Source organism: Rosa rugosa, chromosome 1 (assembly GCF_958449725.1).
Source record: "Rosa rugosa chromosome 1, drRosRugo1.1, whole genome shotgun sequence".
NCBI classification, from domain to species: Eukaryota; Viridiplantae; Streptophyta; class Magnoliopsida; order Rosales; family Rosaceae; genus Rosa; species Rosa rugosa.
Window position 1 is genome coordinate 62,417,672 of NC_084820.1, and position 71,142 is coordinate 62,488,813.

At 37.3% G+C, this 71,142-nt stretch overlaps 5 protein-coding genes, 1 long non-coding RNA gene and 3 pseudogenes across 12 annotated transcripts in view; 6 read left to right on the plus strand and 3 right to left on the minus strand.

Annotated features, from left to right (window-relative positions):
* Window positions 1-13,504: 13,504 nt before the first annotated feature.
* Window positions 13,505-15,540, plus strand: LOC133732431 (uncharacterized). Its single transcript, XM_062159980.1, has 6 exons — window positions 13,505-13,508; window positions 13,817-13,979; window positions 14,213-14,293; window positions 14,547-14,603; window positions 14,805-14,918; window positions 15,024-15,540. The coding sequence occupies exons 1-6, from the start codon at window positions 13,505-13,507 to the stop codon at window positions 15,061-15,063; spliced, it is 459 nt and encodes a 152-aa protein (XP_062015964.1). The 3' UTR covers window positions 15,064-15,540.
* A 2,063-nt stretch (window positions 15,541-17,603) lies between these two features.
* Window positions 17,604-19,405, plus strand: LOC133725970 (palmitoyl-monogalactosyldiacylglycerol delta-7 desaturase, chloroplastic-like). Its single transcript, XM_062153394.1, has 5 exons — window positions 17,604-17,899; window positions 18,027-18,167; window positions 18,582-18,728; window positions 18,858-18,964; window positions 19,060-19,405. The coding sequence occupies exons 1-5, from the start codon at window positions 17,663-17,665 to the stop codon at window positions 19,274-19,276; spliced, it is 849 nt and encodes a 282-aa protein (XP_062009378.1). The 5' UTR covers window positions 17,604-17,662; the 3' UTR covers window positions 19,277-19,405.
* Window positions 19,406-21,300: 1,895 nt separating this feature from the next.
* On the minus strand, window positions 21,301-23,359 carry LOC133732438 (AUGMIN subunit 2-like; annotated as a pseudogene).
* LOC133725971 (palmitoyl-monogalactosyldiacylglycerol delta-7 desaturase, chloroplastic-like) lies at window positions 23,347-25,163 on the plus strand. Of its 3 annotated transcripts, none has more exons than XM_062153398.1 (5): window positions 23,347-23,709; window positions 23,829-23,846; window positions 24,324-24,470; window positions 24,632-24,738; window positions 24,832-25,163. In XM_062153398.1, the coding sequence occupies exons 1-5, from the start codon at window positions 23,485-23,487 to the stop codon at window positions 25,043-25,045; spliced, it is 711 nt and encodes a 236-aa protein (XP_062009382.1). In that variant the 5' UTR covers window positions 23,347-23,484; the 3' UTR covers window positions 25,046-25,163. The 3 variants fall into 3 exon arrangements, with proteins under 3 accessions (XP_062009382.1, XP_062009381.1, XP_062009380.1); XM_062153397.1 differs by having other exon boundaries at window positions 23,363-23,709; window positions 23,829-23,963; window positions 24,659-24,738; XM_062153396.1 differs by having other exon boundaries at window positions 23,364-23,709; window positions 23,829-23,963.
* A 6,334-nt stretch (window positions 25,164-31,497) lies between these two features.
* On the minus strand, window positions 31,498-50,153 carry LOC133725973 (AUGMIN subunit 2-like). 5 transcript variants are annotated; one of them, XM_062153402.1, is made up of 10 exons: window positions 50,044-50,153; window positions 49,743-49,827; window positions 41,512-41,580; window positions 40,998-41,111; window positions 40,704-40,809; window positions 40,359-40,417; window positions 33,782-33,796; window positions 32,751-32,819; window positions 32,245-32,358; window positions 31,498-31,993 (listed from the first exon to the last, which is right to left on the minus strand). In XM_062153402.1, the coding sequence occupies exons 4-10, from the start codon at window positions 41,088-41,090 to the stop codon at window positions 31,919-31,921; spliced, it is 531 nt and encodes a 176-aa protein (XP_062009386.1). In that variant the 5' UTR covers window positions 41,091-41,111; window positions 41,512-41,580; window positions 49,743-49,827; window positions 50,044-50,153; the 3' UTR covers window positions 31,498-31,918. The 5 variants fall into 5 exon arrangements, with proteins under 5 accessions (XP_062009386.1, XP_062009385.1, XP_062009383.1 ...); XM_062153401.1 differs by having other exon boundaries at window positions 31,498-32,087; XM_062153399.1 differs by having other exon boundaries at window positions 31,498-32,126.
* On the plus strand, window positions 34,463-39,766 carry LOC133725972 (uncharacterized; annotated as a pseudogene).
* Window positions 50,154-50,402: 249 nt separating the features above from the next.
* On the plus strand, window positions 50,403-52,377 carry LOC133744071 (palmitoyl-monogalactosyldiacylglycerol delta-7 desaturase, chloroplastic-like). Its single transcript, XM_062172208.1, has 5 exons — window positions 50,403-50,903; window positions 51,027-51,167; window positions 51,553-51,699; window positions 51,822-51,928; window positions 52,025-52,377. The coding sequence occupies exons 1-5, from the start codon at window positions 50,667-50,669 to the stop codon at window positions 52,239-52,241; spliced, it is 849 nt and encodes a 282-aa protein (XP_062028192.1). The 5' UTR covers window positions 50,403-50,666; the 3' UTR covers window positions 52,242-52,377.
* A 13,854-nt stretch (window positions 52,378-66,231) lies between these two features.
* LOC133732445 (ADP-ribosylation factor 1-like) lies at window positions 66,232-68,708 on the plus strand (annotated as a pseudogene).
* Window positions 68,709-69,596: 888 nt separating this feature from the next.
* The window catches only part of LOC133744090 (uncharacterized), a 2,761-nt gene continuing 1,215 nt past the window's right edge, over window positions 69,597-71,142 (minus strand). The window contains exons 2-4 of the long non-coding RNA XR_009863368.1: window positions 70,350-70,468; window positions 70,165-70,262; window positions 69,597-69,867 (exon numbers count right to left, since the gene is read on the minus strand). This is a non-coding gene — a long non-coding RNA (uncharacterized LOC133744090). The remainder of the gene's footprint in view (window positions 69,868-70,164; window positions 70,263-70,349; window positions 70,469-71,142) is intronic.

Consider the following 71,142-nt stretch of genomic DNA (forward strand, 5'->3'; position numbering starts at 1 on the left):
AAACAAAATTCAAATATACTTTTCTACCAATTATACACCAATGATTGATAAAGAAACTGATGAGGCATGCTCATTGGTTAAACTGGTACCGACTTTGGAAGTAAGTTGCCCTTTTGCATCTCTGCTCGTCCTATAGAAAATCAGTAAAACCAGTTTAGTTTGTGTTTATGTGATAATGTGTGATGGTAGATAATACATCAGATAACTTTGTGACAAAAATGCCATCCTTGGTGAGTCTAGGACTAAATACCCAAATCTGGAAAAACCCTAATCAGGGATTCATGGAAAAAGATAAAGATGAATACTTTTTCTGGATCTCCTCCCTTATCAGGATGGTTCTTGATGCATACCTGCAAAATTTGAAGATGATCAGAAATTTGAGGCTGTAATCAAAACCTAACAATTAGAAATTTGGGGGGAGAGGTTTACTGAGGGTTTATTAAGAGTCAATAAAAAGTTTAACGTGAGTAAATTGTTTACTGAGCAGTAAGTAGCCCAGAGACATAAAAGTATTATACAACACCATTAATTCTTCAATTAATTAACCAACCAATTAATCTATCCATTACCACTGTTATCAATGGAAATTATCCAAATAAACAAAAGGGCAACTTACATACTACACCAGTACACATATTAAAGATCTGTTGCAGAAGAAATGTATGGGAATTGAAACCTACAAACTTTGAAAAAAAAAAAATCTACCTCCAACTTTTAACAAAACTAGACAGAAGAATAAGAAACACGATGGCTATCATGCACCAATTACCCAGTTGTAAAACGCAAACAAAAACACAGGTTCATACCTCTATCAATTTGTTTAAATAATAAATACTGTGTTCTTCCTCCTTCAATTCCCAGAAGCTCCAAAATTATCTACCCTTTGTGCACATATCAAGTAAACAACCGAATTATCTACCTTTTCCATTTAGTTTGTCAAATTTTGTAATTATAAAGACAACAGACTTGTAACTTAGCTATCTAGAAAACCCAATCGACCAAGGCCATCCTAGATTTACAATTGACAATATAAATCTCTTCATGACAAAACAGAAAGCAGAGAGAAAATGCAATTCTATATAATCACGATTAAATCCATATATGTATACACACATCAATTCAACATTGAATTTCAAAAACCACCAGCAAACTACTTCAGAAACCATCAAATTTTTATCGACGGAGAGAACGTTGACGGGCTGTTGAAGATTCACGATCAGTGTTGCAGAGTGTATCCCTTTCCCTTAACAGAAAAATAGCAAATTGGTCAGTGTATCTACCGAAAATCATCTTAAAACCAAAGAAATGACTTCAGAGCACATATTAAAAATGCAACCATGTATCTTACACCTATCATCGCTTACAAACTCAATATGTTTTCCACCAGATTTAGTGGTGCCTGTCAACTTCGGTATTCCCACGAGATTCAAGTTGTGGTAGAACCTGAAAAAGCAGGGAATGAATTAAGCTCATTCCAAAACGGACCAAGTCTCAATTCCTTGAGACTGGTGAATGCGTGTGGGGATGCCATTGCTAACCCACTGTTATATGTTCTAAGTCATGAGACCAAAAATTGATTCTGTGATATGAGTCATGGTTCCCAACATAGAGAGCTCAAAAACCTAACAACTAAGATTGGTCTTCCGAAAACTAACAACTAAGATCCAAAATGTTCCACACTATCGATACTTGAGCCAGTTAGTCTAAGCTTATACTATCTAATTGAACTTGTGATTTTGAGCTTTATAACTTATTACCTTACTCGAATGAAATATGCATATCCTAGTATGCAGACTGCATTACATCATTATCAGGCATGTCGAATTTCTTAGCCACAGTGATCCAAACATTTAACTACAACAGATATCAAAGGGCCATTATATCTAACAATACAATTGCTACACTCAACATAAAAATCTTTCCCTTAATCTGCAAATCAAGTCCAGGAAAAGATAGAACACAATCAGACACAGATATGAGCCAGCATCACAAACCTGCTTCAAGGAGATTGGAAACGTCAGCTTCCCCGAAACTTCTAGCTAGGGACTTGACAATCTCTTTCATAATCTCTCTCCAATTTTAGATCAATTTCACAGCAACCAAGGCCAATCCATGGGATAAAAATCAATAATAAAAATATAGAATAGCAAAAAAGCTTATACAATGGAAAACCCAATTGCATTGATAATAATCAATCAGACGAAGAACAGTCATCAAAAAAACAAAAGGCAGACGAAGACCAGTTTTGACTCCATTAATAAGCCCAGTTGTAACAAAAACGGCAATTGCAAAAACAATTTGCTAATACAAGGACCTTCTCTCCAAACCATTTCCCAGATTCCTCCCTGGACATGAACTGCAAGAAACCAATTTTAGTTGAAATTTCATGGATCTTAACGCCAAGTCCATCATTATTTAATAAACACCTAACAGATATGATTGGTATCAAGTTATCAACATATTCTGTAACTGCCTACCTTATCGAAGAAGAGAGAGTATCCATCCACGACACAAGGACTCTGAGGAGAAAAGAGAAATAGAGAGACTCAGGTCAGTCAGGTCAGGTATACTATTTCAGATCCAACCCAGATAACTTTTTGTTCCACCGAATCCAATCAGCAAAACTGATTAATCTCACTAATCCACACCCCAAAATCAGATCGACCCACCTCACCAAAACTCAGAAACACAAGAAAGTTCTATCGCAGTTGAGGATCGGACCTCCATCGTTGCCGAAAAGAATCCAAATCAAAACCAAATATAATGGCAGTACCACCCAGGCCAATCCGCCCAAATGCACAGGCGCCCAGGCGCCCGTTTAGGCCGCCTAGGTGGCCGCCGAAACCCCAACCACCCAGCTCCACCGATTCGACATTAATCGCGGCGGAGACCCAGCGCCTAGGCGGCCTGGGCCCTAAACGCTAAAACCCTAAACCCAAAACAGTGATGAATCCCTAATAGTAACCAAATCAAACCCTAGAAATTGAGAAATTGGGAGAATTGAAAAATGAAGAAATTAAGTAAATGACCTGTTTGGGGAGCACTGAGGCGTGGGCCTTGCTTCCCATGATATCATGCTTGTAAAGGGATTTGTCAAAGGAAATGGACTCGGTGAACGGGTGAAGTGCTTGACGGCGTTGGTGAAGCGCTCGAATGTATCAGTGAAGCGCACAACGGCTTCGGTGAGGCCCTCCTCGAAGCGGTCGCCCTAGAGCTTGGCCTCCTTGGGCTTGGTGGCGGCGCAGTGGAGTTGAGTTTGGGCATGGGTCTGTGATCAACAAAGGGAAAGGAGTGGTGGAGAAGTGAGGAAGAGAGGAGTGAGAGTCAGGTGGTTTTAAAAATAAAAAAGTTTATATTTGCGACGGCAAAACAAAAATGCGTAGCGATTAATAACAAATCTTACTATGGTAAAGAGTTACCGTTGCTAATAATAAAAGTCATTCACTACGGACAATTTGCCGTTGCAATTGGTCATCAATTGCGACGGAAATGGATGCCGAAGTAAAAAACCGAAGCAATTGGAATTCTTTTTAGTAGTGTAGGTTCAGTGAGAACAGATAGAAAGCTCTTCTTCTGTACAATTCCTCTTTTGCCTCGAGTAAGCATGCTGTGATCATTGACTATGGCATTAGTCAAACCCTCCACATGATGCAAGATATTTGACTCTGACACATTACTATTGGGAAGCATGGTCTGATTGGTACACATTACTCACCAATGCCAGGGTGAGTAGTCACACTGATATTCCCATTTTGCTCTTCAAACTGAATAGATGTGTGAACAGTAGGACTAAAGGGAGACAATGAATTGTCAATGACATCTGGCTCTGAGATGTGATCATGTAGTGTGACATTGGGAAGAGAACCAAGATCACAAACTGTATTACTAAGTGGCATAGAGATCAGATGAGGTGCATCACTAGTAGAAACATTATTGTTGTAAGATTCATTGTGTGTCTCATCAGTAGAGGCATTATTGGTGTAAGAGTCATGATGAGAAGAAAGAATAGTAGTTGAGTTTGGAGGTGAACCTGTGGAAGTAGTTGCAGCAGAACGTGACATAGGTGTGGGCAAAACAAGTTGAGGAGTGGACTGAGTATGAACAAGACAAGGTTGTACAGTTGACCGGTGAGGTTGAACCATTGATCTTTGAAGTGATGTCTCTATAGGTTTTTGACATGATAGCTTGTGTTGTAGTTGAGCATATGGAAACGTCTCTTCATCAAAAAAGACATGCCTGGATATGATACACTTCTTGGTTCCCAAATGATAACATATATAGCCCTTATATCTAGCAGCAAACCCCAAGAAAATACATTTTGCAGTTTTGGCTTGTAGTTTGTCAGTCCTATATGGTGTCATGAGTGGGTAGCAGACACAGCCAAAGACCCTAAGAATATCTAGAACAGGCTGTTTATTGTATAGTGTGTAAAAGGGAGACTCCATATTATTTGTTGGTGTAGGCATCCTGTTAATGAGATATGTAGCCAAATTAAGCACAGGCATGAAACCAAAATGCAGAAGGCAAAGAAGCAGTTTGCATTAAGGTTACTGCAGTTTCCCTCACATGCCTGTTTTTCCTTTCTAATATTCCATTTTGCTCTAGGGTATATGGACAAGGAAATTGATGCAAGATGCCATTTTGACTGAGAAAATTAAGCAGTACTAATATATTCTCCCCTACCATATGATCTCAAGGTTTTGATGGAAACAGAAAAATGATTTTTAACAAAGGCACAAAGGGACTGAAAATACTGCAACACTTCACTTTTATTTTTTATGGGAAAAATCCAAGTATACCTAGTACAGTCATCTATGAACAAGACAAAGTATTTGAAACCATCAATTGAAACATGAGGTGATGGTCCCCAAACATCTGAATGAACAATCTCAAAGGGTTTTAAAGCCTTGGTCTGTGAACTAGGAAAGGGGAGTTTCTGAAATTTTCCTAGAAGACAAGCTTCACATATAGAACTACTATCAGGTGTACTAAGTATACTACTTTTATTCAGCATCTGACTCACAACTTCATTAGAGGGGTGACCAAATCTTTTATGCCAAAGAGAATGCTTAACAACTTTGCCAAGAAAAGCTGCAGATAAGTGTTGAGTAGCCTGAGTTGAGGTAGCTGCCTTAGAAAGCTTCTGTAACTGGAATGGTAAGTCAAATGGTATAGGGTACAAGCCTTGTTTACTCAGTCCTTGGTAAAGTATTTTGCCCAGCACCTTGTCCTGTATAACACACATGAACTCATCAAACCAGACAGAGCAATTATTCTGTTTGCATAACTGATATATAGAGAGTAAGTGAGCAGCAAGTTCAGGAATAAGCAATATGTTGTTGAGTTTAAGATTTCCAAGCATTGCATCCCCAGTACGTGTGATTTTTAGAAATTTACCATTACCAACTTGAACAGAATCAGTGCCATTGTAGGGTGCAACATTATGGAGGAGTTGAACTTCACTGGTCATATGGTTTGTAGCACTAGAATCTGCAAGCCAGAATTGAGGATTTGGAGTGGCTGCAACAAGCATTGCTTGAATCTCTTCAGTCTGTTGTTGTTGACCAGGAAAACCAATGATGTAATAACATCGATCAACAGTGTGATTGTCCCTTCCAGAATATTGACATTCAATATTTGAGCTTGATGCACCTCCAGCATTGTAGTTGTTGAGTGACCTGCAAGTTCTTGCACCATGACCTACTTTGCCACAGAGTTGGCAAGTGACATGTGCACCACCAGTAGGATTGATGGTCCTGTTAAAAGTGCCAGGGTGGTTGTTCCTATTAGAGCCATTTCCATTTGCAGTATTGAAGCCACCATTGTTGGTTCTATTGAAGAATGGACCTCTGCCAGTACCACCAAAATTGCCTCTTCCTCCAGTGAAGTTGTTGTTTCTGCCTCTTCCTGCATACAGACCAGTCATGGGGAATGATGTGTCAAAGAGACTGAATGGTGTATATGGGGAGAATCCATAAGGAAGAGCAGGTATGTTAATATATGGAGACTGTGGAGTTCGAGGAGATAGAGACTAAGTGGCAGACTGTTGTGGCAATGAACTGAAACCAGGAGGTATTTTTGGAGATTGAGATGACAAGACAGGTGAGTTGGATGTACTGGCATTATGAACAAATGCAGGAGAAGAAGCTGTGACACTAGAAGTTGATGCTTGATTTTGAGCTAGCATGGCAGTGAGTGTCAAAGAAGAGCTAGGCTGCATCTCATTTTCAATATCCACTTCAGCTGCTTTTAGAAGTGTCTTCAGTTCCCCCATTGAACATGTCACAAATTGAGCTCGAATTACTGTCTTGATTGCAGCATACTCAGAAGGTAAACCACGCAGGACAACAACCACAATATCTTCATCATCAAGGAAGACTCCAACAGTTTCTAATGCATCCCTGGCTGACTTAACCTTGTCCAAGTAAGTTTCTATACTATCTGATCCTTTCTTTAACCCTTGAAGATTAGACTTCAACTGAAGAATGTTTTGACGATTAGGAGCAGCAAACTTGAGCTTAAGATTAGCCCACATTTCAGCAGCAGACTTACTACCAACAGCACAGGACATGGCAACTGGACTAAGTGTTTGTCCTAGCATATTCACAATACTCTGATCTTGAGTCTTCCAGGTAACATACTCATTGTTGATCACATTCATAACTCGATCAGTGTCAAGAACAAATTGTGGTGGACAGTGAATGGTTCCATCTACAAAGCCATAGAGATTCTGGCCTTTGAGAAATGATTCAAGCCTAAACAGCCACGTAGGGTAGTTTGACTCATCCAAGAGAATATTAGGTAGGTAAACAGTGGTTTGTGTAGTCTGAGTAATAGTCATGGCTCCAATCTTATCAACTTTAGCAAGAAGGCTAGGGTTTCAACTTGATTATGTAACTTTCTGAGTTTTAAAGCAAAGAATAGCTGCTAGTAGTGAGAACAATGACTGAATATAACAGATCGAACTGCTAGGATGAACAAGTACCAAAATAAGCTAGGGTTTCAACAGAACTTTCAACTTCCTGAACTTATAGTAGCAACAACAACTAGATCACGAACGAGCACCGATTATGATGAATCTAAGCTTCAAAGATGAAAAAGTAGTACAAAGATCTCAACAATTTCTAGTGAATCTTGAACAAAACTGAATTTCTGAGCCTTATAGTGAATTCAAGTTCCTCAAAATGAAATCGAGTACTGATTATAGTGATTCTGAGCTTCAATGATGTAAGAATCGTAGTAAATCTCAACAAATCTCAAAGAAAGGTCTACTAGATCTAATTGAAAACGAAGTACATATCTGTTGCTGCTGAAACTTGATGATGATCTGAAACGAGTGCATATAATCTTCAATCTTTGCTTGAATCTCCAACTTATTGTGCTCCTTGATCGAACCTGGCTCTGATACCATGATAGCTTTGTGTATGAGCTTAGAGAAATGAGAGAAAGGTTTTCTGAAACTGAATGTATTGCGTCATTGTTACAGAACAATGGAGCATGTCCTATTTATACAAGAAATGAATGCACAGATGATGACCATGTGTCAACCATCTGAGCTGAGAGCTAACTAACTTTGTAACAGCCTGGCATCATACAATTATAGTGACAAAGCCAAACTGAAAGCTAAGTCAAACTGAAAGCTAAGTGATCTAATTAAGCTAATTAGACAAGATGACTTAAACCCTAATTAAGCTAATCAACTAAACTAACACTGTTAATAGATCTAAAATCTAAATACTACCCATAATGTTAGGGAATTTACCTTTGTATGAGCATGAAGATTACTATTCTACATGTGTTTGTGACAGACTTGGTTCTTAATCCAAGGAAATTTGTTAGTTCGTTTCTTAATTAGCTAATAATTAAGCGAAGATTAATTGATCGATGTGGTTGATATAAGTTGATATGTAGATAGAGAATGATCTAATAAATCTATATCGAGTTTGATTTGATGGGCTCTTCATTTTCAAAAACTTGCTCTCATTGATCTGGCAAATGTAAATGGCTTAGCTCCCTCATTGGAACTTGAAAGCTCTTCAATTCCCATTGTAGAACTTGCAGTTCACCTTTCAAGGCGCATATATATATATATATATATATATATATATATATATATATATATATATAGGATTTTTCTCAGGTAAAGATGTCCTTACCTAAGGTTTAGGTACGGATTTGGTGTTTTCACCCACTTTTCGATCACATTTTCACATCTTAACCGTTCAGTTTTTAGATCCTAATGTATAGATCACCTCTGCAAAATTTCAGCCAAATTGGTGATCGTTAAGGAGTCCGAAACTGCAATTTACACGAACGAACCGAATCTGTTGAACCGGAACCGTTCGTATTTATAATGGTAAATTGCAGTTTTTGATGCCTTAACGATCACCAAATTGGCTGAAAATTTGCAGAGGTGATCTATACACAATAATTCACATCAAATCATCACATCGCATCATCACATCGCATCATCTCTTCTTATTGATTATCCTTCAATTTAGTTTACCGCACGGGAACCCTAATGCGCTTTCTCTAGCCCTATACCACCGTGTGACACATCCTTACTTCGGCATAATCAATCAAGAAGTTCTTATGTTTCATGACTAGTCAAACAATGGATCCAACACATAATATATATAAACTCTGCATATTTCACAAATAAACATGTTTCACTTGAAAATAGAGAGATATTTCGTAAATAGATAAAATCATATTTTTCCACCATTTTTATAGCAAATAAGAATATTTGAAACATATTATACAACTCACTCACCTCGACAATACGAATCGCCTCCCAGAACACCGATCGTAAACCGAGCCTCCTAAAATGAGCCTTCTAGGAATAACCGTTGGATCAACTCAAACTTCTATGGATAGAAAGAGGGAATCAAGACGAATCTGTAGCCTTTCGTGGATCTTGAATCGGAGTTCCGGATCAAAAGTTATGATCCACCGAAGTTTTAGATAGAGATACTAGAAAGAGAAAATGTAGAGAGAGAAACTTAGAGAGAGAGTCTCTCAGAAATTGGTACGGAATATATGGGGGCTAAGTTCCTATTTATAGGGAGAGAAGACCAATGATAACTTGCCATGTGTCAACATCGAAAACTTCCACCAACTTGAAACACTTGTCAACAAAAGAATAAAGTTTATGTCTCCATGTTGACAAGTGGCAGATGACTAGCCTTTTAGGATAACAGCAACATGGCTGTCGTTCCGTGGTCACTTTCGACCAATAATAAGGCGCCACATCACCAATAAATTCAATTTCCACCCAAATTTAAAAAAATCCTTAAAAATAGTTCGAGAATCCGAAAAATTCACCGAAAAATACTGAGAACTCATAGTGACATCTACTTTCCATTTCCAAACTCAAAAATAAAATTTGATTAACTTTAAAATTCAGAATCTCACATAAGCTATCCCTTAAATTGGCCAAAAAAAATATCCCTCACTAGAATGGAGGATTAAGAGATGACCTCCTTACTTTAAAAATTTGAGAATTTTTACTATTTTACACTGGTATGTAACCTAATTTAATGATTTCAACTGTTGATCCTTTACATTTTTATGCAATAATTGTGTCTACAAAAAATCAACCAAATTCATAATCATGTGGTCATTGAAAATTGTGTAAAAAAATGTAGTTCGTTAGATTAAATTAAAATGAACATTGCGCTAATCAAATGGTTAAATATTTTTCTGATGCTAATTTTTTGTAGGATTCATATTTGTGTAGGTAAATAGAGAATGAATGGTTTTCATTATTAAAATACATGCTAAAAATAAAACATCTTCACTTTTCAAGTTTAAAGAGGTCCTCCCTTGATCATCCACACACACACACACACACGACCCTTCTAGTGAGAGATCCTTTTTTTTTTTGGCAATTTTAATGGTTCGCTTATTAGACCCACTTCAATCACATATCCACATCTCAACCATTTAGTTTTTAGGTCTATATGAGTAGATTAGCCCTTCAAATTTTCAGCCAAATTGATAATTATTAAAGCATTCATAACTGCGATTTACAATTATGAACACGAACAATTCAGGTTGGTCAGATTCGGTTCGTCCATTGATTTAATCTTGTTCGATACCTTAACGATTATCTATTTGGCTGAAAATTTGCATAAGTGATCTATATATTAGGACCTAAAAATTGAACGGCCGAGATGCCAAAATGAGATAAAAAAAAGTGGGTCCCACAAGAGATCTCTTAATAGAAGAGCCATATATATATATATATATATATATATATATATATAGTGTGTGTGTGTGTCCCCTTTGTAGTTCTCTTTTTCCTTTCAATATATAATATTTTTAAGCCAAATATACACACACACACACACAGGCCTTCTATGCTAAGGAGGTCCTTAACTTAGCTTAAGAAACGGATTTCCATATTTTGATCACTTTTCGATCGCATATTCACATCTTAACCATTCAATTTTTAGGTATATATGAGTAGATCACTTATGCAAATTTTCACCCAAATTGATGATCATTAAGGCATCCAAAACTGCAATTTACACGAACGGTTCAGGTTGGACAGATTCGATTCGTTCGCGTAAATTGCAGTTTTGGATGCCTTAACGATCATCAATTTGACTGAAAATTTACAGAGATGATCTACTCATATATACCTAAAAACTGAACGGTGAAGGACAGATTCGATTCGTTCGTGTAAATTGCAGTTTTGGATGCCTTAACGATCATCAATTTGACTGGAAATTTGCAGAGATGATCCACTCATATATACCTAAAAACTGAACGGTTAAGATGTGAATATATGATCGAAAAGTGGTCAAAATATGGAAATCCGTTCCTTAAGCTAAGTTAAAGACTTCCTTAGCAGAGCAATAGATTATATATATATATATATATATATATATATATATATATATATATATATATATATCATATCCAGAGCGGAGTTCCGCTTTGAAATTACGGAGTGAACTTCGAGTTTTGGGTCACTTTTAGGTCACATATCCACATCTCGACCATTCAGTTTTTAGGTACTAGTGTATAGATCATCTCTGCAAATTTTCAGCCAAATTGATGACCGTTAAGGCATTGGTAACTGCCTTAAAGCTAGTACGGTTCAGGTTGGACAGATTCAGTTCGTCGATTGGTTTAAGCGAGTTAGATACCTTAACGATCATCAATTTAGCTGAAAATTTGCAGAGATGATCTATACACTAGTACCTAAAAACTGAACGGTCGAGATGCGGATATGCAACCTAAAAGCGACCAAAAACTCGAAGTTCACTCCGTAATTTCAAAGAGGAACTCCGCTCTGGATAGGATCTGTATATATATATATATAGGATTTTTCTCAGGTAAGGATGTCCTTAGTTTTTCTTATGGAACGGATTTACTGTTTTCACCCACTTTCCGATCACATTTTCACATCAACCGTTCTGTTTTTAGATCCTAATGTATGGATCACCTCTGCAAAATTTCAGCCAATTTGGTGATCGTTAAGGCGTCCAAAACTGCAATTTACACGAACGAACCGAATCTGTCGAACCGGAACCGTTCGTTAACATTGTTGTAATTTGCAGTTTTGGATGCCTTAATGATCACCAATTTGGCTGAAATTTTGCAGAGGTGATCTATACATTAGGACCTAAAAACTGAATGGTTAAGATGTGAAAATTTGATCGGAAAGTGGGTGAAAACCGGAAATCCGTACCTAAGAAAAACTAAGGACGTCCTTAGTGTAGCCGGACTGTATATATATATATAGTGTGTGTGTGTGTGTGTTAACCTGAAGCTCCAAAGCTAAACTACAAGAAAGAGAGGTGCGTGCAACCTTCCTTTTACTATCTAGTTAATATGTAATTAAGTTTCTTATAAAAAAATAAAAAAATTAAAAAAAAAAAAACTTTCCTTTTACTGTACATACACGTACACTAACCTCTCTTTTATATAATACAATTGAGGTACCCTTTGAATTTTTGATATGACCTTAGTTTGTTTAGTCTGAAAAAGAGATAATTTATTTTCAAATGTAATATGAAATCAGGAAACGTAAATCCCATGACCGACCGTCTATTCTCATTTATTAAATGAATGTATGTTCAATTTTGATGTTTCCTTAGATCATCCTCAAATTAATCTTGATACAAAAATTAATGGTTCCAATCATAAGGTCGATCACTGTGCAAAATGATTATGAGGCTGAAGAAATTAGATGGAAATGAAGTTGGGAGGCCAGCACATGCACTGACCATATATAGTGAGACTAGCTAGGCTGGCTTTTATAGCATTACATGCCATGTCAATGTCTACCACCTAATTATGGGTCAGACATATATATGTCTAGGACTATGCTTTAAGCCTCAAGCTTTGATATCGACAATTTGCTATATAATTTAGTAATTAACCAATTCATTAGCTTTATTATACTAGTGACTGTTCCTATGATTAAACATTATGTGCAGTTTTCGAGTATTAATCTTCAAGGGAAATTTTGCTCGTGTGAAGCAAGCTGTCACTACACCAAATATGGGGTTTAGAGACAGCCACAAAACGTCTCTAAAAAGTTATTAGTGACTAAAATACCACTAAATTCGTCCCTAATAGAAGGAGTGACGAAATAGCCATCTGTCTCTAAAGATTGCGTCTCTAATGGTTATTAGAGACAGCTGGAAATAAAAATCCGTCTCTATTGCTGTTTCTGTAACACGTGGACAATAGAAGCCTATGACCACTGGCGGACGCACGTTGGGACGAGTGGGGGCTGCTGCCCCCAGTGGATTTTTTTCATTTGCTCAGCAGCTTCATATATGATATATGTATGTTATGTTCATTGGTTTTGCCCCCAGAGTAAGAGGAATATGCTGCCATGCCCCCCGAGGAAGTGTAATCTGCTGCCTCACAACGATTAAACTAAAGAAACTTACACGTGTAAATGAATGCAAGCATTTGGCTTTTATAATCTTACACGGGAAGGTTCGCTGCTTTTTCTGCATTACCAAGTTCAAATTGAACAAAGCATTACATTAATACCCACAACTCCACAAGGCACGCCTTTTCCAACAACAAATTACAAATGAAAATTTCATCAAGCTAGCCTAGCTAGCTAGCTTAGGGTACGTGCTTGCCTGATACCTTTGGAAACTTACACGAGCAATCCAATCTTCATGACTAGTTTGAAATATTTTTTACTATTTTTTAATGCACGCTGATTTTGTATTTTCATTTTTTTCGGTTTTGCTAGGAAATATAGCGAGTGTACTTTACAATAAATAGATGGAAATAAACTATATATCAAAAAATATATTGATTTAAAGTTATTTTATCTGTTAGGAAGTTAAAATATATATTCATTGAAAATATTATCAATATCGAAAGATTGAAAAATTATGCTTCATTTATTGTAGTATTTTATATTTGTTTGTTCAACCTTGTTTTTTGTCCCCACTCACAAAAATTTCTGCGTCCGCCGCTGCCTATGACAATACAAATCGCCTCTACTTATTTTTAGAGACGGATGGGTATCTCATTTAATATTATTAAATGGCTCTACTAGGGGTGGGCATAAATGACCGAAAGACCGAAAGACCGGAAGGAACCGATCCGGACCGGCCGGTTCGGGTCGGGTTTTAGACTAAAAATAAGTGATTTCGGGCCGGTTCGGTCCCTATATTCAGTGTGCCGGTTCGGTCCCGGTTCTTGACTTGCTTGAATGCTTGGCCGGTTCGGTCCCTGTACTCAATGTGACGGTCCGGTCCCGGTTCTTGACTTGCGGTGACTGCGTGGACCGAAAAAACCGAAGTCCATTGTGTTAGTATGGATTAGTAAGTAAACCTAAACTCTAAAATCCCAAATCGTTTTTCCTCAGTTCCTCACTTCCTCAACTCTGCGACGCCGCCTCTCTGGCTCTCTCCCTCACAATCTTTCTCACCTCTGCGGCTCTGCCTCTCAGCTCTCAGCTCTCACAATCGGTCTCTTGCGTCTCTGTCCCAGGTACTTCGCATTCATCACTTATCAGTTATCAAGTACACATAGTACAGACAACCCCCATGTTCTGAAATGAACTGGGTTTCTCTCACATTCTTGATTCTTCATCACTCACTCTCTGCCATTTTCTCTCTTTCATTCAGGTACATATTCATCAGCTATTTTTCTTTTACATACTGATACTGGAACAGTGGAACTTGTTCATTGATTTGGATCCGGGTTTTCTTCTATGTAAACGGCTTGCTTGGCCAAAACGACGACGTCGTGTTCAGCTTCGCCACGACCTTCTCCAGCAGCATCCCGCTGATTTCCGGCGCCGGTAAGTACTTCCTCTTCTAGAATGACCTTCAATTTTGCTGGATTATCAAGTCATGATCTTCAATTTGGTGTGCCCCATTCTGCACTCATACAGATATAAAATTGTGCCTGTTGATTTCGATCTTTCTGGTAGCAATTGTGCTCTTGATTAGGGATTGGAGTTAGGAGCGATTACTTACTGGGCTTGCTGTGAAGGCTTAGAATTTCAGTTTGGTCATAACAGCTATATTTACCACTACAATTCGTTGTTTCAGGTTAATCCCCATACTCATCAAGTCAAGTTGTGTGATTTTGGAAGTGCAAAAGTTCTGGTATTCCCTTCTCCCAGTGTTTCATATCTTAAAGTAGAACATTTTGTTGGTGATAGAACAATATATAAAGCATGGGTGATTCATTTAATCCACAAACTCCCCTATACATTTTTAAATGAATAGTTGTTCTTGTGTTCCTGTTCAAGCATGGGTGATTCAGGTTCTCTATGCAGTATAAGAAATTTCACTTAATTTATTTAGGTTTTATCAGAGGTGTTTCCAACTTCCAAGTCCTTTCTTTACCCTCTGTTTTGGCCTTTGTAGCCTCTCTTCCCAGGTGAGAGTGGAGTTGATCAGCTTGTTGAGATTATTAAGGTAAACTTTCTTTGGCCTTGTGTTTGTTAGTTTATCAACTCAAAGTTGATCACTGAGCTTATGCCATTTCAACTGAGTTTGCATTTTTTTTTTCTCTGTATGTAGGTACTCGGCACCCCAACTCGTGAGGAAATCAAATGCATGAACCCGAATTATACAGAATTCAAATTTCCACAAATCAATTGGAATCGGAAACCCGAAAACGGGCATGTTTTGTCACGGTCCGGGTTTATCCCGGTCCCTGTTATTTGCAACAACGGTCCCGGCCCGAATTAAGAATGCCGGTCCCGGTTCCGGTCCCGGTTCCTGTAAAACAATTACCGGTCCGGGTTTAGGCCGGTCCCCATTCTCTGCATCTGCAAGTCCGGTCCGGGTTTAGCTTTGCCGGTTCCGGTCCCGGTCCCTGTAAAAGCAGTGCCGGTCTGGGACCGTGCCCAGCCCTAGGCTCTACTGCATTTGAGGTGCTACGACAGCACCCAATCACAATCCAATCCAATCGGCCAATATTTCAATTCTTTCTATTCGGTAAAATGCATAGCAGTATTATAATAATTGTCCTAGGCAACAACACTTAATTGATAACAATATGCTTTATATATAAAAATCAACTGTTGAATACAAATCCATGAATTACTTGTTATAAAAGAATACAAATACATCAAGTACAGAATATACTTGGATACAATTTTAGCTAAGTTCTAAACAGAGCTTCAAGAACACCAGCATCCCCCATAAGCAATTAATCATGTTAGTCCAAAGTCTCCGAAATCTTGATGCCTTTAACTGCAACTCATTTTGCCAATTTCTCTTGCATCTCAACCTACAAAAGAAAATAGTTCACTCATCAATGGCCCGTAAGATTACATAGAAGTTCTTTGCACTGATGATGAACTTCAAAGGCCAAAAACCATGAATTAAGGACTAGTAAAAGAAAATCTAAAAACCAAAAGCTGAATGCACAAAAAGAAAACAAATAGACAAACTTGTTGTAGACCTATCAGATTATTCTGTTAAATATAAGTAAATCAACGAATAGATATTCTAGTAGTGCCCAGCATTGGTGTACTGCATGGAGAGGCCGAAAGCAAATATTAGTCCAGCTAAGATATATGCATGGACACCTATCATGTTAAGGTTTTCTAAGTTGAAATTCGTAAGATAAAGCCAACCAACTTTTATATCAAAATAAATACTAATAACAATAAAGGGTAACTTACTTGATGAAAACTTAGCAGCGGCTGCCCAGGGATCAAAATTGTCCAAAAAGGATGGCAGCAGTAGTTCAATTACTTGCAAATTTGACACATAAGGTGTTAGAATAAAAATGAAGGATAACATTAAATCAGAATCAACAAGTCAATCAAATTCTTCCAAGAGATTAAGCTAAACCATCAGAGCTCAATGGTATCTCTCAAAGACACAAAAAGTGGAGATGATAAACATTGACAATGATAGAAAATGTTACTTAAGACGTTGAGCTGATTAGAAAAAAGAGGCAAGCACATATAAATACCTCAAGAAGATTCAACCCCAGCAAATGAGGCTGCTATGCGTAAGAGTGCAATTGAATCCCATATAACCTACTAAAAATGACACATTAAACTCATGTTATAGCTCAGATGTTAGTGTGCAGGTAATTATAAAAGCAATCATAACTGACACGAGAAAGAAAAATACAAGGAACAAAAGCTAAATTCAAGTTACTGACCTTATTGTTAAATTTGAAGACATCAATACAACACGACTAACCATATCAACGATTATGTACCAGTCTTAGTTTTTATCATAGAAATAAACCTATCAAATTCAAAAGCTAAAAAGTAAAAGGGTCAAATTTTCGTACTTGGGGAGATATACCAATGAGTCACTGGCTTCTCTGATAAGAATAATTGACTACCAACAAGAGCTAGAACTGCAGAGGGGTCTCTTCATGAAGTTTTATTTGGCAAGGGGAGAGCTAACCTAATCTTCTCAACACTTTTGCCTGTGAACAAAGCATTCAACGTGATTTACTTTGCATCGATCATCTCAAACATTTTAATATATATAATTGAATCAAATATATAACTGCACAAGCTAATGTGTGATATCTGCTGCGTCCTTGAGCTTTCTGATAGCTAAGTCATCAAAGCGTGGTTCGGTTTTCCAGGAAGGTGGCCAGAGTTTACACAATCAGAAACCCCGGCCCCGGTGCTCTTCTGGAATCCTTGGTTGGCGTTATAGGTGTAGGCGTATCAGAATATGACCTGCTCGATCTGAGGTGTTCAAGTGTTGCAAACGATTCCCTTATAGCTGACATTGCTTCTGAAAAACAGTGTTCGTATTCAGGCGCAGTCTTAAATACCAGGGAGACGCTTAGACACTTGCAATTTTGTGGGAAACCAATTCCATGCCATGTAAATGTCTACCACGTTATGGAGCATACAAAACTCTAGACCAGCAAGAACGAATCGGCCATGGGCTTAGTCTCAATTGGACTTTACAATATAAAACGATGTGCAACGAATTAACGCATAGTGCTACTTTGAGAATCTGAAAATGCATTACAAGTTTACAACCAATCTTAATTAACACGGTTTCTTGCATGTGAAGCAAGCTATCAAATCATAGCCACACAAAAGACGTGTTAATGTTTACAAGTAATCGAGTCCAAATAATATAAAAGCTGCTTCTTCTTCTTCGTTTCAAATTAGACAGAAAAGTTTTTGCTTTTAATTTATCTCTCTCACTTCAGGAACAGCACCATGGAAGAAAAAATGGACCCCTCAACAACCAAGTTGTTTTTCCTGGCCATACATTGCCTTGCTCTTTTGGGGCCGTTTTATTTCAACTGGTCTGCGTTTTGGCTGGCTGTGGCACTCTATTTTGTTACAGGTGTGGGTATAACTCTGTCTTTCCATAGAAACCTCGCTCACCGCAGCTTCAAGCTTCCCAGATGGCTCGAGTACTCTTTTGCCTACTGCGCCGTCCTTTCGCTCCAGGTTTGTGAAACTGCATCCAAGGACATACTGTTAATTAATTAACCCATCTACTTTGATCTGGCTAGCTTGATATGTACTTTGAGGGATTATTAATCTGTTGCATGCTCTTAATTTGTATGGTTTATAGGGAAGTCCAATTGAATGGGTGAGCACACACAGAATCCATCATCAGTTTACAGACACATGGGATGATCCTCACAGTCCCATTAAGGGATTTTGGTACAGTCATATTGGTTGGGTTGTTGACTATCATTCTCGGTTTGGAACTGTACGTATAAGCCCGTCTCAATCTCTCTCTCTCTCTCTCTCTCTCAAAGACAATCCTAAATACCTGACTACCTGAGATACACACTGTGATTGAGATTATAGGATACGTGCATATCAGCGTATTTGTAACGTAAATATGCAGTTACCTCTTGAGTCTCAAAACCCGAGTGTAAGACTTTATGATTTACTCCTACAAAGACCTTACCTACCTGAATACAATGTTTTTTTTTTCTTGTGAAATGAGATAAAAGTTGCATAAAAAAAATAGCTACGTACGTACTTTTTTTTTTTGAAATGAAACAGCTACATACTTGATCGTACTGGAATCATGCATGTAGCATGTAGCATGTAGGTATCGATCGGAAAATTAATGCTCGATCGTCTTCCCGATAATGTGTTTGTTGAATTTCTGTAGCCTGACACACTAGAATTCAAAAATGTCGGAGACTTAAAGAAGCAGTGGTACTATAGGTTTATTCACTGTACGTATCCTTATCACTCTGTAGCTCTTGGAATTCTGCTATATGCTGGAGGAGGGCTACCATTCTTGGTTTGGGGAATGGTAAGCTTGTTCTTACTGATCATCACCTACCTGCTTGATCCACAAGAATGAGTCCTATGTACATATCAATGGAACCATATCTTACTGAAATGATTGATTGGTTGTCTTTTTAATTATAATTCTTTGCAGGGTGTGAGGACTGTATTTTTTCTCCACATCACCTTTTCAATAAACTCGATCTGCCACATATGGGGAAAGCAAGTATGGAATACTGGTGATTTGTCTAGAAACAACTGGTAAAAAATATTTATAAATCAATCATTTGGTTAATGAATTAATATGTAGTTACTGGCCTGATTATATATAATTTAAAGTTTGATTTTGACTATAGGTTGTTAGGTTTGCTAGCACATGGCGAAGGTTGGCACAATAATCATCATGCCTTTGAGTACTCAGCTCGACAAGGCTTGGAATGGTGGGAGATTGACACTACTTGGTATATAATAAGCTTCCTTGAAGCCATCGGTTTGGCTACAGACGTAAAACTCCCAAATGAAGCTCATAAGAAAAGAAAGGCATTCTGCAAGAATAGCAGTACTATCCAGTAATGTTGATAAGGAAAAGCTCAAAGTCGATCGGGATTTAAGCAACAACGTATAGAAAGTGTAATGAATATTGAATAAGATCGAGGTGTAATGAATAAGATGGACCAACCGTCTATTATATATTTACAGTTACATGACTCAATATCATTGAATTTCGCTAATTTTATTTTTTAAGATATATTTTATTTGTGATACAAAATGATACATCTTTTCGTAAAATTGAAGTTAGGACATTGGGCAAAAAATGATGAATTAATTTTCCACATAGAAGGTTATAATTAAATTTTGAGTTGAAAATGTCAATGATATAATTGATGTCTAGAAATTTTAAAATTACAAAAAAATTTCTTTGTTTTCTTTCCCTTCGAATGAATGCTTCTATTTTGTTAGTATGAAATAGAGTTGTCTACGTCCTTTAAACTTTTGAGATCTCAAATCTAAAATCCTCTCATGACCCGCCATTTAATTATAAAATAATTTTATGACTTAATGATGCTCCGTGTCATGGATTAGTTCTTCAAAGAGATTGATAATCGTTCTAGAAATCAAACATGCAAAATAATAGTAAGGAAAATAAAACACACCAACCACTTATTGTATGCATATTTCTTGTCTAGTCATACAAGGGGACTACCAATGTATCATACGCAATGGTACACAACACACTAACCATTTATGTGTTGAAATTTATAATGTTTCAAAAAAGTCACATCCCTTTCGGTATTTATTTGGCCACATTCCAAGGCAATTACTCAAAAAAGTCAAACTTTTGATTTTGTTTGGTGTTGTACCGCATGATCAGGTGAGTTTCACATATTTAATTACTCGACACTTGCGTGTGATCAAATTGTATTGCTTATCATTGATTTTGATCTTCGATCTGGTGTGAACGGGTATCTTCAATTTTCTGTTAATCTAACATATGTAGGTTCATCGTTTCAAAAAAAAAAAAGGTTCATTTTTTATTGACAAGAGATATTTTATTAATCATGTGACTAGACTGGCTCATATAATAGAATGTCATTTTAACTTTTAAGGGTTTCGTCATTGAATTCACTTTTAGGCACAGCCCTGATTAATTATTGTGATCATCATGTATTGCATTGCATTGGATAAACTGTTACTTGTTTATTTGCATTCCGCAGATTATCTTATTTATTTATTTTCTTGGCTTTTAATATTGGTTTTCTCAATGCAGGTGGGTCGCAAGGAGCTACTCTTGCAAGGTCGAGTGCTGTTCATTGGTACTCTTGCAAGGTTGTTGTTATTGTTGTTGTTGTTGTTGTTTTGTGATTTTGACGGTTATATATATTCCACCTTTCCTTTACTGATCTTCAGACTTAAGGTGAAGTGAAAATCATGGGTTTAATTTAATTTGCTATTCAAATAATTTGGTAGAATGTCCTCCTGTTGTGGCAAAGGCACCGGCCTGTAGTAACAAGAATAGTGAGCCATCTGGTGGCGATGCTTCTTTTGACGAATCCCGGGCCAAAGCGTCAGTGGACCGTTATGAAAAAGTATAAGGATCGTCCGATTAGTTTCCTTTTACATGCTGTAGTTTTAAATCTTCATATCCAACTACATACTTTGTTCTAGCTTTCTTGGTTGAAACTTTATCTTATGCATGTGTGAGCATGATTTGCAGGTTGCTTGACCTGTTGTGTAGACCTATGTGAATGCTTTTTTTGTGTATTATATATAGCCTGATAAGACGGGTTGTTATATTAGTTTGTTTTTGAACATTTGATTAGATGACCCTTGCTTGTTAGATTAGCTGTGGAGTTATTATCTGCTACAATAACGAAGAACCCAGAACAAAGAAGCGAGACATCAAGAACAAAGAAACTTCTGCAGGAATTTTGCTCATACTATAATAGGACGCAAACTAAAATGCCTAAAAGTGAACGTGCCAAATTTTGGTACCGGGAGAATCCACTGCAGTTGTCTTCATGAAGTTTTGAGAGCATAACCACATGTTAAAGCCTTTTCTTGTGAAACAGTGTATTACTAGGGCACAATTCCCAATATAATAGAATCAAATGTATTGCTGCACAAACTAATGTTTTTCAAGTTCAGAACGTACAGAATCACATGTATTACTGGACAAACTCATGTTTTTCAAGTTCAATATGGGAAGTGTATGCAGAGGCTGCTGTGCTATATTACAATGCATAACCTGTTTCAATTTTCACATCAAAACATACATTGGCTCACAACAAAAGTCAGCTTTTAAGTAGCAGACTTTTTAACTGAAGGAGGCCTTGACAATCTCCTATGGCTAGAGCCGTCCAGCTCACTTTCATCTTCTGCTTCTTGATGCTTGATATCCGTCCTTCTTGAGCTTTTGATAGCCAAGTCATCAAAGTTTGGTTCGGTTTTCCAGGGAGGTGGAGTTACACAATTGGAAAGCCCTGGTACTCTTCTGGAATCCTTGGCAGGTCTGATAGGAGAAGCGGTATCAGAATGACCTACTCCGAGATGCTGAAGTGTTGCAAACGACATTGCTTCGAAAAACTTGGTGCATGATGCTAAGGAACCAGGAATTGGACGAAGGATTTCCTGCATCAGTTGAAGAAAAAAAAGATCTCTGATGAAATGCTTAAAGACCTCCTCGGCCGGGGCCTGGATCGGAAGGAAATGTAAAGGACACACTCCATGTGGTCTAAAAACATTATACAAATATGCTCGAAGTTTATAATAATAACAAAAAAAAAAGTTATGCTTTACTCAATCTGGATGAATAGAACAAATGAAATGTTTCTCCAAACATACTCCCCATACTGAAGGAGGCTCCTTAAATGTCTGGCTCCACTGGAAATCGGCAACTGAAGCTGTTAATGCTCCATAATCACTAGCAGCCTTCATAGTAATTCAGAGAATTGTTTCTGCATAAACCAAGCAAACATGCCAAAACAAGCATTAAGAAAAGTCTTCTTCAACATAATGAGATTTCCAAGAAAATCATAGTCTTCATTGTCAGGAAATTATCCTTTAACTGTCTTCTAAGATAAATATTTCCCAAAAGCTAAATAAATATTGTTCATATATTTCATGACTAGAGTTATGACATATAAGTGATTTATTAGAACAGTAAATTTGATGAAAATACCCTATAAAGAAGGATTTTGAACAAATTAAAGGCTGTTTAGGATGTACGATACTGTAAAGAGTATAATTGGTAATGAAGAAAATGATCTAGAAGTGGACACTTGTTTCTTAAGTCTCTGTTGTCAGTCTCTGTCAGTATATAATTGAAACTCTTGCATCATGTTAATAATTCTCAGCCATGCATCTAGAAACAGTTACAGTATCAATACGATTGTAATTTTCTTCCGTTAAATCTTTCTTCCGTCTTCATATATCTTCTTCCTCCGTGAGATTCATACCAAGAATTCCAACAAATACAGGTATAACATATATAAATTCGCAGTTCGAAACTTGGAATAAAGATAGAAATTTTACTCTCAAACGTAAGAGATATATATGAGCAATTTACCTGATACTCTGCTTCCACTGGAATGCAATCGAGTGAATATGGTTGTCGGAGACGAGCAATGATACGATCCTGTCAGAACATAGAAACAAAATAGGGTATATAACTGGAATGTCAAAAACACAAAACAGCATATGCTGGTGGAAAGGAATGAAAGAGGAAGCTCGGGGAAGGATAGACAAAGTAATTTTGCTATTATAAATTTGATGATCCGATCAGGTCCTTTGGAGGTCGAAGAGGATTGGTAAGGAGTTCCAAGAGATGACGGCGTGGGGTTGGGTTGGGTTGCCCAATTAGGCATATCCTAGTTCTGGAGATTGTTGGTGGGTTACCCAGATCTGATCTGGATCACGTCTACTGAATATAAAAAAAAAAAAAAAAAAAAAAAAAAAACAAAGAGGAGCGACGACATCTGGAAGCGAGAAGAACGAAAAGAGATTGAGTCCAATGCTGACATGGAACCTTATTGACCTTTGGATATGAAATAAGGGTTGCAATTTAAACTCAAGGACAAACAAGGATGAAATGGACCTAAGGAGAGGATCCAGATCCCAAAAATATCGGGCGGAAGGTGGCCCAGACCCTGCACCCATGAACATAGTTCTGTCCCCTGGAAATAACATAAAAGCTTCTTCTTCTTCTTTGTTTCATATCAGACAGAAAAGGTTTTGTTTTTAATTTATCTTCGCCCTTCAAGCACAGCGCCGTGGAAGGGGAAATGGAGGCCTCAACAACCAAGTTTCTTTTCCTCGCCACACATTGCCTTGCTCTTTTGGGGCCGTTTTATTTCAACTGGTCTGCGTTTTGGCTTGCTGTGGCACTCTATTTTGTTACATGCGCCAGTATAACTCTGTCTTTCCATAGAAACCTCGCTCACCGCAGCTTCAAGCTTCCCAGATGGCTCGAGTACTCTTTTGCCTACTGCGGCGTCCTTTCACTCCAGGTTTGTGAACTGCATCAAGCTAACGTACTGTTAATTAGCCCGTCTACTTTGATCTGGCTAGCTTGATACTTTGGGGATTCAATAATCTGTTGCCTGCTCTTAATTTGTATGGTTTGTAGGGAAGTCCAATTGAATGGGTGAGCATACACAGAGTCCATCATCAGTATACCGACACATTAGATGACATTCACAGTCCCATTAAGGGATTTTGGTACAGTCATTTTGGTTGGATCGTTGACTATCATTCTCGGTTTGTACGTATAAACCTGTCTCAATCTCTCTCTCTCTCTCTCTTAAACACAATCCTAAATACTTCAGATACACGCTACTATTGAGATTATAGTTTACATGCATATCAATCATCGTATATTCGTATGTATAACATATATATGCAGTTACCTCTTAAGCCTCAAAACCTGAGTTTAATTATGGCTTTATGATTTACTTCGATGAAGACCTTACCTTGACTACAATGATTTTTTTTTCTTGTGAAATGAGATAAAAGTTGCATAAAAAAAAGTCACATACTTGATCGTACTGGATAGCATGCATTATGTATCGATCAGAAAATTAATACATGTCTTCCCAATAATGTGTTTGTTGAATTTTTGTAGCCCGACGCATTAGAATTCAAGAATGTTGGAGACTTAAAGAAGCAGTGGTACTATAGGTTTCTTCACTATACGTATCCTTGTCACTCTGTTGCTCTTGGAATTCTGCTATATGCTGGAGGAGGGCTACCATTCTTGGTTTGGGGAATGGTAAGCTTGCTCCTACTGATCATCACCTAGCTAGCTTGTTCCACAAGCATGAGTCAATTATTTGGCTATGTACATATGAACTTCTCAGTGGAACCAATTAATCAGTTTGGTATACCAAACTGATTAATTGGTTTTGTCTTTTTAATTATAATTCTTTGCAGGGTGTGAGAACTGTATTTTTACTCCAGATTACTTTTTCAATAAACTCGATCTGCCACATATGGGGAAAGCAAGTATGGAATACTGGTGATTTGTCTAGAAACAACTGGTACTAAGTATTGATATATCAATTATTTAGCTAATTAATTAATATGTAGTTATTGGCCGGATTACATATAATTTATAGTTTGATTTTGATTAGGTTGTTAGGGTTGCTAGCACTTGGCGAGGGTTGGCACAATAATCATCATGCCTTTGAGTACTCAGCTCGACAAGGCTTGGAATGGTGGGAGATTGATACTACTTGGTATATAATACGCTTCCTTGAAGCCATTGGTTTGGCTACAGACGTAAAACTCCCAACTGAAGCTCATAAGAAACGAAAGGCTTTATGCAAGAATCGCACTATGGAGTAATTTTGATCAGGAAAAGCTCAAAGTCGATCGGGATTTAAGCAACAATGTATAAAAAAAGTGTAATGAATAAGATCGACCAACCGTCTATTATATATATAGTTACGGTTACATGACTCAATGATGTTCAATTTCGCTAGTTTAATTTACTTTTGAAGATACAAGTTATTTGTGGTACAAAAAGACATGTTTTGGTGAAAATTGAAGTTATTCGGGCAAAAAATGATGAATTGATTTTCCATAAAGAAATCTATAATTTTTGAGTTGAGAATGTTAATGATACAAGTGATGTCTAGAAATTTTAAAATCACAAAATTTTCCTTCGTTTTTTCCTCCCTTCGATTGAATATTCTTCTTTTGTTTAGTCTGAATAGAATGGTACTTTCAACTTTTGAGATCCCAAATCTAAAATTGTGAACCTTTACTTCTCTTGACCAGCTATTTAATTATAAACATTTTATGACTTACTGATGTTCCATGTCGTTGATTAGTTTTTCAAAGAGATTGATAACCGTTCCAATCACAAATCTAACATGCAAAATGATAAGGAAAATAAAGAAAGTAGGCCAATTTTGAGATCACCAATATATCATAGACGTACAATGGCATACAACACACTCACGAGTTATAGTGAGATTGGCTTTTTTCACATTCCATTGTATTTTACTAGGGTCAATTACATATAGGATCATTTTTTATTGTTATATGAGCCAAATGGTCACAACTCTTTTTTTTTCTTTCTTTTTTTCCTCATAAGGCACTAGATTAAAAATTGTCTTAAATTTTAGATATCAAAATTAATATATTTATGAAAATGACACTAGAGTAAAAAGTCACTAATTACTCACTAATCATTATCTCTCTCCTCTCCGGCAAGGTATCCGGCAACCTCCGGCGAGAGTCTTCTGTGACTTCTGGCAAAGTCTTCGGCAACTTCCAACGACCTCCGGCAAGGTCTCTGGCGAATTCCAGTGTAATTTGTTGGTGACTCCGGTGATATCAATAAAGTTACTATCACCAACACCAAAAGATACTCTCACCAATAACAAAAACTACCCCGGTGAGATTTCCGGCGAGATCACAAAAGGTATTGTCGCTGGAATTCTTACCAACAACAAAAACTACTCCGGTGAGATTTTCGGCGGCCACTGGAAGGTTACAAAAACTACTGTCACTAACACCATAAAGCTACTTTCAGCAGCAACAGAAATTACTGTCACCAACATCAAAATATACTGTCACCACCAACAAAAGCTACTTGCACCACTAACAAAAGCTTTTGTCAAGCATAACAAAAGTTATTCCCAGAAACTGAGAAACTACAAAGTTATGGAAATGTAAAGGATACAACCAAAATAAAAATGCTACTGTAATCGGGAAAAACAAACAAATTCAGTGCTATTGTTAATGTTGTAATGCTAATGTCATTTTCAGATGGCCACCGTTGATGTTTCTTGTTGTCAAGCTCTACCACACTACGTTAACCATAGGCATTATTTTGCCAACTTCAGCACCATACTTCATTTGAATATTTCTTGATTTCCCGGATGATCTCTTGGTTAATGGAGTGTTCACTACCCAAATTCATATGATTTTCGGAATCTACTACAGCAAATGCAAAGGGGAATAATTCTGCAAAAATTAAGATACAACAAAATATTAAAATTTGAAATGCAAACTAAAATAGGAGCATGTCACTTCACCGCAAATGTGACCCTCTTTATTAACTAGATAATCAAAAGCAAGCAATCTAAAAAACTCCTGACATAGGTATAGAAAGCTACTATGACACATATACAAAGCCACTAGACCAGTAATAAAAAAACTAGGGGAAATGATCATTTACCCAATTTCAGCTTAAAAATTGCCCACTTGCTCCACTAATAGTTTTTTAACCCCTTTTACCCAAAACACTCTAAGAGATTATTTCCCTAATACCCAATTAATTATTTTTTTATTCTTTTTATTTATTTTTGGGACTTTTTTGCCCTCTCCTTCTTTCTCACTTAGAGAGAGAAGTCATCCTCCACCTTGCTGTGCTCCGGTGACCGGTGGCCGGCTGCGGTCTCCGATGACCGGTGACCGGAATTCGGCCACCGGTGACCGGAGTCCCGAATCTGGCTACAAGACTGGTGACTGGATTCCGGCGTCCGATTTTATTACCCCCTTAATAATACCCAGTAATCATATTATTGCCCCCCAATAAACATATTATTGCCCCCGAGTAACAAGTTTATTAGGGATCAATAATTAATGAAAAATGAAGATGTTTACAATTTTGAAAGTCTTTATAGGTTTATCCAAATAAATAATCTTATTATTGCCCAATAATCTTATTATTGGCCCTTAATAATCGTATTATTGACCCGCAATAGACATATATAACTCCTCAATAAAACTTTTTTTTTTCATTCTTCATTCTTCTTTCCTTCCTTATAAGCCTTCTGCTCACAGTATACCCAAAAAAAAAAAGTGCTCTTGGCACCCACCAAAGTGTGAGACCGGCTCTTTTTTCGCCGGTGCTTCCCCGGTAGCTATTTGGAGGCTGGGGTATCTGGGACGAGGGGATCGGTGGGATGGTAGAGCAGAGAGTGAATCACACCCAAGCCCTCGCCGGAATCCGAATCAGATTCACCGGCCACCGAGTCCGCTCGCTCCTCAAGTCCTTCGATCCGTCGCGGAGTCCGACTCCACCATCAACAGTTTGCCACCGGCGTCAATGATCTGGTCCGCGTCGAGTTCAGGGTTGTCGGCAGCGTAGAGTGGCGTCGCGGGTTCGGAGGTGGACTGGAGTTGATGGGATCGTCGTGACGTTGCTTGGCTCGGCGCAATCTAACCCGATATGGGTTGGATCCGATCAGAATTTTTCGATCTGCGTCTGGGCTTTTGATTCCGGCATGGGGAAGGGAATGGTTGGAGAGGGTGACGTTTTTCCTCTGCACGGCGGGGATGGAACGAGGTGGACGACGATCCGGCGAGGAGAGAAGGAAAGTCTCTGGTGAGGGGGGAGGAGAGAGAGAATAGATCGAAGAGGGGGGGGGGAGGGGAGGGAGGGAGAGAGAGAGAGAGAGAGAGAGAGAGAGAGAGAGAGATGTAATTTATTAATTAAAATAGGGGCAAAACTGTCAATAGATGTTAGATTGGGTAAATGTGGTTAAAAAACTCTTAGTGGAATAAGTAGGCATTTTTTAAGCTGAAAATGGGTAAGTGGTCACGATCTCAAAAAACTACTGACATAGGTATTAGAAAGCTATTATGACACATGTACAAAGTTACTGTACCAGTAATAAAAAACTACTGACATAGGTATAGAAATCCACTATGACACATGTACAAAGCTACTGAAGCAGTAACAAAAAGCTACTGATATAGATACTGATTGCACAAAACCAGCTGATTATGCATATTCACAGTGTAACACCAATCTCAAACAAAAAATGCTGAGATACGAGATTACAACAAAAAGAAAATTGAATTTCATACAGAATCATGTTTTTCCAATTTAATAAGATAATGACAGAAAATCACTTGAAATCAACAAAATGAAAACAAAAAAGCTACTGACATCAGATTGAAGAGATACTAATATAGGCATAAAAAACTTCTACCAATGTGTTGAAAAGTCACTATAATAGTCATAATGAGCTATCGACTTGAAATCAATCAAAAGAAAACAAAAAAAACTATTGAGATCAACTTGAAAAATTACTAACGTAGCCATAAAAAGTTACTAACATCGTGTTGAAAAGCCGAAAAGCTACTATAACATTTATATAGAGCTATCAACACAACATGTGAATTGGCAACCAACATATAAAATGGAACTTTAAAGTAGGGTGCAATAAACAGAGCTACTATCCTTCCGAATCAAATAATAGGTCTTACAAGCTGAAGAGATCATAAGGCCCTTTTTCATATTTTTGTTAATTAGATCGCGAAAACAAAACCTCCAGATTCTAGCTTTCCATTCATCTCTGATCTTTTCCAATCAACCAAACAATAAGACCTCAAAACCATTCAATAATGCACAAATATAACACAGAATGATAAAGAGTGAGAGATATGGATATAGTGTGTTTGCCACCGCCAAGGGCCTTGTGAACTGGCTTTTCCCTGCCGAAGATCCTGAAAACGTTGGACTAGACAGAATCGTGAAAGGACAGCTTGTCGTCGTCCTTAACCTTGTGCTTGACGGCATTGGCCTTCTTAGCCGGCTTGTCGTTGTCGGAAGACAATGAAGACGAAGAGCGGTGGTGCGTGTAGATATCCTCTATGAGCAACGACCTTGGTAGCTCTTCTGTATCCGCCATGGCTTCACGAGAGAGAGAGAGAGAGAGAGAGAGATGAGGGTAAAATGGGTATAACCCAAAAAGAAGCTGGTGTTTTTCGGGTTTGGTGGCCTTATGAAGACAAAAAAAAAACAATTTGTGGCCTTATCGCTAATTAATGTTTCTAGGGATGGCCAGCTTCTCGGATCAACAATTGGTCATCTCTGTTGAATCTTTTGGTTCTCAACCTTCCGGTTCTTTCTTCGCAAGAGTCAATGCTAATAATGCGAGATTGCCTTTGTCTCGCCAATCCTGATGCTAGCGAAGCGTCACTTCGCATTATGTAAGCTACATGAGGCGGCGGCACTTCCATTCTCGGGGGGAGGTCCCGCATGAGTAGAGGCGCGCAGGCAAGCGAATAGGAAAGTAGTCTTTATCGGCGACAAGCATATAAACATGCCACTTATGAGTAATTTTCCAATGTTATCATTACAGGAGAGGAACTTTTGCATCTAGATTTGTATGTGATTAATTTTCTTTGACAAGAAGAGATTTCATTAACCACATAACAACACATACAATAAGCGTCCATTATAAAGATTTTGTCAATAAATTCACTAGTTAATTAGAAAAGCATTTGTTAATTAGTAATAACTAGTTTTATATTCTCAGCTTATCATGACTTGAATATTCCAATCCAAACTAAATAACTCACACTGACTGCCTGTTCGTCTTCTTGACACCAGATCTTAGCAACCATGAGGCTCCGATGAACAGCACTCAACCTTGCAAGAGCACCTTTTACCACCCACCTGCATTGAGAAACGCAATATGGAAAGCCGACAAAATAAAGAAATAAGATAATCTACAGAGTGCAAATAAACAAGTATACAATTAATCCAATCCAATGCAATGCAATACATAATGATCAGACCTGTTTGAAATTTGGGCCAGAAAACATGAAACTAGGTACATGTGTAGATTAACAATCATAATAGCTAATCAGGGCTACGCCTAACAAGTGAATTCATTACTGCAACACACGTCCTTGTCTCTTTACTGCAACAGCATGTAAATAATACTCGTCGCAGGACGAATACTAATTGCACATGTCCAGTTTGAAGTTGGAACAATTACATTAATGAAAAGCTGATGTTGAACAAAACTTTAGGGAACTTAATCAGCTCTTTTCAATTCTAGCTATTTTTACGAATTTTTTTTTCATTAAGTTTTTGATGATTGCAGGCCTTAAAAATACTGCCGGGCGACTTGGAATATGAAATCATCGGGATTGAGAAACGTAATGCGGGCATTGTATTATTGTTGTTGTTGTTGGTTTGTTTGGTTGCTGCTGCTGCATTTATTTTTGTGATTTTGACGGTTAGATTCCAGTATTCCACCTTTCCTTTTCTGATCTTCAGAGTTATCAGAGGTGAAGTGAGAATTATGAGTTCAATTTAATTTGCTTCTCAATGAATAGGTAGAATGTCCTGCTATTGTGGCAAAGGCACCTGTAGTAACAAGAATATATATAGTGAGGCATCTGGTGATCGACTGTCTTCTTGGCAATGTTTCTTTTGACGAATCTCGGGCCAAAGCGTCAGTGGACCATTATGAAAAGTATAAGGATCGTCTAAATAGTTTCCTTTGACATGCTGGAGGAGCTGGTTTTTACTGCTTTCTCCATGACTTAAACAGTTGTATAGTTTTAAATATCCATATCCAACTACGTACTCTGTTCTAGCTTTCTTGGTTGAAGCATGTTGGTTTATCCTCATGCATGGATAAGCATGATTTGCAGGTTTATTGGCCTGTTGTGTACACCTATGTGGAGATGCTTCTTTGTGTATTATATGGCCTGATAAGACGGGCTTATTAGCTTGTTTCTGAACATTTGATTACATGACACTTGCTCCTTAGATTGGCTGTGTAGTTCCTATCTGCTACAAACCTACAATAACTAAAACCCAGAAATCCAAAAAACCTATAACCAAGAACAAAGAAGCCACTACAGGAATTTTGCTCTTACTACCAGAGGAAGCAAGCTAAAATGCCTAAAAGTGAAGGTGCCAAATTTTGGTACCGGGGGAATCCACTGCAGTTGTCTTCAATTCATCAAGAAGTTTTGAGAGCAATAACCACACGTTAGAACTTTTTCTGGTGAAACAAAAGCTATTACATACGCTTTATTTACTTTGGCACAATTCCCAATATATATAATAGAATCAAATGGATTACTGCACAAACTAATGTTTTTCAATTTCAGAATTTATAGAATCAAATGTATTACTGCACAAACAACTGTTAAGGTGTATGATCGACATAGAAAGTGTATGCAGAGGCTGCTGCGTTATATTAAAAGTCAGCTTTTAAGTAGCAGCCTTTTTAACTGAAGGAGGCCATGACACTCTCCTATGGCTAGAGCCGTCCAGCTCACTTTCATCCTCTGCTTCTTGATGCTTGATATTCGGCCTTCTTGAGCTTTTGATAGCTAAGTCATCAAAGCTTGGTTCGGTTTTCCAGGGAGGCGGAGTTACACAATCGGAAACCCCTGGTACTCTTCGGGATTCCTTGGCTGGTGTGATAGGTGAAACGGTATCAGAATGACCTACTCTGAGATGTTGAAGTGTTGCAAATGATTCCCTCGTAGCAGATATTGCTTAAAAAAACCGGGTGCATGATGCTAAGGCAACAGGAATTGGACGAAGCATTTCGTGCATCAGTTGAAGAAAATAAAGATCTCTAATGAAATGCTTAAAGACTTCCTCAGCCGGGGCCTGGAGGAAGGAAATGTAAAGGACACACTCACATGTGGTCTAAAATCAAACAACGTTACACAAATATGGTCAGATCTTATAATAATGACAAAAAACAAAATTATGCTTTATGCAATCTGGATGAATAGTAACAAATGAAATGTTTCTACAAACATACCCCCCATACTGAAGGAGGCTCCTTAAATGTCTGGCTCCACTGGAAATCGGCAACTGATGCTGTTAATGCTCCATAATCACTAGCAGCCTTCATCAGTAATTCCGAGAATTGTTTCTGCATAAACCAAGCAAATATGCCACAAGTGGCATTAAGAAAAGTCTTCTTCAACATAATGAGATTTCCAAGAAAATCATACTATTCATTGTCAGGAAATTATCCTTCAACTGTCGTCAAAGATTTAATATTTCCTAAAAGCTAAATAAAAATCATTCATATATTTCATGACTACAGTTATGACATATAATTGATTAATCAGAACAGTTGTTTTGATAAAAATACCCTATAAAGAAGGATTTAGTGACAAAAGGCTGGTTAGACTGAACCAAATAAATAAGATTAGTCCTGTAATCATAGTGAAGGATGTACAATACAAGTAAACATTACAAATTTGCAGTTCAAATACGGATAAAAATTTCACTCCAACATAAGAGATATGAGCAGATAACCTGATACTCTGCTTCCACTGGAATGCAATTGAGTGAATATGGCTGTTGGAGACGAGCAATGATACGATCCTGTCAGAACATAGAAACAAAATATGGTATAACTGAGATACAAACAGATGAAGTGAACTACTAATGTCAAAAACACAAAACAGCATATGCTGGTGGAATGAAAGAGGAAGCTCGAGGAAGGATAGACAATGTAAATTTTCTATTGTATGTCCATTGTCACTAAACTTCCAGACAAGAAGTTAACCAAACATAACTTTGCCATATCACCAGCATATCTTCGAGAGCATATATAATCTTGAAAGGACAGGCATCAATCGCTTCAGAAGAGAGGTTATTCTTCCGTTCAGATTTCATATGTTGCTCAAGGGTGAACATTTGAAACTTTGAGAGTTCAAAATTCCATTTTAATATCATACATTAACTATGCTGATATCAGCCAAATGGCTGAGAAGGTTATTTTTCAGTAAGACAACTCTGACAATGCATGCACCAATCAAAGAACAAAAACAATGCCACATGGCTGAGAAGTTTATCTTTCTTAAGGCTTCATTGTATGACGTTTCCATCACTAAAAGTGAAGCATATTTGACGCACATATAAAGATGATATTTGAAATTCAGCACAAGTGACTCCAGCTTATTACTAAGACCTTGAAATAGTTGTCCTGTAATTTTCCCATACAGATATTAAAGAAACCCCAATGCACTAGAATATGCAACCAGTGCGTATTGTTAAACCATAATATGATTAGACAAAGACAAGTCAATTCGACAATACCTCAGATGGACTACAGAAATTTGTGGTGCATATTAACCCACAGAGAATTTACCCAACTTTGTTCTTAGCATAATTGGAATACAAGAGTGCATGTAATAGATTTTGTATCAAAATCAGAAATATATTGAGCATCATCATTTTCAGGGACACAGGGAAATTTAACATACAGCAGAAGAGTCTTCAACATATACATTCAAAAAACTGACAACGTACAACCACAATACCACATAATGCAAAAACTTTACCTTGTTCAGAATGACATCCACTACACCAAAAACTGCATCACACAACGGTGATCACACAACGGAGAACAAATCCTCTGTTGTCTGTTGACGACAATTGAATCATACAACACATTTAATAAATCTTCGTTGTATAAAGATGCTCAAATTCTAAAACTTCTAGTTAGGAGGTGATGACACAACGGAAAGAAAGATTATCTGTTGTCTGAATGAAAAAAAAGACCGGCATATTTCCCTCCTACCATTGAGTCAAATTTGGCTCCAAATTATACCCTAGATGTCATTAAATTGGACAACAGTTTAGTTACTTCCGTTGTAGTAGTATACCTGCAAATCATCATACAATGGTTTTTAATGTTCTGTTGTGCAAGTGAGTACCAAAATTTGGAAATGGCTCCAAAATGACATTCATTCCCCCCAAAATGAGAAAATTCGGCTGCAATTGTTTATTATGCTTGCAAGTTCCAACAACAGAATGAACTATTTCTGTTGTGTGAATGAGAAATGACTAGCCTAAGCGCGAAACCTAACATTTTGATTGCAGAGGCGGGAAATTTCCATCTTTCATTCCCTTAGCTATGTAACAAATCAGACAACGTAAACGTATCTATACGTTGTCTGTCTGACTTAAAAAAAAAAAAAAAAAAAAAAAAAAAAAAAATTAATGCCTATTGCCTTAGGCAACTCGAGGGCACACTTAATGCCTTGGCCATTTTTCATGTCTGAGAGAGAAACCCCGAGCTTTTCTTCACTTCGAGCAAAATCTGGAGCTTTTCTTCATCATCTTCTCAAAACACTTAGCCATCACAAATCACATCTTTCAAAGTCTGGATTTAGATTCTATTCGATTTGGGTTCTACTCGATTAGGGTTCGAGTTGGGTTCAATTTGGGGGTTTTTCATTCTGCTGAAATGGGGGATTTGGGTTCTAACCAATCGAGTTGGGTTCTACTCGATTAGGGTATTTCTTCTGCCCCAGAGAGAAGATAAATCTCATTCTATGCAAGCTCCAGACGGGGTATTTCTTCTCTTCTTCTCTTATTCTCTTCTCTCCCAGAAGTCTCAACTCCTCTTCAAGGCTTCAACATCGTGCCTTGGCTCCGACACCTTCTTCCACCAAATCCAATCACAGCCACCAAACTCTAATCAAAACCTCACAATCCCGTCGTCTTCTCTAGTTCTTGAAAGTCTACTCGTCTCTGGCCAAACCCCAACTCAACCCTAAAAAGAATCTCCATCGAAGCACCCGGTCGAAGTCTTCGCTCGAATCCGAGACAATCCATGAGCCAAAGACACGCAACACCTGCGAAATCAGTCAAGTTCCGAACTTGGTCTCATATTTTGGTTCGTTTCCTTAAGGTTTAGATACCCTCTTCTTCTTCTTCTTCTTCTTGCTTTGCATTGGTTTCAAGTAAGATAAGGTAGTCTCAGTTCTATAGTTGAGCTATTTACTCATAGAGAAGATGGGAGTCAAGGACAAGAAGAAGAACAAGGAGCTTGCCCAGAGAAATTTGGAGCCTGTTGAAAAGGGTTCGTCGCTTTAATCTCTTGCACTTTGATTCAAGTTTTGTTTTTGATTCGTTTTGCTGTTTGAATTGACTTGAATGCTTCTGGGATTATGTAGAATGAAGTTAGTAGAGAAAGAGTTTTGGATTTTAGAACAAAAACCAATACATGAATGTGTGTAATTGATGTCCATTATGTAGTAGACAGAAGACACTTGGATAATTCGGCCTGGAAAGTTGAAGTTTTGCTCTATAGGTTTATGATGAGAAGAGAATAAAGTATAAACAAGTTGATATTGTGTTGAATTGTTTCCAGATAAAAGTTCAGGACCTTCAGAGATGAGAAAGAGAAAAAGAGAGAAGAAAACAATGGTGATTCGAGAAAAGTTGTTCAGATCTCTATTGAAGGTAAAGTGGAGTTCTAGCTTTGTTAAATGTTTACTTGTTAATTACTTGGTCAGAATTTTGCATTCAAAATGAACTCAATGCGGTTTGCTCTTGTCATTTCACTAGATAACTCGACCAAAGCGGCCAATGACAAGAAAAAGACAAAGAAACTGAGGAAAGGAAAAGGAAAGAAGGTGAAGAACAATCAGGATTTGGATGATCCCTCTAATACTGATGGTTTTGATTAATTAAATGGTAAGCTTCTTTAGTTGTTCTTGTAGCATAGTATACTCGTATATAAACCTCATTTATTGTGCAATCTGTTCATGGTGTCCCCTAGTGAACAAAATTTGGTAGTGAATAATGAACATTTTCAAATTTCCTATGCCATTGCCTGTATCTGCTATATTTGGCTTTATATGCAATTTGAGGTTTTGTACTTTTTTTTCATGTCTCAAGTTATAAAAATAAGGCATGAATTCCATGGGGGTGTCAACAATAAAATCGTTTTCTGCTTTCAACTCAATTAACTCAATTTTATTTTTATTAGACGATGAAGCCGCAGATGATCAGAGCCAATTCGAAGTTCAGGGAGAGACTGGAAGTGCTGAAATGGTGCTCACTGAAGATGATTGTAAGAATACTGAACTCAAAAACTATGAAAGAATGTCGCTTTGATTTCTTATCCCTGCAAATCAGCAACTGGTCACTGAATAGGATGTTAAAAGCAGTTGTACTTAACCTGAGTGTTCCTTTATGTTTTTCCTTTTTTGTGTAGGTAAGTCAAAGAAAGCTAGGAAAAAAGAAAAAGAAGAATCGCGATTCCTTCGAAAGTGGGAAGTTACTGGAAAAGAGAGTGGAAGCTGTTCGAGATGAACCTTGTCATCTCTCTTCAGTGGATGAGGACTGCTCAAGAGAAATAACAAGTATAATTCTTGAATTGAAACATCGTTATCTCCTCTGAGGATGAGGGCAGCCCGAAAGGAATGAAAAGTATGAAATATTGATTCCAAAGTACTTGTTGGTCTGTGCATGTTCTAATACCAAGAAAAGTTATTTTCTATACTAATGTCAACATGTATGATATTAATTTTGCCATCCACATTGTTAAACGTGAAGCAACAAGAATGTTTTATTTCTAGTTTACTGAATTTCTTAATCCACAGAATGGATTGTGGAATACCAGCAAAATAGACCTGGATTGAAGGTACTGCAGCAAAGAATTGACGAGTTCATTATTGCACATGAGGCAAAATTGGAACAGGTAATTTCCTCTTCCATGTTATAACTGCCATGCAGGTGGAGTATTGTCTTTTAAACCAGCCCTTGAACCTTGACCATTAGCAACTATGTGCACATATGGTGGCAGGTTATTAGCGAGTGATGAGATATATGGTGGCAGGTTATTAGTGAGTTTGCAGTTGTTTGTTAGAAATGATGCGGATGAGTTTAGTGCGGTTTTGAAGCGTGAATCGAATCCGAAGATATTGATCACCACTTGCCGATTTAACTCTTCTGTATGTATTGGTCTTTTACTTGTTTTCAATGTCATTTTAGCTTTTGTTGGTTACGGAACAGATATATTTTATGACAAGGTGATTGCCAATGTGTGCTAAGGTTTATGCTTTTTGTTGTTTTGGTGGTTTTCAGAGGGGTCCTGCTTTTACAGAGGAACTACTTTCGGTGATCCCAAATGCGCAGTACTATAAAAGAGGCACTTATGACTTGAAAAAGGTACCATTTCTGTCTTTTATATCAATTTGTTTTTCACTTTTTCAATGTAACAAACATGGAGTTCAAACAATTAATATATGTAATCTTTTTCCTTGTTGCAGATTATAGAGTATGCAAATAAAAAGGAACTCACTTCTTTAATATATGTAATGCTCTCCTAATTATTGGCTTACCTAATGGACCTACTGCCCATTTTAAACTCTCAAAGATTGTTTTACGAAAGGATATCAAGGTTTGTTGCTATATGTTGCATGTATCAAAACAGTACCATCTTTATACTGTTTTGCCACATATTGCGATGAAAGGTTTTTATTTTCTTCAGTTGGTGAAAAGAGGAGTCATTGAGATTTAAAATCTTGAAAGAGTCCAAAAGAATAAAATTCTGCAAAGTATTAATTTTTCATCTCTGGGGAATTAATGTAGGGTGTGTGTTAACTGTCATTTTCTTTCCTTATTCTTTATTTGGCATGCTTGCAGAATCATGGAAATCCAACCAGTCATGAGCCTGAGCTTGTATTAAACAACTTTACAACACGCCTTGGTCATCGTATTGGGAGGTTGCAATCCTTAACTTGTTTGAAATGTTTTCTCACATTATATTAGATGCATTTAGGACTTTTTGGTTCAAATACACCTCATCACACATTGTGGTAATTTCATTTTTTTTTTCCCTGTACAATTAGTTTCTTATGTAAGGATGGATTACCTTCAAGCTCCTAATGGTTTTCTTCTTTCACCTGCTTTCTTCAGATTAATACAGGTACTTGAGGGAGAACCAAATTTTCGTGGTCGGCGAGTTGTAACTTTCCACAACCAGCGAGATTTTATATTCTTCCGGCATCATCGGTGTGCCTCCTTTGCTATTTTTAGTTCTTGCAGTGATCCTTTCTTATACTTGTGATCTTATATACTTTCCTTTGCTGTAGAGCTTTTTGTTTACTGATGATCATTAATTTCTATGTGTTCAGGTACATTTTTGAAACCAAAGAGACTAAACAGGCTGAAGAAAAGGGCAAAAAGACCAAGGATTCCAAAGCTGACGCTATTACTGAAGCAAAACCATTTGCGCGCCTACAGGTTGGTGTCAATTATTTATTTGTTCCTCTTGCATCTGCTTTCTTGTCTCGATCTGGTTTGGCCCAGGGCCCTGGCTGAATTTCCTCCACCACTTGAAATGTCCTTATGTTTCGTTCTTGGTCCATTTATGTGACATAGGAAGGCAGGGTATTGCCACATCTACCATAGCATGCAGTTTACGTTTATTTCTTTATTCTTTATTGTATCATTTATAAATGTAGATCTTAACGGTCTTTCTTGTCTTAAACACTCAGGAATGTGGTCCTCGTTTTACCCTTAAATTGACCAGTCTGCAGCACGGGACATTTGATCCTAGAGGCGGGGAGTTTGAGTGGGTTCACAAGGTAATCCACTTATCAGTCAATTCATTTCAGTATATTGGTTTCATATCTTTATCATAAGAAAATATTGAAAGATACCCATATTGTTACTCAATTGTTTGCAATTTTCTCTGGGATATATGGTGCAGTTGCTACAACATTTAAATTTGCTTTTGATTACAAACCATCCGGCATCTATTGGTACCCTTCACAACTAGAGGCTTATTATTAATTTGTTAATTTGACTTTTTCATGTTAAACTGCATACCAGAGATCAATGGAAACTTTGATTGATTGGATTGATAGTGAAGTCAACATGAGCAATACTTATGTACTTTTTCGAACTTATGCTCCTATGCATTTCAGGTTTGCTCTATCATTTAAGCTGCTTAGTCTCATTGGTAGATTACGATTTGCTTATTTGTCTCATTAATTAAATGTGTATAATGTTCAAATGTACCTCTATCTTAGCTGATACAATCACCAGTTTGACTTATCTATCGACATCGAATTATTATGACATGTATTGGTAATTTAGTATTTGATAAGAGATGGGAAACCTTGTGCAGGATTTTGAATGGTGAAGATGTAGATATAGAGGAAACGGTTCTTCGCACTCCAATATCCAAATCCTAGAAGAACCATTCAGATTTGTTCTACTCAACACCACAAACAAATAGGAACATTCCTTCTGGTGCTGCAATATGTGCTAACTTATGAAGCTTCATAACAAGCTTGGAGGTGATGCAAATAAGAATATAGTGCACAAGATGCTTGGTAAAGTGACACATGAAGGTTTTGTTGAAGTGAAAAGATATTATATCAGCTTTTGATTCATGAATAGCTAGTTAGGAATGCTTTTCTTCTTTTATTGTTGGCTTGAAATTTGGACAATTTTGTTTGGGAAATACTGCCTTTTGCAGTTTTATGTACAGAATGTTGGATTATGATGGATTGCTTGAAAGATATAGTCACTGTTTATTAGGTAAAATGGACCAAATTAATGCACAAATCAATTCAGAGAATGGATGTTTGCAGCAATCATACAACAGATTTTCAAAAATGTCAACCAACGTTGTCTGAACCAAAAATTCTGGGTATTCACACAACGCATTGATAGGTATCACACAATGGATTTCAATAAGTAACGTTGTCTAATTTAACTCGTTCATAGATATCACACAATGGATTTCAATAACTAACGTCGTCTAGTTTTAAGCTCATACAACAGAAAATACTATAACACAGTTGTCTTACTTTTAATCACACAACAGCTAAACTACAAAACCGTTGTATGAAAATCTCAACCCACAATGGCATAAAAGCAAATTCTGTTGTGTGAACTGCTGCGCACAAGTGCTGCGCATGGGTGCGTCCGGCATCTGTCGAGTTCTTGGACAACGGTGTTAAGAAATATACGTCGACTGACTTTGTATCATACAACGGTGAATTCACCGTCGTCTGATTTTTCATCAGACAACATTGAGATAGACGACGGTGAGTCTTCAAATCAGACGACGTTTTTTCACCGTCGTGTGATGCAGTTTTTGGTGTAGTGATCTTTTAAAATCGTGGTAATCCTTGATAGAGCCCCTGGTACTCTTCTGGAATCCTTGGCTGGTGTGATAGGAGAAGCGGTATCAGAATGACTATTGGCAATATGTCTACAGTGTGGCCAGTATGGCTTACTGATTTGTGCATTATCTTCTACTGTTTATACCTTACCTTATTTGTTAAGAAAGAGTTGTTAAAACATAGTTATGGGTTTAGCTGTTAAGAGTTGTTAAAAGGTTATGGAAGTTTGTTTCCTTATGCCTATAGTGTATCCTTGTATTCTGTCTCTTTTATGAAGTAATATACAAAAAAAATCTTCACAAATTTCTGTCTTGTTTTCTTCAATGACCTACTCTAAGATGTTGAAGTGTTGCAAACGATTCCCTCATAGAAGACATTGCTTCGAAAAACCTGGTGCATGACGCTAAGGCAACAGGAATTGGACGAAGCATTTCCTGCATCAGTTGTAGAAAATAAAGATCTCTGATGAAATGCTTAAAGACTTCCTCAGCCGGGGACTGGAGGAAGGAATCTCACAGACCACTATACAAATATGCTCGAAGTTTATAATAATAACAAAAAAAAGTTGTGCTTTACTCAATCTGGATGAATAGAAACAAATGAAAAGTTTCGACAATCATACCCCCCATACTGAAGGAGGCTCCTTAAACGTCTGGCTCCACTGGAAATCGGCAACTGAAGCTGTTAATGCTCCACAATCACTAGCAGCCTTCATCAGTAATTCAGAGAATTGTTTCTGCATAAACCAAGCAAATATGCCAAAAGAAGCATTAAGAAAAGTCTTCTTCAACATAATGAGATTTCCAACAAAATCATCTTCATTGCCAGGAATCCTTTTAACTGTCTTCTAAGACTAATATTTCCCAAAAGCTAAATAATTATTGTTCATATATTTCATGACTAGAGTTCTGACATATAACTGATTTATTAGAACAGTAAATTTGATGAAAAAAAACCCTATATAGAAGGATTTTGAACAAAGGCTGTTTAGACTGAATCAAATAAATAAGACTGATTCTGTATAATCATAGTGAAGGATGTACAATACAAGTAAACATATATAAAATAGAGGTTCGAAACTTCGAATAAAGATAGATGGAAATTTTACTCAAACATAAGAGATATGAGCAATTTACCTGATACTCTGCTTCCACTGGAATACAATCGAGTGAATATGGTTGTTGGAGACGAGCAATGATACGATCCTGTCAGAACATAGAAACAAAATAGGGTATAACTGAGATACAAACAGATGAAGTCAACTACTGATGTCAAAAACACAAAACAGCAAATGCTGGTGGAATGAAAGAGGAAGCTCGAGGAAGGATAGACAATGTAAATTTGCTATGTGTGTCCATCGTCACTTAACTTCCAGACAACCAAGTTAACCAAACATAAGTTTTCCATATCACCATCCCAAACATATCTTTGAGAGCATAATCTTGAAAGGACAGGCTTCAATCGCTTCATAAGAGAGGTTATTCTTCCGTTCAGATTTCATATGTTTCTCAGGGGTGAACATTTGAAACTTTGAGAGTTCAAAATTCCATTTTAATATCATACATTAACTAAGCTGATATCAGCCAAATGGCTGAGAAGGTTATTTTTCAGTAAGACAACTCTGACAATGCATGCACCAATCAAAGAACAAAAACAATGCCAATGGCTGAGAAGTTTATCTTTCTTAAGGCTTCATTGTATGACCTCTCTATCACTAAAAGTGAATGCATCTTGACGCACATTTAAACCAGATATATGAAATTCAGCACAAGTGTCTTCAATGTATTACTAAGACCTTGAAATAGTTTGTCCTGTAGGTTGTCCCATGAACTATACAGATATTAAAGAAACCCCAATGCACTAGAATATGCAAAGAGTACCTAATGATGAACCATAATATGATTGATCAATTCAATTCGATAATACCTCAGATGGACTACAGAAATTTATGGTGTATATTAACACACACAGAATTTACCCAACTTTGTTCTTAGAAGCACTGGAATGCAACAAGTGCATGTCAAAATCAGAAATATAGAACATCGAGCATCAGTATTTTCAAAGACACATGGAAATACAGCAGAAGAATCTTCAACATATAAGTTTTACGCTTTATCAAACTCCATCAGTGTGATGTTTTACTCTTCATCAAACTCAACCTTTGGCTTATCCAGATTTGTACAAAGAACTAACTAAGCAATGTCCATCAAAACAAAGGCACTCTTTAGTACTTCATGTAAGATTCAACCACATATCCAGGTATGACTTCCGACCAAAAATAGGAGCCATGCTCTGCCCCAAACAGTATCTACTTGGAATCAAATTAGATTAGATACTTGGATATGTGGAATCAAATTTGGATTAGATTAGATTAGATACCACTGTAATCAAATTTAGGAGTCATGCTCTTCCTCAAATATGGAATCCAAGCAATATCTAATCTAATCTATTTATAAAGTATCAAATTTCTGCTAGTCTACTTCCAACAATATCAATATCTAATCTATTTACAATCTCTTTAATGTGTTGACCTCTAAAGCTAAAGCGATTTATGATAGTACGGTGTTAACATAATTCTAGTGTGATGTTTAAGTTGTTCTCTAAACACACAGACAGAGTAAACATTCACATGACTCCCCAAACACAAAACCCCATATTTCAAAGTATTACAAGAGACTGAGCAAATGCAATTAACAACATGCAGATCGTATTTACTGTTTGAACCCAAAATAACATTTTTTCCTGATAAGGGGGACTCGAAGAAAACCGGGCCAATATCCGTGGCCCAACCTATTTATTTTCGACAAGTTCGGGAAATATCGTTTAGAGGCTAAAATAAAGCCTACTTGGAGACCAAGCAATCTTGAGGCGAAACTGGATATTCATCGATTCACTATTAATTATCATATATTTGGTAATTAATGGTGGTTTAGTTGGTTTGCTTACCACGATTGAGCAGGAAGGAAGGGATCATGGCCAAGAACCATGCATGCAAGGAATCAGGGGGGTCCCATATATATTGCAATTAAGCCACAATGGACGTGGGGGAGATAATAAGGTAATCATCCTTGATTACAATTCAACAAGGAATATACATATATATATATCATGTAGAGAAGGTCTTACGTACGGCACCCGCACCACGTGGCAGTGGGGCGGGCCATTCATACCCCAAGCAGGGGGGTATTTTGGGTATTATATATTAAAAATCAGGGGCAGTTTCGGAAAAGAGAGAAAAGTTTGAGAATTTTGATTGGAGGGCCGCACGGCCCCACCACGTGGCAGCCCCTACCAAAGACTTTTTCTATCATGTATGTACGATTGCTCAGTGGTGAGACAATTAAGGAAGGACGTACTCCTTTGCATGGTGGACATCCTTCGCTGCCAATATTAAGCAAACAATCATAGTTGCCCATGCAATTAAGGGTTCATGGACGCGAGCAGTTTGAAATCCTTGCGAAGATATATATATATATATATATATATATATATATATATATATATATATATATATATATATATATATATATATATATGGAAGACGTGCACATCTAGAAGTAGTAGAAAATAAGACTTCAAGGTATTTGGAATGCTTCAATATTATTCACTTCCCAAGAATAGGGTTTATAAAGTGATACAAGAGTAATCCTAATAGGAAACGATCTCCTACAATTATACAGAGAGACATAATCTATATGTACAAGGAAAGTAAATATTTACAGAATATTCTACACTCCCCCTCAAGTTGGTGCATAGATGTCAATCATGCCCAACTTGTCAATCGAGTTGTCAAACACTTTCCTTGACACTCCTTTCGTAAGAACATCTGCTAATTGATCTTCTGTATACACAAAAGGGAAACGAATAATTTTCCTGTCCAGATTTTCCTTAATGAAATGTCGATCTACTTCCACATGCTTAGTCCGGTCATGCTGAACAGGATTGTGAGCAATCTCAATAGCAGATATGTTATCACAATGCAAGTCCATAGCTTTCTTAAGTTTAAAACCCAAATCTTTCAACACATTACGAATCCACAACATCTCACACACTCCATGTGCCATACCTCGAAACTCAGCTTCAGCACTTGACCTAGCAACAACCTTCTGTTTCTTGCTGCGCCAAGTCACCAGATTTCCTCCAACAAATGTAAAATACCCAGACGTGGATCGTCTGTCTGTCTTATCACCAGCCCAGTCTGCATCTGTGTACCCTACAACTTCCAAATCACCCTTTTTTTCAAACAACAAACCTCTTCCAGGTGCCATCTTAAGGTATCTCAAAATACGATACACTGCATCCATATGCTCTTCACTGGGACAATGCATAAACTGACTGACCACACTCACAGCATAAGCAATATCAGGCCTAGTATGGGAAAGATAAATAAGCCCCCATACTAGACGTTGGTACCTTCCTTTATCAGTTGGAACTTGATCTGGATAGATTGCAAGGTTGTGATTCATCTCGATCGGTGTCTCAATAGGATTGCAGTCAAGCATCCCTGTTTCAGCTAACAAGTCAAGTACATACTTACGTTGAGACAACGAAATCCCCTTTTTAGACCTTGCAACTTCAATTCCAAGAAAGTACTTCAATTGCCCAAGATCCTTCATCTCGAACTCCTTAGAAAGATACTTTTGTAGAGCCTCCATCTCTTTTAAGTCATCCCCTGTGACAATCATATCATCAACATATACTATCAGAGCGGTGATCTTACCCTGACTACGCTTGATGAACAAAGTGTGATCCGAGTTGCTTTGTCTATATCCAAATGTCCTCATGGACTTGGAGAACCTCCCAAACCAAGCTCTCGGAGATTGCTTCAAACCATAAAGAGACTTCTTCAACTTACAAACCTTGCTAGTATCATAAGGCAAATTTTTGACTCCTGGCGGCATGTCCATATACACTTCTTCCTCCAAGTTACCATTGAGGAAAGCATTCTTCACATCAAACTGACGTAGAGGCCAATCTTTAGTTGCTGCGAGTGAAATCAAGATTCGAACAGTATTAATCTTTGCTACAGGGGCAAACGTCTCTTCATAATCAATTCCATAGCGTTGAGTGTAACCTTTGGCAACTAATCTAGCTTTGTACCTGTCAATGCTCCCATCAGCTTTAAGTTTTACTGTAAACACCCATCGGCATCCAACAGTCTTCTTTCCAGCAGGCATAGTCACAATATCCCAAGTCGAGTTTTTCTGCAAAGCCTCTAGTTCTTCATTCATTGCTTGAGTCCACTTAGGGTCTGCCAAAGCCTCCTGTACACTACTAGGAATAGATACAGTGGATAATTGATCAACAACAAGTGCATGTGACCCAGACAACCTATGGTTAGACATGTAATTAGCTATAGGATACTTAGCTTTGGTTTTGATGTCTGGTTCATATTGTTTCTTAGGAATACCCTTGGTAACCCTCTGTGATTTCCTAGACTCAATATTACCTACCGCAGATAATTTGTTCGAAATTAAAGGTACCTGAGAAGGAACACTCACAGCGGATTCTTCAGTTGACGATGTAGAGAGGGGGAAGAACTCTGATAGATGAGGACTCTGAATTATATTCTGTTCATTGGGTGCATCACAGCCGGGCTGGTCAATGAGTAATTCGTTGGTATGTGATGTTCCATATATTCCAGGATGCATTAATTTATCATTGTTACCCTCAAGGTGCGTATCAGTCTCTTGACGTGTGGGGTCTTGATTTGAGAACTCACGGCCACTTTGGTGCCGCACAATAGTAGGTTGGCGTGCTCCATCTATCTTTTCTGACAAATTAGGTTGACTTGCAGCATTCCTCAACTTGTCAAGTTGGTGGCTTAAGCCATATGGCCGGCTGGAGCCAAGCCGTTGGCTGATGGAATCATGTCCAACTGAGGGCCCCACGGATCCATCGAATTGTCTACCTCCAATCAGACCACCATCTTCACTTGGGGACCCCACGGTTTGGTCACCTTTTTCTTCTCCTCTTTCTTTTCCTACGGCAACATGCTCTTTTCCTTCTCCATTTTTTTCTCCTCTTTCTTTTCCACTTTCTTTTCTGTAGGTGGAGGACCCCATGGCAGCTTCCTTGTCTTTTTGGCAGATGGGGGCCCCCACGGCTGCAGCATCCTTTTCTTTTTCGTTTTCTACTACTCCAGTTTCTGTTTCGTTTCCAGTTGAAGAATTCCCAACTCCAAATCTCGATTCCAAAGCTTCTAATTTTTCAAATTCTTCAAATGCAAATAAGTCTCGAGGATTCCCTTCACACACTCTCTCCCCCTGAAGGGAAGACTCCGAACCTTCCCCTGAATAATCAGACTCGGATTCACGAAACGCAACATCAAGAGAGACATGCATAGTGCCAGTAAGAGGATCATAACAGCGATAACCCTTTTGGAATTCAGCATAACCAACAAATAAACACTTACGGGCACGGGGATCGAGCTTGCTGCGCTGAGGCTTGGGAATATGAACATAGACTACGCATCCAAACACACGAGGCTCAAGATTTGGTAGCGACGGAAGTGACAGAAGTTTTTGAAGTTTCTGCTGAGGATTTTGAAATTCAATTACCCGAGAAGGAGTACGATTAATGAGGTAGGCAGCGGACTTCACAGCTTCTCCCCAATATTCACGAGGTACATGCATGCCAAACAAAGAGGCACGGACAACTTCAAGTAACTGTCGATTCTTCCTTTCTGCCAATCCATTCTGTTGAGGAGTATATGAGTTTGAAGTCTGATGTCGAATTCCATGAGATTGCATAAACTCCTGCATATCGCCATTCACATATTCGCCACCATTGTCAGATTGAAAAACTCGAATAGACTGTTGGTACTGTGTGGACACCATTTTATGAAACACTTGGAACATGGAACAAACATCACTCTTGTTCTTTAATAGAGATACCCAAGTCATACGAGTACAATCATCAATAAAAGTCACAAAATACCGAGCTCCAGAAAAAGAAGGGATCTTAGCAGGACCCCAGACATCAGAATGAATCTTCATAAATGGAATGGGACTTTTATTAAGACTAGGTGAATACGAAATTCGATGACTCTTAGCCAATTCACATACATCACAACGAAACTCTGAATCACGGACACCCAAAAACAACTGAGGTTGTAGTTTCTTAAGATAACCAAAAGATAGATGACCCAAACGACGATGCCACAGCCACACTGTTTCCTTAGCATTCACTACTCCATTGACCTGATTCACTTGCCCTACCAACTGTTGCTCTCCACTCTCTGTCAGGTCCAAGTAATAGAGTTTCCCCCTTCTAACACCATAACCAAGAATCCGCCGAGTCAGAATGTCCTGAAACACACAGAAAGAGGGATAAAATGTCACAATACATGCTAGTGCTAGAATAATTTGGCTAACAGATAGGAGATTATATGCCAATGAAGGAACAACTAACACAGACTCAAGGGTTAATGTATTAGACAGAACAACAGAACCTTCTCCGGTAACCGGAGTTGGAGTATCGTCCGCTGTAGAGACAATGTCTTGAGAGGAGGGTTTCAGCTTTTCTACGAGACTAGCTATCATTAGTCATATGGTCAGATGCACCTGTATCAATTATCCAAGAACTATTCATAGATACCTTACCCTTCATACCTAACTATGCTACGTTAGCGGAGGCATCAGATAGGTGCTCTTCCTCTGTAGTAGCCACGACAGCTTTTTTGAGGTTCTTTTGCGATTTCTTGGTAAAATCCCACCAATCAGGGTAACTAATTACTTCATAGCACCGTTGCTTGCTATGACCCAAAACTCCACAGAGCGGACACTTTATATTTGCATATGAATTTATTTTACTCGGAGGATGGCGTGGTGGAGGAGTTAAGAGGCTTGAGGAAGGACCCATTGAGCAGAAAGCAAGGGCCTGCACGTGACCAAACAATTGGTGCAGCAGGACGTTAATCAAACACTTTAATCAAATAGCAAGAGGTCTTGTCGGCTAGGAGGGCTACGGCTTGGCTTGGAGCAGGAAAGGTTGACGGCTTGTCAACTAGGCTTAAACAATTATGCAGGATGTGGTGGTGATATAAAGTATAAACTGGTCCCCAAGTGAAGTTGTCTGGGAAAGAAAAAAGAAAGAGAAAAAATATACTTGTGATGGGACTTGTGATGGTGGAAAAATAAATTTGATTGGGTGGTTCGTAGCAAGGTTTTTTGTTATGGTGATGATGTGGGGTAAAGTTGATGCGGTGATGGTCAGATTGATAATGATTCAAGAATTGTTTAGAGTTTCGAAATTCAGGTATGTTCTTCGGAATTTGGGTTCGAAATTCAGGTATGTTCTTCGGAATTTGGGTTCGAAATTCAGGTATGTTCTTCGGAATTTGGGTTCGAAATTCAGGTATGTTTTTCGGAATTCAGGTTTTGGGTTTCAACAGAATACGGTGCAAGTTCAAGGATTGAACCTGCTCTGATACCAAGTAGAAAATAAGACTTCAAGGTATTTGGAATGCTTCAATATTATTCACTTCCCAAGAATAGGGTTTATAAAGTGATATAAGAGTAATCCTAATAGGAAACGATCTCCTACAATTATACAGAGAGACATAATCTATATGTACAAGGAAAGTAAATATTTACAGAATATTCTACAGAAGTTGTGCTCCAGAGGCAATTAATCTTTGCCTATATTTCAGCCATGTACAAAGTCAATCTTTTAATTGCCTACGATAGCTATCAAAACTATTAAGTGTTTTGATTTTATTCAAGACCAATAACTGTGACCTAAAATATAGTATTTCATTCCTATTAGGAAAGAGAATCTGCAGCAGCCTATATATAGAGGCTAAAGACGACACAACAAGGACCAACAACTCTTCAACCAATCTCTACGATTGCCCAAGTCTCCCCGGAGCAGCCTCTCTTACCGGTGACCACACTCCAGTCCCAGTCTCTTCAAGAGCCGACTGTCAATGTCACCAAACCAACCCGGCGACCGTGCTTCCATTCCCAATCTCCCCAGGAGCCGACTGTTAGTGCTACTGCCACCGTTACTTCCAGCGAAGCAAGGGTAACGCCCTCGCAACCCAGCGAAGCTAAAGTCACGCTTTAGCAAAACCCGTGCTTCTCCAGACTTCCCGGTGATTGCTCTGCTCAACCTACAACGTTGGGTATCGATTCGGTGAACGCAAAGAGACCACAACCAAAGCCTTTACCAGTAGGCAAAAAGTCCTTTTCCGAAAGGCATAGAAAAGAACCTTGTGATGAGGTTGGTGCTCTCCTCGTCCACATCGTTTGAGAAGAAGTCAGGTCAAGGGACTTCCCGACGACTGCACCCCACGGTGCTGGCACGCTCGCGCATTCAAAAGAGACAGTTTGTACCAAACTGATTTTGGGAGCCAAACATTTACCTTTGCTAGGTTATAACTTATAAGGAAGTAGATACAACCTTCTTCTAATTGCAACAAAGTAGTCCCTCTTCTTCGAAACAGATACCTGTGTGATCATAGTTTACATCAAAACTTCTAAACAAAATCTCTGTTTTGAAAGTTTTAATCTAAAACCCTAATCTAAATTTGGAGAACCCGTAAAAATTATTCATCATGTAGACAAGAAACCACATAGGATGATGAAAAACCCTAAATCAAAATGTCCGAAACATTCATGCCCAATTCAAGCGACTGACTTTTCACACATCTGAAATTCAATAACCAAATAAGATTGTAATTGAGTGATTTTCTGCAGATCGATGGAGAGAAACGAGAGTTCCTTTCTGTTTGACGTCGATCAATTACTGCAAGACCAATTTTACTTCAGGTGAAAGTGAAGGATTAAATTGTAATTGATGCAAAGGAGTGGTTAGAATAACTAATTAACAGCTGGAAGGGTTAGAAGATTCGAGAACAGTGTTTGTTTACAAGTCTGTCCATTAGTTGTTAGAGTTGTTGTGATAATGCACAGATTCACGACACGTGTCATTGACCTGATGATCAGTATGGAGTTAGTTAAGGCATAGTCACTATAAGTAGTAGGTTAAGTACGATTAGTCTCTTAAGTGTGTTCTAGCTCATTGTAAACATTCAGAGAAATATACCAGTAGCTCTTCTTTGCTTTCTTCTTTACCTTTCTCCTTCGACTTCTACCTTTCTTCATTTCCATCAAAATCTCAGCAGAAGCAAGCTATCAAATCATAGCCACACAAAAGACGTGTTAATGTTTACAATGTAATCGAGTCCAAATAATATAAAAGCTGCTTCTTCTAATTCTTCTTCGTTTCAAATTAGACAGAAAAGATTTTGCTTTTAATTTATTTCTCTCACTTGAAGAACAGCACCATGGAAGAAAAAATGGAGGCCTCAACAACCAAGTTTCTTGTCCTGGCCACACATTGCCTTGCTCTTTTGGGGCCGTTTTATTTCAACTGGTCTGCGTTTTGGCTGGCTGTGGCACTCTATTTTGTTACAGGTGTGGGTATTACTCTGTCCTTCCATAGAAACCTCGCTCACCGCAGCTTTAAGCTTCCTAGATGGCTCGAGTACTCTTTTGCCTACTGCGCCGTCCTTTCGCTCCAGGTTTGTGAAACTTCATCCAATGACATACTGTAAACTAACCCATCTTCTTTTATCTGGCTAGCTTTATATATACTTTGAGGGATCATTAATCTGTTGCATGCTCTTAATTTGTATGGTTTATAGGGAAGTCCAATTGAATGGGTGAGCACACACAGAATCCTTCATCAGTTTACAGACACATGGGATGATCCTCACAGTCCCATTAAGGGATTTTGGTACAGTCATATTGGTTGGCTTGTTGACTATCATTCTCGGTTTGGAACCGTACGTATAAGCCTCTCTCTCTCTCTCTCTCTCTCAAACACAATCCTAAATACCTTAGATACACACTGTGATTGAGATTATAGGGTACGTGCATATCATCGTATTTGTAACATAAATATGCAGTTACGTCTTGAGTCTCAAAACCCGAGTTTAAGACTTTATGATTTACTCCTACGAAGACCTTACCTACCTAAATACAATGATTTTTTTTTTTCTTGTGAAATGAGATCAAAGTTGCATTAAAAAAAAATAGTTACGTACTTTTTTTTTTTGAAATGAAACAGCTACATACTTGATCGTACTGGAATCATGCATGTAGCATGTAAGTATCGATCGGAAAATTAAAGCTTGTCTTCCCAATAATGTGTTTGTTGAATTTCTGTAGCCCGACACACTAGAATTCAAGAATGTCGGAGACTTAAAGAAGCAGTGGTACTATAGGTTTATTCACTGTACGTATCCTTATCACTCTGTAGCTCTTGGAATTCTGCTATATACTCGAGGAGGGCTACCATTCTTGGTTTGGGGAGTGGTAAGCTTGCTCTTACTGATCATCACCTACCTTGTTCCACAAGAATATATGTACATATCAATGGAACCATATCTTTACTGAACTGATTGATTGGTTGTCTTTTTAATTACAATTCTTTGCAGGGTGTAAGGACTGTATTTTTACTCCACATTACCTTCTCAATAAACTCGATCTGCCACATATGGGGAAAGCAAGTATGGAATACTGGTGATTTGTCTAGAAACAACTGGTATTAAATATTTATATATCAGTCATTTGGCTAATGAATTAATATGTAGTTATTGGCACTGATTATATATAATTTAAAGTTTGATTTTGATTACAGGTTGTTAGGTTTGCTAGCGCATGGCGAAGGTTGGCACAATAATCATCATGCCTTTGAGTACTCAGCTCGTCAAGGCTTGGAATGGTGGGAGATTGACACTACTTGGTATATAATACGCTTCCTTGAAGCCATTGGTTTGGCTACAGACGTAAAACTCCCAAATGAAGCTCATAAGAAAAGAAAGGCTTTTTGCAAGAATAGCAGTACTATCCAGTAATTTTGATCAGGAAAAGCTTGAAGTCGATCGGGATTTAAGCAACAACGTATAGAAAGTGTAATGAATATTGAATAAGATCGAGGTGTAATGAACAAGATGGACCAACCGTTTATTATATAGTTACATATGTATATTAAAGCTACCGCTTTTACATCAAGTAATTTTTGTTCTATTTGTATCTTAAGGAAACTACTATACTAATGCTATAATTAATTAGTAATAAAGACTATTTAACCTAATTCCGTGAGCCTTAGAAGGTTTTTGTTTTAATAAGGAAAAAACATAATTGTCAATTGTGTAATTGTCAATTGATAATCATTAATTGGCTAATGATAAAATTAATTAGTAATAAATACTATTTAACTAATAGTAATTGGCTAATGATAAAATTAATTAGTAATCAATACTATTTAACTAATTATAGTAACTAGCTAAGGGCTAAACAAGTTACCAAATTTTAAATATTTTGGACAATTGGATATATTACTAATCCAGTGATCCAAAATATTTAAAATAAAAGGGGAAATGATCATTTACCCATTTTTGGGGTTAATTAACCCCATTTACCCAAACACTCTAAGAGATTGCCCACTTACACAACAATTTTTATTTTTAAACCTCACTTACCAAAAACTCTAAGAGTTGGACCTGTTTTCTTCATATTTTTGGACTGTTTTGCCCTGATCAATCTCTCCTCTCTCTCTCTCTCTCTCTCTCTCTCTCTCTCTCTCCCTCCCTCCATCCCTCCAACAGGTCGCCCACGACGCCGGCTCTCGCCATCGCCGCGCCGAAACTCATCGTCGTGCTCTCCGCGGCCAGGCTCGACGCCAAGCCGACGGTCCTCGTCGTTGAGAAGCTTGGCAAGGCCGGGTTGGACCTTCTGAAGGAATTGACGACCGCCAGTAGAATCGGGTACGTCTTCAATTTGCTTCTGTCTCTCTCGCCGGCGACTGATCATCACGGAAATCGCAACTTGATTGTATCTCCAGTCCCAGGCTGCAACCGGAGTCGTACGTTGTAATCGGAGTCAAATCAGTGTGAAGGCAAATGGTCAACCAGAATTGTTGCAAAATGACTGGAATTGTGGGCAAAATCGTCAACCGGAGTCGAGATTATTGGGGGGCAATAATCTTCCTATTGGGGGGCAATAATGTATCTTAATTGTTGTAAAGTCTCTATAATTGTGTTCAGTGATATTTTCCTTTCTGTTTAAAGACTGCTTCTAATGTGTTTTGGTATTTCTGATATATTATTGGGGGGGCAATAATCTGTTTATTGCGGGGCAATAATATATTTGGTTTGTTATTTTTTGGAGGAATATGGGTGATCCTTTTGTTGTTAGGTGCATTTATTCTTGTTAAGAGGCCACCCGGGAGGCCTAGGGTGAAGCGGTTCAAGTGAAGTGGACAGTGTGAAAAAAAAAGCCAATTCGTTGTGGACTTAAATTCACCAAGTATTGAATTTGAATACCTGTACTTTTGTAAACTAATTTAAAACCAAACTGAGTTACTTCTGACCATCTATAAAAAGATTATTGGTCTCTTATAAACTTTTTATGACCCCCCAATAAACCTACTTATTTTGGTTAATGAATTTAACAACATTTTTTTGAAATGACCTGTAATAAATGAACCACAGCCAGCAATAATCTGTCTATTGCCTCCCAATAGACCACCCCAAAAATCACCAGTTTCTATCATTGACAGATTATTGTACTTTAATAAACTCAAAACAACATAAGAGTTATCAAAACTCTAATTTCATTGATTAATTAACCACAGTTAAGAAATTATTGGGGGGCAATAATCTGTCTATTGCCCCCCAATAGACCACAGTTTTGACGTCGTCCGAGACCTGCAAGCGAAGCCCAGACCCGATTCCGGCGTGGAGAGCTTCCCGGACATCTGACGAACAAAACCGGCGAAGCCTAGAGGGGTTGGGTTCGTGGAGTTGGATGGCGTCATCCTCTGGTGGTCTGACGGTGGGACAAAGCGGCGGCGGTGGAGGCCGACATCGACGGTGGAGTGGTGGGCGTGGTGGCTTAGAGAGAGAGAGAGAGAGAAAGAGAGCCTGAGACGAGGTTAGAGAAAGAGAGAGAGAGAGAGAGAGAGAGAGAGAGAAATCGATGAGGGGGAGGAGAGAGAGATATGAGTGTAATTTGTTAATTAAAATGAGGGCAATACTGTCAAACACTGTTAGATTGGGTAAATTGGGTTAAAAAAACTCTTGGTGGAGTAAGTGGGCAATTTTTGGGCTAAAATTGGGTAAGTGGTCACGGCCCCTTAATAAAATGGGTGTATGGCAAATATCCGGATACCTAAGAAAATTCCGGGGTCGTCTAGAGTACCTTGATGTATGTCATACCCTTATTTTTTTTAATTTTTAGTAAATTAATGAAGTGAAAACCTATTGAACCGGTTAACAGGTTACCCACTTAAATGTTGACATGTGTCATTTTTAAAATAAAATATACCATATTAACAACACATTCTTTCTTGATGTGTAATATTGTTCAGAAACATGTAACAAATATTGTTAAAATAATAAATTATAGCTAGTAGAACTAAAATTACGATTTATGACCACACTTATTATTGTGGTTATTGTAATTGAGTGGTCAAAGATGTAAATATCATTATTAGATAGCTTTTATCAAATGGAGAACATTGATTATCAAATGGAGAACCTTCTTACAATACGTACTGAGTACTTACATATCTTTTGGTCTAATATTAATTTTACCATGTTCACAACACAAATATTGTCGGAATTGTAAAATGGTTGATAATCTTGTAAATGATGTAGTTTTTGAAGTAATTACTACAAATATAACAAAAGTTACCGCTTTTACATCAATTGTTGTGGGTTGTGGGAAAATGTGTAGTCATTGTAATAATCATTTCATTAATGATAAAAACATAAAGATTTACCACTGTGACAACAAATGTGTTGTCACACTTGTTAAATTGTCCATAAACTAGTACATTTGTGGAGTAATTACTACAATTAGAATAAAAATTATCGTTTTTACATCAGTTGTTGTAGTAATTGATAAATTACGTCGATTGAAAGTAATTACAACTTCGACGATGAAAATTACACAATATATTACTTAAATTATGCAAGGGAGAACTTCATGACACCAATGACGACATACGTGCTTTTAGTCAAAATATAATGGTCTACCTATATGATAACACATTGTGGTAACATTTGTAAATTAGTTCAAAAAGCAGTAATAACAAGTTGTACGTGAAATAGTTACTACATCTAAAATAAAGATTATCTATTTTTACATTAATTGTTGTGGTTGTCATAAAATGCACACTATGTCAAAAAGGCCTTCAGACGACAGAACAGTTCTGTCGTCTGAACGAACCAAAATGTGTCGTCTAGTACGATGTCGTGTCTTGGGCGTATCGAACGACATAAGAGTTTTGTCGTCTGAATTTTCAGACGACATAAAAAATGTGTCGTCTGATGAGTTTTGCATTTTGGGAACATTGTGATCTGTCATACAACAACAATTAAATGTTGTGCCAATTGACTTTAAACGACAATTATCTGTGGTTGTAAAGCGCATCAGAGGACAATTAAGTGTCGTTCTAGGGTAGGTTTATATGACATTTAAGTGTTGTGTGAAAGGTTTTGAAATTATACGTATGTGATGTTAGGAAATGGTTTAGACAATAGATATCATATTCTTTCTGTTATGTCAGTCTCCTTACAACGACAATTTACTGTCGTTTGAGGTTATTTAAGACAACAAATATTTGTGATCTGAATATAAAAAAGACCACTAATAGTACGTGTTTTATATTGTCTGTGATCAAGTCCAACCACACTTATTTGTTGTTATTATATGCTTCAGCCAACAATTCCATCTAACTTATGTTATTGTTTTACCATTTAGACTATAATTTTCTGTCGTCCCAAAGCCAAAAAGACAATAGACTTTTAATTGGTTTTTGTGTTGCTTTTGTGCAGCTGCAACCACACATTAGTGTGCTTTTGTTGTAGCTTGCAATTTGAGATAACACATAGTAGTAGTCCTTTGTTACAATTGGTATGCATGCATTTTGGAAATTAAAATTGCCCATTCATGAAACCATAAAATCCACATCCAAAATCATTCATTGCAATTTCCATTAATCCACAATTGTCTCATGTACACAAACCTAATAATGAGCATCAGTTCAAAATGGCCCATATATACTAATCTGGAAGTCCAAATGCTTAATAAAGGAAGAACTTCTAATTGTACCAGTTTCACGATCTGATCATGAATGGAATCACCCGAATCATAGAAGTGGTCATAGAAAACGGAAGGTATTCCGGGGTGCGTGAGCATATATGCATAACCCTGCAAATAATACCAATATGCTTTGCCAAGACTCAAATACCAAACTTGATGCCAACCCATAACATATACTGCTGAGAATTCCAAACCTTAGCAGCAAAAACATAAACTTGATTGCAGAAAGTGAGACAAACATAGTAATAGCAAAAGCCAATATCAAAATGAAGCTAAAGACTCGATATTTACATAAAAATGTGAGGAAAAATGAAAAGGTTTATTGAGACCAATAATCCTAAACCAAATAATCCAATTCTTCCATATCTAATTCTAGTAGATTAAGAAATGAATTTGGTGCTAGTAGGTATAGTAATCTAGTATATGTGCTTACTTTAGAGTTTGTCTCAGAGCTGAAATAGGGTCATGGTGATGAGTGATGACTACCCCATAATTTAGAGGAAACAAAAATGTCCTCTCTTTTTATAGTCCCATCTTGAAACGTACGTCTCTGTTAAAAGTGTTTATAAGGGCAGCCTCAGAACCATATATCTTGACTGTGCCAAAGTGCATGTAGCCCATCTGCATTGTACAAATCAATTATTTCAGAAATTTGTAGGTAATATTGAAAATCACATTGATCCGAGTTTTCATCAATTTCATCGACGACTTACCAACACATGTAAAAATTACAAAGATCAATTACCTACAAATAGAGAGAACAAAGCAGCAACAAGTTGCAAGGAACTTAATTTCTCTTTACCTTCTTATTTCTATTCTCACTACTGCAAAGATAGCCTTTAATGACAGTTTTTTTATGGCATTTTAGCAAAAACGTCATCAAAAAACATTTTAATGACGTTTTCAGGTTGAAACGTCATGAATAATCTGATAGTAAAAGGTTTGTGACACTTTTGAAACGCCATAAAAAATTTTAAACAACATGACGTTCCGAAAACGCCATAAAAAAAAATAAAAGACGGCGTTTGTTAAACGCCATAATCATAGACTAATCCATGACGTTTATAAACGTCATACTAAGAAATAATAAACGGCGTCCGTTAGACGCCATAATTATAGGCTAATCCATGACGTTTGTAAACGTCATACTTGAAAAAATTTGATTTTTTTTTAAATTGCCCGCCCGCACCCAGCCTATTTTCTTGTTCACACATTCCAATCAACTTTAATTTTCTTTTTCTTCTATTTTCTTCTCTGTTCTCTCTCCGTCGCTCCCTCCCATAACCCTTTTCTTCTCGATCTGGAGCAAGAAGCAGAAACAACTCGAGTTTCATCCTCGGTCTCAATCCATCGTCTCTTGCTTCCTGAAGATGTTACGGCGAGGCCGATCCCCATGTCAAGTCACTGTTCTCTTGCATCAAGCAGAAGAAGAGGCTGACTAGCTCTCTGTCAAAATTTCACAGGTTAAATCTGAAATATCTCTTGGGTTTTATTCCTATTGAGTATTTTCTGTGATTGGGTCTATTTGATTGAAAATTTCTCACATTTTCTTCACATTGAAAATCCCTATGTGATTGGGTCTATTTGATATCTCGTTTGGTATTTTCGAACTGTGATTCTAATAAGGATTTCGATGGGTTCCAGGTTCAGACAATTTTCAGGTTGTAGAGGTTTTGATTTTGAGTATTTTTGGTTTTGGGTATACCATATTTTAAGGCAATTTTGTCCAGTGACTCCATTAGGATGATTAGGACTGGGAGGGATCAAGTTCAATTACTGCGCACCATGTGTTTGAAGTTATGCCTCAAAGACAGCACCCAAGCTGAACCAGTGGGCTATTCCATGATTTTCGAAAACCCTATACTTCTTGTTTTACTCTCGGTTTTTGATAGCTTAAAATAGACTCTTCAATGATCATTTTGAGCTTGGTTTCATGAAAAACGGAGTTAAAATGAAATACTTATGCCATTTTGAAATTACTGCATTGTTTCAGGATTTCTGCAGAAATCAGTATTTTCTGCTACTTTGGACTCTTGTTTGACCACTCATTTGAACTGCGAATGACCTGAAATTTTGTAAAATAGTAGCTTTACATGTCTACTTCAAATCTGGAGAGTTTTGCATGAAATCACTGAAAGAGTAGTTGTTGGTGAATTTTTCTTTCTTGCTACCGGTCTTATGAAATTTTCTCAAATTTGCAGCAACCTTGTTACAAAACAATCTGTTTGAAAGGCTTTCACACCTTTATCAGTCCTTGAATTTTAGTATGTTAAAATAGACTGAATATTAACATTCTTATCTGGATTTCTTGTTAACATTTAAGCAGGTTTGTACAGAAAACAACAACCATGGGTCTAGAAGAATGCTATTTACATCGATATGTAAGTCTAATATCACGAGTGTAATGTAATTGGTGGAGAGGTGGACCAAGTGTTTGTTCCTGTATTGCATTATTCTAATTATTCATGCTTCTTCTAATGCTTATACATATGTTTTGAAACTCAGAACTCTAAGCCGGCCGAGATCTACTCCTGTTATTTATTTGTAAGTTTGCCAGGCAACCCATTGTCAATGTAGCAGAAAGCAACTTCGCTACCACATTTTTACTTCTTGAAATATCATGTCAATCTTGTTTGATAAAGCTCTTTGTCTAAAGATGTTATTTGTTATTCTTTAGATTAGCTCTTTGTATATGTGCTTGTTACGTGCTTGTTTCTCTGTTTTCATGTTTTTCAGCATGATTAATATGGATTTTTGGGTTTTTAAGCTGCTGGTAAATATCCTTACTTTCCTGGCCAAGAACCCACTTTGCCTGGGGATATCGATTTGTTGCTTCAGGTATGGCTTTCATGAACCTCCCTATGTGTTTCTTGCTTAATCCAATGTACTTGAAGTTGAAGTTCTATGGTTTTTGTCTTGTCATGTATCTCCACTAGTATTCCAATTATGTCTTACCCTCTAGTATTTTTCTTTTCAATTTTGTTTGTTGCTCATTTAGAAAGCGGTCATTCTCATAAGTAAAATTTTTGTTGTAATTCGATTAATTGATGTCATTCTGTAGGTAGAAGTACACATATTTCAAGTGTAGTTGCTCTTTGAGAAATTATTTACGTTTGACAAATAAACAAAGTTTTAGTTTTCTTTCCTGTACATTGATTAAGATTCAGGAAATAGTCCATCACCAAACTTTGGAAAGAAGCCCAGATATGTTGCGAGTAATGTGTGTTTTCTTTGTTGGCTTTCTTGCCTTGACTATATATTTTGGATGCAGGGGGAAACAAGCTCACTGGGAGAGAACATTTCTTTGTCTGCATCAGGGAAAACTGGTGAATACAGCATGCTATAAATGTCAAGAGCAGTTGCTATTCTCCATTCCATATACTCTGGTTTAGACTAGCTAAAGCAACATGTGTTATCTTTTTTTATTTTTTTTCCCCTAAGCTTACTTGTTTGAGAATTTATTAATAAAATTTACAATGACGGAAGTATTGTAGATTGGATATTTCTGATTTTATTAATTCAGAGTTACATAGTAATAGAATTTTATCATAGTGAGGTGTAATATTCTAGCCAATACTATAATTGATTTTCTGCATTTAATCAGAAAATCAATTTATCTAATTTTTTTTTTAAAAGTTGGAAAAAATTTCATGGCGTTTAAAAAACGTCATGGAAATATTTTTAATGGCGTTTTCGAAACGTCATTGAATATCTTTGATGGCGTTTTCAAAACGTCATTGAATTTTTTTAATGGCGTTTTCAAAACGTCATTGAATGTTTTTAATGGCGTTTTCAAAACGTCATTGAATGTTTTTAATGGCGTTTTCAAAACGTCATTAATTTGCCTAGGAAAAGACGGCGTCGGTTATTACGGCGTCTGGGGATGGCGTTTAAAAACGCCATTAAATGGTTTTAATGACGTTTTTCAAACGTCATTGATGTAATCTTGTGTAGTAGTGTCTAAGAAAGATTAAGAATTAATATAATTGCTTTTCCAGCTAGCTACCTACTTGCAGATAGTTAAAGAGAGAAGGAAAAAGAAGCAATTAACAGAGATGTTTGGCAGCAATCCACACCATTGCAGGTATTATGGCTGCTACTGTTTTTACGTTGGACATTACCAGAAAGTAATCAACACCATTGCAGGTATTTAAATTTTCTGACATCCAAAATATAAGAGAACGTTAATTACAGGTATTTACCTGAGCGGCCAAACAGAGCATCAAGGAGACGGTCCTTGGAAATCTACCTACAAATAGAGAGAACAGAGCACCATTTAGTTGCAAGGAACTTAATTTATCTTTACCTTCTTATTTATATTCCAAACATGCCAAAAACTTTTGTTAAAATATCCTAAGCTATTGTACCAAACCCAAACTTCAGATTATACAAATCTCTCAGCATGATCTAACAAATTTGAGCCAGCTTAGCCCCTGCCCTCCCCTTCCCAAGCCTTAGGCTTCCTTTGTACCCAAAACAAGAAAAAAAAGACAAAGACAAAACACACCAACAGCAAAGAAGACAGCAACAAATGCTGCAAATCTCGACTGAAGTCACTACAAATCAAAACCATCTCAAACCTGCATCCAGAAACCCAAATTCAAACAGCACCAAAGAATCAAAAATCAAAGAAATCAAAGAATCAGAAACTGCAAATCCCGACACAATGTATCCTCTCCAACCTCCAAAGAATCAGAAATCGAAGAAATACTCAAATCCCTAACTGATCTACTTAAGCTTCCAAACAATCAGATTCAAAGAGGCTATAGGCTGCCCTATATTCCACTCTAGCTCAGCAGCCCATAGCCTCTTTGAAACTCTTCAAAAACTTCACCCTATTCTCATATATAATTCCAGAAACTCAAATTCAAATAGCATAATGCCTACATAATTAGTAGAAAATAAAATCACATATACTTAATTCATAGCTCTAGAAAAAGTAACGAAACAGATGCGAACTGCACGAGGAATCAAAAGAAACTATCTAACAACAAGAACTCAATCAAAATGGCCGTCCAACATTTTAAAAACCAAACAACAAAGACCAATTTCAAAACAGAAGATGAAGGGAAAATAAAAGTAGTTTGGAATCTATATGGATCCAATTGCCAAGCCCCGTCCCAATTAACTCTTTACAGTCTTCAAAATTTGAACGAAAGAAACAAATTCAGGAGCTCAAATAAGATCAAACCAACAATCAAACAGATCAAATACAAGTAAATGACACTATAAAACATTAAAACTCCACACACTTACTTTGAGTTTTCTAGCATTCTTGCAGAAACTTATAACAGTTGCCTTTGAGTTGCTACTAGGATCTCTACTAATTCTCTTTAGAAGAGTCCTAACCCTTTGGTCAATACTAGAAAATCAGCCTTAGCCTTGGCTTGGTAGATTTTCTGTAAAGCTACATAGTGCCTGCAAGAAAGTAGATAAAGCACACATTTCAACAAATTAGTTTTTAAAGCACAAAAGAGAAACATGAAATTCTGAGGATGTCGACTACCTCAGTTGTCTGCTAGCAAAGTTGTGTAAGATCATTCAGCTAAAGCCTCACATTGTCCTCCTTCAGTTGTCTGCTCTCAGCATCCTCAAGCACAGCTCGAACAGCTTCAAGATTGCGAGTAATGTTTGCAACTTCTGTGTCAACACCTACAACCGGTCTCAGCTCTCTTTCAACCTTGTCAAGGGTGATGGAAGCCAAATGCTGCAAGAGAGTGTCAACTAGAGCTTCAGCCATGTTCTTAATGAAAACAAGTTTGATAACAGAATTGGAGTGAACAGAGAAAAGGGAGAATTGAAGTAAGAAATGCAGAATGGGACACGCTATGGTCTTTGTTGTACCACTTTATTTAGTGACTTGATTATCTTAGGCCCTTCCTGTGGGGTATTTGCCTTGTGAACTTTGCCATATGCACATCTAGCATGATATACACCTTCAAGGCTTCAACTACCTAACTACAGAATTTGTTTAATATTATAGTTGACCAAAAAAAAAACAATGCACTTAACCTAACAGATAATTTGTATCATCAAGAATAATGCACCGGTTGAAGTATATATAATTCAGATGGAATATGGCTGGCAGGCCAGCCAGTGATATTTTATTAAGCTCAGGCGCATTTCAGTTTCCCCAGTTAGCACAAATTAATCTATATTTCCAACTTTTTTCTATCATTTTAATTAATGGATAGATGATGAACTCATTACCAACAGGCATCTCCTGAGCCCTCTTTTCTTGGTATTGTTCAGACATGAAAATTGTTAACTTCACAAATATTTATAAACAAGCAAAAGTGCCTACAGATTTGATCTGTCAAGACTTACCCACACCAAATGAACTTGGGGAGAGAAGAGCTGTAAGCAGCAGTGGCCTTGACAGCAGAATAAAGAAACTAATGCTTCCAGTATTTATCTATATGACATGCAGAGCTGAGGGAACTTCAAAATGATAGAATAAAAGCCACAAGTGTACATTTTAATAAAGATACAACGATTCAGGCCTCATAGATATCAATGTCACAATGTGCATAAACAGGGTCCAGTGGCAGAGCTAGGAATATTTCATACCAAGGGGTGCGAAATCCTAATTTTTTTTTTTTCATTAATTAACTCGTGAAGTTCCCAAATTTTTGAGCTAAATAGCTCAAACCAAGTAAAATCCCAATGATACAATGCTGATAGGAAAATGAAAGCAGAAGCAGAAACAAAATAAAATTAGCATTTTTGTAGAGAAATGTATTATGTTAATTAGATCCCAGATGAAGCACCAATAGAGACCAAAGAAAGAAGGGAAAGGTGTCAAAATCAATTTGATACCGAGAAATAAAACCAACAAGAAAGAAAACAAGCAGTAGAGCTCCTTGTTGCAAAAGTAGAATCAAAGAAAAAACAAAACTGAATCAATGAAACATCATAGACACGTAAAGTAATGAAACAAACAAAAGAGTGAGGGTGTGCAGCTGCACATACTCTGCAGCCATACTAGCTCCACCCCTGACTGGGTTGATAACATGGTGGTGGTTAAAAGAATCACTCCATAACAGTTAACATAGAAGCTGCATGTCTAAAATTGGAGGTTGCTAAAAGCAAAGATATAGTTTATATTTGCACCTGCATAAGCTGTTTTAACATTGAACCCAATATAACGAAAGGTGAAAGCTGAAAGGTGGACAGATGAAGCTCTCATCTTCCAGATCTCCATAGGACTACAAGGTTGGAAGAATATCCCAGTTGTTTGTTTCATTATCTATGATGTAACATTTTTTCCAGTACAATTTGGATCAATAATCAAGAAAAAGTGAAAAACGATTGTTTCCATTTTTTCCTGAATTACCTCAAACTTTATCAAGTTATCCACATCATACATTTTGAATTCAGTCCTATGAATTAAGTCAACATGCTCTCATACAATCCCTAGATCACTGCAAACATTATAGAAGAATCACAAGTCAAACAGTCAAGCACACATCCAATTCGACGTAGAACCAAGATCATCACAAACCATCTAAGCTAATCAACACCGATAAAAACTTCAAAACTAACAAGCGATCCATTTCCAAGGCAAATAGAACACAGAAATCCAGATCAACCATCACAGCAACAGTTAGAAGTGCTTGAATTGAAGTAAAATTCAACAACAAAAAAATCCGGTAGCTAAAAATTGCGGAAGAAACAAAACAGCTGGAAAGACGGAAATCAGAGAAAAGGAGGGATTGGGTACCCGTTGACGGATTTGGTGACGGCGCTGAAAGTGGAAGCTATGGAAGCGAAGAAGCCTCCGCCTTGCTTGGGATCCTTGGGCGCCATCTCCGATTACAAACCCTTAGTCTGGTCTGAGTCAATGGCGACCGTCCAGGAGAGATTGAGAGGGAGATGACGATGATTCACTAAGTGATTGACTTCGGATTCAAGGAGACACCAAGCAGAGTCACTGAATGCCGCCGGAGAGAGAGAGAGAGAGGGGTCTGGGTTTTCAGTAACCAGAAGGGAGAATGGTGTTCGTTATTTTGACGAGGATAAAAGGCACCCCATCCCCAAATAGAAAAGAGCCGAATCGAAATCAACTGAGAGAGAACCGAGATCTGAGAGAGCTAAGTGAAAAGGAGAGAGCGAGGCTGGTGTTTGAGTTTTCGCAGGTTTTAGGTCAAGATGAGAGAGTTGATTGATCGCGTGAAGAATGACAGAAAATGACCTAATTGTGAGGGACCTAGATATGTCAAATAGCACAAGTCAAAATAACTTAGGAAATTTTAAAACAACCCCCGCATTCAGACAACATTTAAATGTTGTCTGAATGTCACAACATTTTTCGGTCAATTAGGGTGTGGCTATTTGAGAGGGAAAAGACTCAAATCAACTTTTGGATATCCCTCCAAATTTGAGATAGGAAATCACCACCTTCTACAACTACATAAATGTGTTGTCTGAATGCTCACCATTTATCCAAATTTGAGATAGGAATTCACCACCTTCTACAACTACACAAATGTGTTGTCTAAATGCTCACCATTTTTCTAAATTAAACCAGTATGGTTTTAGTGTATATTCAGACAACAGAAAAAAAAATTATGTTGTCTGAAAAACTCAGACGACATAAAACAAAACTTATGTCGTCTGATGCGTGTCGTCTGAAGGCCTTTTTGGCATAGTGGCATGTAAAAAGAATTATATTTGGTTAAAGAAACTAGTAATGCTATAATTAATTAGTAATAAAGACTATTTGACTAATACTAATTCCGTGAAGCCTAGGTTAGAAGGTTTTTTTTTTAATAAGGAAAAAACATAATTGTCAATTGTGTAATTGTCAACTGATAATCAAGTCAATTGATGATCATTAATTGGCTAATGATAAAATTAATTAGTAATGAATACTTTTTTTTTTTTGAATTCGTAATAAATACTATTTAACTAATAATAATTGGCTAATAATAAAATTAAGGGACAATGATAAAAGAGGTCATTTTAAAGTACCTTATGATAATCCAATCACCACAAATGTCCCCATGATAATTAAGGTCATCTATTAACAACCTACCACTAAAGTTAAGTTTAATTACCAAAGCTGCCACTGGCAGCTCTCTCTCTCTCTCTCTCTCTTTTCCGTTGCCGTTACCCAAGCCCATCTGAATCAATTCGGACTCGACCCTTACCAATATATATATATATATATATATATATATATATATATATATATATATATATATCTCTCTCTCTCCCCCCCGTGGTGTCCAGTACGTCCGGTCCCCTACGACGTCGTTTCTGCGTTCTTCGCCGGAGCAGGAGCTTTGAATCGGCTTTGTGGATTTGGAGAGATTTGGTAGCCGCAGCGCGTATTTCCGGGAGTTGCTTCGGGAGTTCCTCAGGTTCGGTTTCATTTTTGAGCTCAAATTTTCTCTCTCTTTTAATCAGAAAGCTTGAATCGATTTTGATCGGAGCTTCTCACTCCATGTTTATTACGATCCGGATCTTGTCGGACTTGAGCCACTCACCGCAATTGTACCCGCTGGATGTCGACCACAGCGGGATTTTGTACACTGCGACCTCGCGCACCACTAGCAGCTTAAGAATCCTCGTCGTCGCCGCCGCCGCGATCCATCTCCTTCGTCACTATAAGCTCGATCTCCCCGACGATCTCATTTCCTCCAAACCCTCCGATCAGTCCTGGACCTCCAAAGGTGCTTCCGCGCTTTCGTTTTTGCACTTGTTTTCTCAATAATTCAATTTGCGTATACAATGGATTTGATCCATGTAGATCAAATTTTAGGTAGAAGATTACTGATATGAAGCGTTTAAGTATACTGTGGAGTAGTTCATTTTTGTTTTCTTTTAGCATCAAGTTCTTTGATTATGGCTTCGTGCATCTCGAGTTATTCATATTCCATGTTTTTTATTTCGTGCATTGGATGTTTCTTGTAGCAGTGTTGCATTTGTATTGCTGGTGTTAGATTTTGGTCTTTAATATTGGTGCTTATGATCGTTTGAATTGCTAGTGTTAGAAGGGACTTTGCAGTCTGGGCATTATCAGTAATCTGTGAGTATTTCTTATCCTTTCTTCAAGCTCGGAGAAATCGTCACCACCATCCCTACCATCAGTGAGCCCTAAATCCCTAGTTTTTGTTGTGTATAACAATTTCATCAAATATTCATCAGTGATCGAAACCGATATGCTTTGACTCAATTTTTCAGGTCAGTTTTGCTGTTAGGTGTAAATTTGTGCAAGTTTTACTTTCGTTGTGCTATGTTAAGACTATTATGTGTTGTTGTAGAGATGGCGATTAGTTTCGCTTTTGTAGCATTATGTGGATCAGAGTATCGTTATGTTTCGTTTAATTGTGAGAGTGGTTGTTTACATGATTTAACGTTGAGACTGTGGAATACAGGAACATCAGCTTCACTTTGTGGGATGTAGGGGGTCAGGACAAGGTAACTTTTCACTCTCTGACTGTGTATCTCTCTGCATGTGTCTCGTTGCATGCGCATAGATAAAGATTACATTATGATTGTGTAGCCATTATAATTAGTGGAAATTTATTGACACTTGCTTTGATAAACATGAATTTTTTTTTTTTTTTTAAAGATCTTCTAAAAGGCTGTGCAATTGATGGGGGATATGATGATAAAGTTTTATATCATTTGTTTTCATTTAAAAGTTAGAACTGGGAGGCCATTCTTTGTTGTACGGTGTCTCATCATCTTAAGAGGAGTTTTGGTCTGCACATCTATATATGCATAACCAGTGAGTGATATAGTTCCTTCCAAATACAGATCCGTCCATTGTGGAGGCACTACTTCCAGAACACTCAAGGTCTTATTTTTGTGGTTGATCGCAATGACAGGGATCGAGTTGTTGAGGCAAGGGATGAGTTGCACAGGATGTTGAATTAGGTAGTTACTGATTCTCATGTATTATAATTTGTGCTTGTTTATACTAGGGATTCATTAGTTTCAATTGCAAAAGATCATAGGATCCTTTTACCCAAAAAAATAAAATAAATAAAATCTACGTTGCTTCACTAAGTTTCTATTTGGTTTGGTGCATACTTTCCTGGACTTGCATCTGCTTACTTGTTGTAGTTATATAGCTTTATGTCTTAGTTGCTTGATGAGTTATTCTGGTTGCATGCCCTTTAAGTGATTAGAAGATTCAGAACCTTGTTTAGGGTTCTTGTTCTTTGTTGTTCTAAATTGTTGGCTTTTGTAAGTTTCTATAGAGTTTGGATACATAATCTCCTGTAATACATTGCATCCACTCACTTGCTATAGTTATATTTCTTTATGTTTTAGTTTCTTCATGAGCAATTATGGTGCATGCCCTGTAACTGATTGGAAGATTCAGAATCTCATCTAGGATAAACAGTTGCACATATTCTTTCCGGTCTTTTTGGTACTAGGGTTGAAAGGTAAAAATTTGATATGGTTTCAGGATGAACTGAGGGATGCTATTTTGCTTGTATTTGCCAACAAACAAGATCTTCCTACTGCAATGAATGCTGCAGAAATAACTGATAAGCTTAGGCTTCATTCTCTCCGCCAACGTCACTGGTAAGTGATATTGTTAATTTTCACTCTGCAATTTTTAGTCCATCTGTAAATAGTTGCTGTAAGCTGGTAAATCATATGTCTACATAATTTATGACTCTAAATGATTGAACAAACTAAATAAGGTAGAAATGATTTCTTTATCTTTTATTCAGAGGTGAGTTTACTTGTTTAGTTCTATTGGATAGGAGCTATAAAACTAGTGGATGGTGTCAAAATCGAACTAAACAATTAACAACCTTATGTAATGTTTATTTTAATACCATGTAAAGATCTTGGACGAATTGTAGGACCAAATAGTATTGCAGATAGGAGAAGTATGGCCTGAACTATTGTTGGTGTTGTGATGTTATCTCTCAGGTACATTCAGAGCACATGTGCAACCTTGGGCGAGGGACTGTACGAGGGATTGGATTGGCTTTCCAACGACATTGCTAGCAAGGCAAGCTCAATAAAATCAATCTTTTACAGTAATTTTAGCTCATGGTGTTAGTTTTTGCTAAAACAATTTCCTTTCTTTTTCTTCGAAATGTCTGCAACATTTGCAACTATTCTATGGTAGACATAAAAAATAAGTTATTTCTCCTTGATACAATCAGTATTTGTTGTTTTTGCATGATTCTTTTAATACTGTGTTTATGAGAACCTCCATGGTTTCTTTACAGGCTTAAGATAATGAAGGCCAAGGAGTTTCGGTTTGCCTTGGAGATTCCGGGGGAGGATAGTTTTCTTTGTTTCCAATGAATGTTGTTATAGGAGAATGTTTTGGCAAGACTTTGTCTTCTGATTTTGTGTTCTGTATTTGCTACTTTAGCTATACTAAAGCTGTAAACAGAGTTGCTAATTATTATGTTATAGTCTTTCTTAAGCATAAACCAATATCATGTCTTTGTGTTCATTTTATGTGGCTGAAAAAAAAAAGTGACTTGGCCAGTGACCTCACTAACTACTTGGGTCATTAGCCAGTGACGTGTATAACAGTGACATGGTCATTGACATGACAAGTGACCTGTGACATGGTCAGTTACTTGGTTAGTGACATGTGATTAACAGTGACATGACTATTAACTTGTGACTTGGCTACTAACAGTTACTTAGTTAGTGACATGGTCAGTTACTTAGTTAGTGACATGTGATTAACAGTGACGTGGCTATTAACTTGTGACTTGGCTACTGATAGTTACTTGGTTAGTGACATGGTCAGTTACTTAGTTAGTGACATGTGATTAACAGTGACTTGGCTATTAACTTGTGACTTGGCTACTGACAGTTACTTGGTTAGTGACATGGTCAGTTACTTAGTTAGTGACATGTGATTAACAGTGACTTGGCTACTGACAGTTACTTGGTTAATGACATGTGATTAACAGTGACTTTGCTATTAACTTGTGACTTGGCTACTGACAGTTACTTGGTTAGTGACATGGTCAGTTACTTGGTTAGTGACATGGTCAGTTACTTGGTTAGTGACATGTGATTAACAGTGACAGTGACTTGGTAAATTCAGAAGATGCCTAAAACTCGAATTGACACAAAAGATATATAAAAATAATGTTGCATTAAGAAAAACTAAACATAATAGTGACACCATAAAAAGATATAAAAAAACTAATTGATTTAGTAAGCTAGAGTTTGGCCAATAGAGTTTACAATTGGCCAAGTCACTATCCTAAGCCCTAAACAAATTTCTAAAATTTCGTATGTCCTTGCTACTCTTCTTCATATCCTTTTTCTTCCTCGTTGGAATTTTTGCTTCTTCTTCATAATCTTCTTTTTCACTTTCTTCCCTATGTTTTCTTTAACCCGCCCCATGTCTTCTGTATGTAGATCCTGTACAAAATTGTGAAAATGAGAAAATCGTCAGTGACTTTGACAGTTACATGATCAGTTACATGTTCATGACTGTGACATGGCCAGTGACTTAACCAGTGCCCTGAATTGGATGTAACTGACATGAATATCTCAGCCTATATGCATATTTCAGCATCAAACCTAGTATATATTTAGTGTCTACTCAGTACATCAATAAAGAAAAAAAAATGCAAAATAGGGGCTGGTTACGGCAAAGAGGGTCATTTGAAGGTGTGGTCATTCAAATACTCAATTACTGAAAACAAGAATGAGTACCTTGTCTAAACAACAAACTTGGTAAAGTTCCATTTGATGCCATTTCCAAAGAGACCACCTTTCTCCAATTTTAAGACCTTGTAAAGGGGAGCCTCATCCTATATGAGCAACATATGATAAATTAATATTTCATTGCCGAGAGCTTTTCTTTCCTGGCTTAATTCCTGTTCAATTGTAAAGATTACCTTGTCAAAGATTGGAAATTCAGCTTTCAACTTCGTACATGCAACTTCCTGAATCTCCTCATTCCAGGAAACGTCTTGTCCTGCAAACTGGTTGCAAGGAAATGCCAGGATCTCAAAACCTGCCAGAAAAAGAAAACCAAAGCTTCACGGATAAGAATGAAACACATGAATTAAATAATGTATGAGATTTCTGCAAGTAGTCACAGGCCTTTGTTTTTGTACTTTTCATACAAAATATTCAATTCCTTGTAGTTGGATTATGTTAAACCACTGCAAAAGTTCAATTAAAAAAAAATTAAGAACAAACAATAGAGCTCATAGAGTTCTAGCACAATATGATAAGAACATAGGTATAGAGTTCCATTACAGGTTGAACACTTAGATTGAGTAGCAACATCTACAATGTATAGTTCATCATCTTCGCATAAAAAACATGTACAGTTACCACTCGAATCCTTTGAAGCTTGCAGGACGAACATATGATCTCAGATTGATTATTTTTTCTTTTGTGATGACTTTGAGATACCGTCACTTCCTACACTTTTGTAAAGATCATTTCCAACTGAACTTTTTCTATAAATATAAAATGCCAGATGAAATTTTTTACCTACTAGGGGAAGGTCATTGTGACTTCATGAGAAGGAACTCATGTACTACAACCAGAAGACCTGTACCACAATCTTTAGAAGGAACTCAGTTCCTCTATAGGTCTTTTTTTAACATTCTCACTACCTAAATTTTGTAAACAAGTTAAACACTATCATTTATACCAAAAGAAAACAAGCTACAGAAA

Bases quoted from the DNA above. Each gene is read 5' to 3' on its own strand.
- LOC133732431 (XM_062159980.1), top strand. The intron at 13,980-14,212 runs GGTACTTCGCAT...TCTATGTAAACG, and splicing joins TCTCTTGCGTCTCTGTCCCA to GCTTGCTTGGCCAAAACGAC. The intron at 14,604-14,804 runs GTATTCCCTTCT...TAATTTATTTAG, and splicing joins TTGGAAGTGCAAAAGTTCTG to GTTTTATCAGAGGTGTTTCC.
- LOC133725970 (XM_062153394.1), top strand. From the start codon at position 17,663: ATGGAAGAAAAAATGGACCCCTCAACAACCAAGTTGTTTTTCCTGGCC. The intron at 18,168-18,581 runs GTACGTATAAGC...GAATTTCTGTAG, and splicing joins ATCATTCTCGGTTTGGAACT to CCTGACACACTAGAATTCAA. The intron at 18,729-18,857 runs GTAAGCTTGTTC...AATTCTTTGCAG, and splicing joins CATTCTTGGTTTGGGGAATG to GGTGTGAGGACTGTATTTTT.
- LOC133725971 (XM_062153396.1), top strand. From the start codon at position 23,485: ATGGAGGCCTCAACAACCAAGTTTCTTTTCCTCGCCACACATTGCCTT. The intron at 24,471-24,631 runs GTAAGCTTGCTC...AATTCTTTGCAG, and splicing joins CATTCTTGGTTTGGGGAATG to GGTGTGAGAACTGTATTTTT. The intron at 24,739-24,831 runs GTACTAAGTATT...GATTTTGATTAG, and splicing joins GATTTGTCTAGAAACAACTG to GTTGTTAGGGTTGCTAGCAC.
- LOC133725973 (XM_062153399.1), bottom strand. From the start codon at position 41,090: ATGAAGGCTGCTAGTGATTGTGGAGCATTAACAGCTTCAGTTGCCGAT. The intron at 40,810-40,997 runs GTATGATTGTCG...CAACTGATGCAG, and splicing joins AGCCTCCTTCAGTATGGGGG to GAAATGCTTCGTCCAATTCC. The intron at 32,359-32,750 runs GTTATCTGCTCA...TGGTTTATGCAG, and splicing joins CAGTGGAAGCAGAGTATCAG to AAACAATTCTCGGAATTACT.
- LOC133744071 (XM_062172208.1), top strand. From the start codon at position 50,667: ATGGAAGAAAAAATGGAGGCCTCAACAACCAAGTTTCTTGTCCTGGCC. The intron at 50,904-51,026 runs GTTTGTGAAACT...TATGGTTTATAG, and splicing joins GCGCCGTCCTTTCGCTCCAG to GGAAGTCCAATTGAATGGGT. The intron at 51,168-51,552 runs GTACGTATAAGC...GAATTTCTGTAG, and splicing joins ATCATTCTCGGTTTGGAACC to CCCGACACACTAGAATTCAA.